At 39.2% G+C, this 72,089-nt stretch overlaps 4 protein-coding genes and 3 long non-coding RNA genes across 9 annotated transcripts; 4 read left to right on the forward strand and 3 right to left on the reverse strand.

Annotated features, from left to right (window-relative positions):
- The first annotated feature begins 7,659 nt into the window (after positions 1-7,659).
- LOC136244275 (uncharacterized) lies at positions 7,660-40,946 on the forward strand. The gene is made up of 3 exons (XR_010695138.1): positions 7,660-7,807; positions 9,446-9,525; positions 40,681-40,946. It is a non-coding gene; the product is annotated as an uncharacterized lncRNA (long non-coding RNA).
- On the reverse strand, positions 10,261-20,898 carry LOC136244770 (collagen alpha-1(III) chain-like). The gene is made up of 19 exons (XM_066036328.1): positions 20,877-20,898; positions 20,661-20,732; positions 20,540-20,611; positions 20,414-20,485; positions 20,295-20,366; positions 20,174-20,245; positions 20,053-20,124; positions 19,932-20,003; positions 19,558-19,629; positions 19,432-19,503; positions 19,311-19,382; positions 19,185-19,256; positions 19,074-19,136; positions 18,708-19,021; positions 18,459-18,514; positions 13,880-13,962; positions 11,270-11,490; positions 10,423-10,449; positions 10,261-10,369 (listed from the first exon to the last, which is right to left on the reverse strand). Exons 1-17 carry the CDS (start codon positions 20,896-20,898, stop codon positions 11,342-11,344), a joined length of 1,479 nt encoding a protein of 492 aa, XP_065892400.1. The 3' UTR covers positions 10,261-10,369; positions 10,423-10,449; positions 11,270-11,341.
- Positions 22,010-26,198, forward strand: LOC136244293 (uncharacterized). Its single transcript, XM_066035845.1, has 4 exons — positions 22,010-23,389; positions 24,401-25,158; positions 25,206-25,307; positions 25,361-26,198. The coding sequence occupies exons 2-4, from the start codon at positions 24,775-24,777 to the stop codon at positions 26,072-26,074; spliced, it is 1,200 nt and encodes a 399-aa protein (XP_065891917.1). The 5' UTR covers positions 22,010-23,389; positions 24,401-24,774; the 3' UTR covers positions 26,075-26,198.
- Positions 28,028-30,280, reverse strand: LOC136244780 (uncharacterized). Its single transcript, XM_066036336.1, has 2 exons — positions 30,154-30,280; positions 28,028-29,861 (listed from the first exon to the last, which is right to left on the reverse strand). Exon 2 carries the CDS (start codon positions 29,842-29,844, stop codon positions 28,033-28,035), a length of 1,812 nt encoding a protein of 603 aa, XP_065892408.1. The 5' UTR covers positions 29,845-29,861; positions 30,154-30,280; the 3' UTR covers positions 28,028-28,032.
- Positions 40,947-45,034: 4,088 nt separating the features above from the next.
- On the forward strand, positions 45,035-45,810 carry LOC136244701 (uncharacterized). Its single transcript, XR_010695529.1, has 3 exons — positions 45,035-45,145; positions 45,582-45,621; positions 45,675-45,810. It is a non-coding gene; the product is annotated as an uncharacterized lncRNA (long non-coding RNA).
- A 4,939-nt stretch (positions 45,811-50,749) lies between these two features.
- Positions 50,750-52,022, forward strand: LOC136244906 (uncharacterized). 3 transcript variants are annotated; one of them, XR_010695640.1, is made up of 7 exons: positions 50,750-51,053; positions 51,109-51,152; positions 51,195-51,260; positions 51,378-51,422; positions 51,557-51,687; positions 51,743-51,894; positions 51,998-52,022. It is a non-coding gene; the product is annotated as an uncharacterized lncRNA (long non-coding RNA). The 3 variants fall into 3 exon arrangements; XR_010695641.1 differs by having other exon boundaries at positions 51,109-51,260; positions 51,743-51,786; positions 51,829-51,894; positions 51,998-52,020; XR_010695639.1 differs by having other exon boundaries at positions 51,109-51,260.
- A 13,459-nt stretch (positions 52,023-65,481) lies between these two features.
- LOC136243941 (uncharacterized) lies at positions 65,482-68,455 on the reverse strand. Its single transcript, XM_066035481.1, has 2 exons — positions 67,936-68,455; positions 65,482-67,880 (listed from the first exon to the last, which is right to left on the reverse strand). Exons 1-2 carry the CDS (start codon positions 68,453-68,455, stop codon positions 65,482-65,484), a joined length of 2,919 nt encoding a protein of 972 aa, XP_065891553.1.
- Positions 68,456-72,089: the final 3,634 nt, after the last annotated feature.

The following is a 72,089-nucleotide window of genomic DNA, read 5'->3' on the forward strand; positions in this document are numbered from 1 at the left end:
CTGTTGACTTGGCACGAATTTGGTGACCTTGACCTTTGACTTAGACTTTGACCGCGGTCACATATCTACCTACAGTGAGTACTGCCGCGTGACTTGTATGTCATCCCGTTGCCCGGCCAATATATCTTCAACCTCGGTCAAAAAGCAACAGTCAAGCTAGAAATTTGCAGTGTATCAAAGGACAACACAGCTTGAAAGATGTATACCACCATCAATGCTTTCAGATTGGCAATGTAAATTTACAGAAATATACTAAAATTTGGTCAAGAGTCAAATGCGACTTTTGGTAAAAGTCAGTCAAATGTGACTTTTGGTAAAAGTCAGAAGTCAAAGCTTATTGTTCAACTTAGACCAAGGACAAAGATCAGAGTACAATATGTATTGGACAGGAGTCCCACCCCTTGCATCAAGGAGTTTTCAGTATAGAGTATTCAAGCTCTGTCAAGTTGTGTACATACACACAATAAAATTCCTTGATGATTTGTGACCAAATTTTACAGAACCGATCCAAATCGCACATCAGGCAAAATCAAACTAACACCACCAGTGGATAGCTACACTATCGTACTACAAGTTTTTACCCTCAGCACTACTCAAACTACACGAGGCTGGTTTTTACACACGTCTTTTCTGGGTGGTGTGGAGTGCTCAAATGGCGGTTTCAGGCCTTGTGAAGGACCTGGCTTGGCAAGAGTCAGTGGTTTACTGGTGGACAGCCTTATAATGTTGGCCAGACGTGTTCTCTGCTGATTTTGTTACATATCAGCCACTAAGGAGCCAGCACAGCCATGTAATCTGGTGTCTGGACTCCAATCGTGGTCTGCCTCCATTTTGAGGTACCCTTGCATCAAGGAGTTTTCAGTATAGAGTATTCAAGCTCTGTCAAGTTGTGTACATACACACAATAAAATTCCTTGATGATTTGTAACCAAATTTTACAGAACCTATCCAAATCGCACATCAGGCAAAATCAAACTAACACCACCAGTGGATAGCTACACTATCGTACTACAAGTTTTGACCCTCAGCACTACTCAAACTACACAAGGCTGGTTTTTACACACGTCTTTTCTGGGTGGTTTGGAGTGCTCAAATGGCGGTTTCAGGCCTTGTGAAGGACCTGGCTTGGCAAGAGTCAGTGGTTTACTGGTGGACAGCCTTATAATGTTGGCCAGACGTGTTCTCTGCTGATTTTGTTACATATCAGCCACTAAGGAGCCAGCACAGCCATGTAATCTGGTGTCTGGACTCCAATCGTAGTCTGCCTCCATTTTGAGGTCTAACTTTTGCCCTCCCCGCCACCCCCCAGCCTCCACCCCTTTGTGAGCACTCGTGATACTACTTCGCTCGTCCAACTGCTCAGATTTTCTATCTTATTTGGCGGGAAACTGTACAAGCAGCTACAAGTACTGGAAGTGGCTTGAAAGGTAACAGATTGATGCATCTTTTGTGTAACTTTCATACGCGTGCTTGCTATCCTTGGAGAGTTATGCTGGCTTCAATTCTTTAAAACCGTTTATCTCGGAACTTCTAATGTGCGATTTGGATCGTTTTTCCAAAATCCAGTCACATTTATGCAGTTCCTCTGACTACAATTATTGTGACACTTGACACAATACCTCTGACTACTCTATAGGACTCCTTGATGATTAACACAGTACCTCTCACTACTCTATAGGACTTCTTGATGATTAACAAAGTATTTCTGACTACACATATGCATGTACAATATATCTTACTACCCTATTGAAGTCCTTGATGGCCAACACAACACCTCTTACCACTCAGTATGACCGGATTGGGTCTTCCACACACATCCATTTTACCAACTTTGATGACTTATAACTTCACATTGGAAAAGGCTATAATATTGCCGTAAGTTGATCAGTAGTGAGAACCAACGTGGACCGATATTTTTATGGTTTACTATATATAATGTTCTTTGAGCACTGAGTCACAGTCTTCAAGTTAATAGAAATGGATTTTTGGAAGACCCCTTTTCACAAATCCGGTCACATATGGGACTCACGTACTACTGTTACAGTACCTCTGTCCACTCCATGGGGCTCCTTGATGGTTGACACTATCTCTGACTACTTTTGATAGTTGACACAATGTTTTTTACTAATACTCTATAGGACTCCTAGAGTGTTGACACAATACCTCTGACTGCTCTAAAGGACTCCTTGATAGTTGACACAATACCTCAGTCTGAGTATAGAATAGTCAGCAGTATTTGTGTCGACCATTAAATAGTACTAACCCTACATAGAATATTCTTAAGGTGTCCTATAGAGCGATAATGTATTGTGTCAATCATTTAAGAGTCCTACAGAGTAGCCAGAGGTATCATGTCAACCATCAAGGAGTCCTATAGGTAAAGTAGTAAGAGGTACTGTATTGACCATCGGCAATAATTCGTCAGGCATTGTGTCAACTATCAAGGAATCCTATAGAGTAGTCAATGATATTGTGCCAACCATCAAGGAGTCCTATGGAGTAGTCAAAGGCATTGTGTCAATGATCAAGGAGTCTTATAGTAGTCAGAGTCAACCATCAAGGAGTTCTATAGAGTATTCACAAGTATTGTGTCAGCCATTATTGTAGAATAGTCAGAGTTGTTGCGTTGACCATCAAGAAGTCCTATCCCTACCTATGGAATGTCAGAATAATCGTATCAACTAACAAGTTGTCCCATATAGAGTATGTAATCAGAGGTATTACATCAACTTAATGAAGGGTGTCCTGTGGAGTAATCAGAGATATTTTGTCGAACATCAAGATGTCCTATCCATACTGTACATATGGAACAGTCAGAATAATTGTGTCACTCATCAAGGAGTACTAGTCTTATAGAGTAGACGGAGATACTGTGTCAGCCATCAAGGAGTCCTATAGAGTAGTCAGAGGTATTGTGCCAACCATCAAGGAGTCCTACGGAGTAGTTAGAGATATTGTGTCAACCATCAAGGAGTCCTATAGAATAGTCAAAGGAATTGTGTCAACCATCAAGGAGTCCTATACAGTAGTCAGAGGTATTGTGTCAACCATCTAGGAGTCCTATAGAGTAGTCAAAGGAATTGTGTCAACCATCAAGGAGTCCTATACAGTATATAGTCATAGGTATTGTGTCAAACATCAAGGAGTCCTATACAGTATATAGTCAGAGGTATTGTGTCAACCATCAAGGAGTCCTATACCAACAATAATGTATTATGACTTTTTTGTTGTGAAATCTTACCAAAAATGTCCAAGATTGAAGTATCGTACAGGATTTTACTGAGTTGCAGACAGCTCATATCTGCATAGTGTTAGACAATGTGTATCTCCTGATGTTTGTGGAGTATTCTATCACTGAGACATAAAATTAAATAGTTAGTGCTGATTTAGAAAGTTAATTATAGGTACAAGAAGCTGTAAGTGGCTTAAATATGTACTGTTTCTGATAAAACTTCTTGTTGCATGGATAACACTTCACCTATACATTAATTTATTGATGTTGCATCTGATTCCTCAGAGCTAACCACTCTAAAGCTTTTGACTTACAACTTTACTATGTTGCTTTCTTTCACAGCATATTTGTATAATTAATTCAACACATTAATTGATCAGCACCTTAAATGTTACCAAAATGGTCTGTATGCATGTTCATTTACAATCATTACAATATTGTCACACAAAGTGTTACTCTGTATGGTTGGAGAGATTCTGATAAGTTGCTTTTGGTTACACAAATTGTGTGTATTCCACATTGAATGGTGGCCTGAGGTAAAGCTCCTATTGAGAAAAATTGCAAACAGTATTAAGCGCTACACAGTGGCGTAGCCAGACTTTTCGCCACGCCTGGGCAATGGGTGGGCAAGCCATTTCCCATGCAACACACGTACACATGCCCATCTTCATATGGACATCAATATAACATTTTTAAAATGCATTATGCATCATCCTACACTACTGTATGCAAGATGACTAATATCAACCTAATAGAAGCGAACGCCTAGCTAGCTTTGGCCTTCTAACATATTACATGCATCTAGCTACATGTGTCTTAATACCAGACTACAAAGATTCTTGAATTAAAGCATGAGGCGCTCTATCACGTGATGACTATGCTCTGCCACTACAGTTGTTAGCCTAGAAAAGTGGAAACAAAAAGAAAAGAATTGCTGACTGAACAAGTACTCCATACCGTTTGAACTGAGCAGTATCCACACGGATAGATGGGTGCTAATTTCACAAATACCTCTAGACTGCTTTGCCTCCCGAGTTTTGACCACACTGATAGCTACCGTGATCACTTAATCCAAATGTAAACCGTCCAGCCCACTATAGCGAAACCAATTCTTTGTCCTTCACTCCTTGCCACAATGCTGCGCGGTTTTTTGTAATCACGTGATCTTGCTTCTATTTATTGCCTCCTCTATTTGTGCACAATCAAGTTACTCGTAGGGGAAATCCCTTGGATAACCCCATCTCTGTTTAGCCAAAAAGAAGGAAACCATCGGCGAAAATGGCACGGTGAGTGTTGCATAAGTTGCGCTATACTTATTCTTGTACAGTGACTAGTTAAGTAACTTTAGCAAAATCTCGAGCTATCCAGCCCACGTCTTTATAATTACTCTAGGAGTAGGCATTCCAGCCCAATTTTTAAAATTTGGAAAAATGGACTTTTTATATGCTCAATAGATAGAGTACTGATTGCCGATCTCAGAAATATATAGTTTGTTGGGTTGGAATTAGCTACTTTGGCATGCACAGTGCTAGTAGGAATGTTTTGGGATGGTTCCCCTGTCTCTATCTTTAAAATATTGGTGACAAACTACAGCTTAGATGATGTGCATTCTAAATGAGCATTTTAAACTGTATTAATTGCACTATAAGTTGAAATATTCAATTTGCTTTTTATGCAAGATCATCAATGGTTACTATTGACCTATTTGCAGTTGCATACAAACAATATAAACCAAACCAAACCTTGTCAATTAATACAGCAACCAGAGATGCTCCTGTAAAATCTGGGTCAATGGCACTAATTCTGCCAGAGTAAAGCTCTCTAAATGATGAAATTATTATACATGCACAGCAACTAGTTGCAGGATCTTTAATGATCAAGTCCTCAACACAAGGTTCTTCAGCAAAAGATCCTTCACCAGGCATTGGATCAAGGGACTCCTTTGCCCTCTCACAGAAGTCAGAAAAGGACTGAGGTGTGCCTCAGTGCCAGAAGTATTTCAGTTAGACACTCTCCAACACTAATATATTATTGAATGTTTACAAGAGATGCTAAACTGATAGCCTTTTTAAAAGCAGCCATTCCTTTTAAGATTTGTCAACAAAAGAAAAAGTGCCTCTTAAGGTCATCCTTTTGTGATGCATGCACTGTGGTTTCTTTCATACTTTATTCCTTTAATAGTGCTAACAATGAAATTGGATTCATTCACATTGTTGAGGTTTAAAACTAAAGTTAGTTTAGAAAAAGATATTCACTGTGACCAAGAGTAAATAATGTCCTCCCACTATTTGTGACTGAATTTGACAAAACAAGGCTTCGACGCACAAAGCTTTGTTAGGAGATATGGCGATTTTAAGGAATCATTGTGTAATAACTTCCCAGTGCCTACAGCTGTGCAAACAAAATTTGGACCAATTGTTCATCTGTTCACTAGCTATCACTGAGTGGGTGTATACATTTCTGATAACCAAAATTTGCCCTGTTTTGAGCAGCTTTTTTCAAGCGGGTAATAATATCACAGGTGGTAGTAATAGGGTAGGGGTGGACGGTGGTCTTAATATACGGGTATAAAATGAAGTAAGAAGACGATTGGAGTCCAGAGGCCAAGTTTGGGCTCTCCATGGCCCTCAAATTACTCCAAATTGACTGAGAACACTATTGGCGAGCTCTCTGCGAAGTCCCAGCTCACTACACACCATTATCACAAAGCCATGGCCATTTAATGGTGCCAATCTCACACTTGTGGCTTTGACAGGGTCGGAAGAAAGCTGCTACAGAAACCAGACTTGCCAGTGCTGAAGGAAGTACAGTGTGAAATATGATAGTGTATTAGACCAGCAATCCATTTCTGGTAAAATCGTAAGTTTGATTTTGTGTGTGTGGAAGCCTTGTTATATGAACTCCAGTCACATTTACTCTTGCTGTGATCAAAAGATCACTGTGACCAATAGATTATTAAAATAACTAAGACAGAACCTCTTTAACTTTACGACAACTATAGTAATATCAGGAATTTTTGACTATACTACATACCAAAATCAATAAAATTAATGCAGGAGGGGCATTACAATAATAGGAAGTCCACAGTATCCACTATTATCCTTCTCTGTGAATTGTACTGCTTGTATGCTACAATTGCTTCGGCAGTGTAAGTAGGTCACAATGATGATAAACTTCTTAGTGATTATTAAGACATTACACAGAATATAAACAAGGGCCTAGACTCAGGGTTACCATACATTGATAGCTAAAGAGTGATCAGTGTAGGAGCCTTGGTAAGGCTAACACTTACAGTACAATATTAGCTACACAGTAATAAAGTTCAGGTCAGGAGATCCAATTGATCTCACTCCAGGGAAGCTCTAGAATTAAAAACTCTGCGTGAGCAAGAGACAGCAATACAAGCAGCCTGCTCAAATAATGACTGTACAGAAAACATACAGTTCGTAGCCTGGATAGCTATACTGAAATACCAAGCTATTTGTGTAAAAAGGTTGAAGGCACAACAGATTAATTATTTAGTAATTTAATATCCTATACTGAGCATGTAGTGACTGAGCTGGGAAAATTTAAGACGGCTAGCCATCACTACACTGTAGCTAGGTGAATTCTCTACCATGGTTAACTAATTTTTAATATCGTGACCTGTGAACTTGCAGCCAATCTCCCTCAGTATTAGTTAACAACCACAAATACAGATACTTACAGTGACACCGTCAGAGGATTTTTGTTCAGTCTCAGTAGGAAGAGTTATGTCTGTAGCATGCCCTAAAGACTGGTGGTCAGGCCGAGATGGAGCCTTTAAGAGTGAATCTCCGGAGTATAAAGAGACATGATCGTCTTGCTCCTTCAGGTACCACTTCTTTCCCATAGTGCGAGCTGAAAATAACCGTGCAGCGGAAATTAATCAGTAATCACGTGATTCATTAATTCCAGTTGCGCAGCAACGTGAATGATTCGTACCTCGAGCCGTCTGTTTCTGCTTGAGTGTCGGTGAAGAATACCACCCCCAGCACAAAGAAAGCACGTGCTGGACAACTGAATAATGGACATCAGTGAAGATGAAGGAGAGTCATCGTCTAGCACCGAATGTGGCCTTGTAACAGATGATTCGACTGTCGGCTCAGACACCACCGTTGAAGGACTCATGAACGGTGACAGCTGCGATAGCTCTGACACCGAAGAATACGACGACGGCAATGGCAGCGACAACATCAGTGACAGAAATTCAGACAGCTTGCCGAACAATGAACAGGGTGCCAACGTGAGCTACATTCCGGGCACTAACGATGAAGCAGATCCAGAGAGCACTAACGATGAAGCAGATCTAGAGAGCACTAACAATGAAGCAGATCTAGAGAGCACTAACGATGAAGCAGATCTAGAGAGCACTAACGATGAAGCAGATCTAGAGAGCACTAAGATCTAGAGCGCACAGTTGAGCAGACACCAGTTCCTTCCACACCAGAAGAAGCAACGCACAGAGAAGTAGCCAATATTTTGGCCTCGAGGTGTTGTAACAGTGAGTGTTTGCTACACCTAACCATCCACACAGTATCAACAACAAGGCAAAAGGTGCGTTCATTAACTTCTACTGAAAAGAGACAGTGGATTGTTAACAGAATAGCTGATAACAGCCAATATGTGAATGGCAAGTTCGAAACACATTATTTAGTTGGTGGTTTGAAGGTTTGTAAAGCTGCTTTTCAACTTGTATATGGAGTACCACCTAGATCAATCTCTCGGGCTATCAAATTGGTGAAGAAGGGTGAAATGGTTTTGGAACATGGTAATAAGGATTTGAAAAGGCCCTCACAGAAGCTATCCAATGCCAAGGTGTGGATGGCACAGTATTTTAAGTTGGTAGGAGATAAGATGCCCACAAATGGGCAGATACATCTTCCTAGTTGGGATTCCAGAAAAGGTATCTACGCAAGGTACAAAGAAGATATGAAGATTCAAATGGAAGGAGAAGCTAAAAATCAGATTATTTCATTAAGTCGATTTTACAAACTATGGAAATGCTAAGGTGTTTGTTGTGCATATCCACATGCTAGGAAAGCTCCTTAAGATTCACTGTATGTTTTGTTGATTGATTATGTAATTTAAGTATTGTATTTTCTTTAAATTCAGAATAATCGCTTTGCCAAGTGTGATATATGTGTCAGGTTGAAGCTTGAGGCAAAGGAGACTGATGACAAAGAGAAAAAGAAGGAGATCATTAAGGCAAAGAAAGCACACAAGAAATTGGCAGAGTAAGCACTGAAATATATTCTATTTCTGAACGCATATATACATAGATTCAGTAAAAAAATGCATGTAAAGATTTCCTTATAGGTTACCATGCTTTGCATGCAAGCTATATATATTATAGGGGTGTCACATTCTTAACTTGCCCTGGACCCCCTAATTTCTCTCACTGGCCCTGCTTCTACTGTTTTGATTAGCAAGTATTTGGGTAACTGGTGTTCAGTTTAGTGAGGACCTGTTAAGGGTAATTAAATATTACAAACTTAGAGGTTGGGATTAGCCTAGTGATGCAATTAAGACAGAAGTGTGTGTGTGTGTGTGTGTGTGTGTGTGTGTGTGTGTGTGTGTGTGTGTGTGTGTAGCCAAAAAGTGAATAAAGAAAGCATTGGCTGGATAATTAAAAGGTTCCGGTTTTGATGCTTACTTACATGTAAACAATAGCAAATTGTAGCCATTATACAGTAACTACTAGCACTGTGAAACTTCCAACCACACACAATGTACATTGTTTACCTTCAGTTAACACGTTGTTTGTAAGTGTAAGCTAGGTGAGTATAAAAACCTCTGTGCTTGCACATGATCTATCTAGTTATCAACACCTTTACTTTGAAATTCTTAGGTATTTTAGAATAGATCTAGGGTTGTGGTAAACACATTTTCGTCTTATAGGTTCACCCTCTAGTGCCTAGCTGTATAATGGATAGAAACGTACTAGCTACATGCAATGTGTAATGATGAAATAATGCTTACTTACTGGGCTGTGATTCTACATTCATCAAGAAACTTGCTTTTTAAGTTATTCTGCATGGGAACTGGATTCACATCCATACTATAATTGCTAGGCTTTCAAGGGTCAGGAATATAAGATAAGCATCCTAATTACTTCCTAGTGATGTATGCTGTCTATTCTCTTCAGGTGTAATTTGTTGTAACAAATTTACTTTCTTTGTGTACTGTTTTTAGAATAGAAAGAGAGCGACATTGTAGCCATAGAACTAAGTCTAGGAAAGATCCTGACAAGTACATCGCGATTATAGTAGATGGTATGTATATGTATGTTTATTGTATGTACATTTATGTTTACATGTACAGTATGTAATGGATTTACACTTATGCATAAATATAAACATGTAGAATATGCAATACATACATGTATCACTATTCATGTACACATCTGCACCTATATTATGGCTAATCTTGTGCAAACACAAAGTTCCAATCCTGTTTGGTAGCTATCCTGGTAGATACATACAGCTCCTTAGATTTGAACACGTAGGCAGGACAACCAGGCAGATCAAGACTGAATTTTCTATTTACTGTCCCTTTATTGTTATTTCTGGACATTGAACAAATTTGTACCCTATTGTACCCATTTCTATTGGCATCCATACACTATTTCAGGCCATTTGAGCAGTCATGGGTATTTCCAGCACAGCGAAACTGGTAGTCTATGACGACCTTGTCCTTGTACGTATAACATACCGTCATGGATTGGTTACGAGTGGATACAGCGTTCGTATCAGATTTCGCATCATCAATCGTCTTGCTTCGTCGTGGGACCATTTCTTGGAGACGGAATTCTGTCCGGCACCGTAACAGTAGCTCTCTATCAACACCTAGTACCTCCGTCGCGGTAGTATCAAAGCATCCTTTGCCATATCAGCAGTCCTCTATTAACACCCAGCAACACCGTCGCGGTAGTATCAAAGCATGCTGAACTTCGTCCCAGTAAAACTAGATCCTGTAAAACTAGCCATTTTCCATATAGGTATATTAAATTTTCCGTATACTAAATATTACATTTTCCGTGCATTAAAAAGAAATAAAATGTTAGTCTGAATCTTCAAATATGGCATCCACTGGATCAGCCAAATCAACTTGGTGTACCTAGAAATATGCACCAAATAACCACTTATTTCAACAGCAAAAAATTTACTTACAAGATTTGAAGGTGTAGCATACTGACCCTAAGGAAAAATAAATAATTTAGCATATACATATAATTTTGTACAATGTCTCAAACAGCGGGCTGGATGTTTCTTTCAAGCTACTGCTAAATTCACCCAAACCGCTAGCATAAGTGGAAAATGGTTACAAAGGTACTACAATAAGGATTAACAACATGGTTGTGGCTACACTTGTACAAGGCACGTCCCATAGGTCAACTTATGATGCATATTTGTGGGCTATCAACTGCCTTCATAGTTGTAAGGTTTCCAATACCATGCAGGACGCCCAGCCACTACACCTTACTAGGTGTTCAATTTCATAAGGAAGAAAGGAGCCAAGTCCTAGCGGCTTGCTTCAATTCCTTCATGAGTTATGATGGATTACACAACGTTACCTTCTGTGGCTTATTTTTCACATACTGTAGACATGTACAAATTCATTATTTCACTCTAATGCTGTTTTCTAAAACTAAGGCTAAAACTTTGGACATCCCAGGCCATCGGTTTTTCTCTATATATAACCAAGAAGTTATTATAAAAAGTTTCAGAAAATTGCAAAACTAGCTGTGCTTTTGGTCACATATCAATAATGTATGGATGTAGCCAAGCTTTTACCACACAAACTCAATCTTAACATTTCAAGCAAAACGCCCTAGATTTGCTGTTGTATTGCCAAAGTATCAATCAACAAACTTTCTTCTCAAAAGTTAACATGGAACTTTCTTCTCAAAAGTTAACATGGTGGTAGTGTATAAAGCAATCCCATTGAAATAACCCAATATTCAGTATGCAATGCTTATTATTTACAGTAATGACAAATTATACACAAACAACTCACCTGCTGTGATGGCAATGATTCTTCATAGTGCTACAAAATCAAATCATACAACTGTTTCCACAATATTGAAATTTATTGATGCGCCCAAAGAAAACTAACCGCTTTCTGCCTGCTCCTCACTTTGGTGTTCCTGTCATTGGCTTCTTTAATAGCCACCCTGTCAGGCCTCACATCAGTAACTAGCTTTCGTCTACGGGATTCGTAGTAACGATGAACTGCCTCTAATATTAATAACCAACATCTATATATGTAAATAAAATATGTAATGTGTACTACGTTACATGACTCAAACAATATATACCAGTATGCCTTGCAAATCCCAGATTTTTAACAAAAAAACTATACGTACATGTTCCATCAATTTTTAAAGTATATACAGCAGGAGTTGCTAAAAATAATATTGCTAGTAATATGTAAATAAAGGGTCTAAGTACCTCATTAGCGACGAAACTTTAAAGCATACTATGCGTACCGTAGTCTCAATTAGGTGTAGTCTCATGAAGGTACAAATATCACCTGGTGACATTGCTCTTACTTCAATGCAGCCAAAATGTTGGCTGGTCAATCATAATTATAACCCCAATCATTCAGAAAATCACGATGCAGAATTTACTTAAAACAACCTTGAATTATAGAGGAAGATGATTTATTTTAAAACTTCGGTGCTGGTCACTGTAAATTTCTTTTGAAATATTTGAGCCAAGATTCTGCAGTTGTCAAGTGCAATGAAAAGACGACTTGAGTCACTTGACAATGAACAATTAGGTGAGAAAAGGCAAAATATGGAATAATGGAACGGCAGAATTACAGAATAAGCAAAACTTTGAATATCCCTACAAGGCGAAGATGAGATAACACTAAAACTATGCTCAGCAATTCTCAGGACGATCTTGAAATAGAATCACTCTAAAGTAGAAAAGTACCAATACTGACATTATGTAGTATCACTGCCTATATTACTGGTATCGGTACCAGATCCATATTGGCAATACATACTAAGAGTGAAGACTTACCACATTTCCTACATTTTCAACCATCATTAAATAAGTTTCTAGTAGCAAATAACTTACAGTAGTTATGCAAACAAACTAATACCTTGTTACCGGGGCTCTTTATAAATTATTGGCACACACACACGCACACCCACACACACACACACACACACACACACACACACACACACACACACGCACACACACACACACACACACACACACACACCATGTGTATTCTAATAAATGCTCCACGTCACGTGGTGTTTAAAGTGCAGTTAGGTACAAAAACTTCAGTTCTTTCTGCTGTACTAGCTAATATCAGCTATCGCTCTAAGTTAATAGCCCTAATTTATTGCAGACACCTTTCTATTAACAGGTGAAAGCTAAAGCAGGATTTAACCTTCATATTTTTTATTTGCTTACAGATGGATGACTAACAGTTGAGGAAGATGATTAAGTAGAATAATTATTGAAAACACAGAATACGGCAAAATGCAATAGCAGAGTTGCAGAAAAGTGAAATTTGAAATCTACCGAATCCGATCTGGCTTTATATGCTCTTCACCTCATATAATCACAAACACAAGACAACAATAGAACAATGCTCATCGATTTGAAGGGCAGTCTTTAACGAATCAAATAATGCTAGTAGCAAATTATCAAATAATTATTTCAGCACTATTTCAAATGCACTTCACCATAACTTTGCCACTAAAATTTAAGTTCTCTTTGCTGTACTAGCTAATACCAGCTATCACTCAACATTACCTGCCCCAATTTATTAGTGTACACCGTCTTCTACGAATATAATCTCTCAAACCCTAATTAAATGGTCATGAATGAGCCCATAATCCAAAATTGTCACAAGCAAAAATGGCTAAACATTAGCAGGTAAACTTTGATGACTCTTCTATGGCCGATAATTTTGAAATCTCAGCCAAGAATGAAGATATCAAAGCATAAAGTAGCCTACAATAGAGGTAGCTATGAAAACCACTCAGAAATCGCTTCTACATACTCTAAAAACCATACCTGTGGGTTAGAGCCTGATATCTCCATTAGCTGAGATATGACTGTACAAAATTTTCCCCCTTTTCTGTCAGCCATAGAAAAATCATAACAGTCCTTCTACTAAAGCCGCTATTAGTTTTCCTTGTGATGCAATTTTGCTCTGCTCTCCAGTGACTTCCAATTTATTCATGCAATTAAGTAGCGTAGGGATGACAGACTAAAGTCACCACGGTGCAAGCCATGTCAGGTATATCAACCTTATGATATGACAAAGTTTCTTTCCAACATAAAACTGCTGGTGCCATTTACAGAACAAGAATATTAAATCACATGCATGTACAGCTTGAACGGGAGTCTAAGACGAAGGTGCAAAACAGTTCATCAAATTTATTATTGCTCCACCATATACCCCCATTTCAGGAAGGAGGAGAACTAGTAAGGGATTCGACCTAATCTACCAACTAACATTGTAAGTCTATCTCCCTCCATTGTCAGCAAATACCTGGGTCTTCTATTAATTAACCCCCACCCCTGGGACTCAATTTTAGTCTAATCCTCTCGTTTTCCTGCGTCGGGATACATGGGACAAAACATGAAGTCTTACTTTTCACTTGCTTCAGAGGATATTTCTCAACTAGTTGCCCAATTAAATAGTCAGCAACAATTTGATTCTGCTCACTACGATACCTGAGAGGTAGAAACATTTCAAAGCACATACAAAAATTACAATAAAAGGTTACATATTGTTCGATTATAACTATTGTAAATACCATATGTGACCCGCTGAGCAAAAACCCGACTAGTTTGCATTTTTCTCAAACTTCATTTTATGACTTCTTGGTTATCTACAATGGGCTGCCAAAGTTATAGCCTTATCTGATGAATAGTTGTGGAGTTATAGCGATAGACAGCAGGAAGAGCAAAATAATCGATTTGTACAGTGCTTATACGGATAAAAAATTACAGGCGCTTGTTTAATCCACCATAACTCGAAAAAGAAATAAGCTACGGAGATGGGACTTGGCTCATTCTCTTCCTTATGAAATGGGGCACCTCGTAAGGTAAACTAGTAAGCCTACAGATACCCACAGATTTAAGCACAAGCGCTGTTTGAACTTAAAAACGGCGACGTGACGCCCGTTTTTACCGCAACGGAAACTAACGCTTATAACTCACGTTTACTTTATGGCACTGACACGAAACAAAGATATTCGTACTCACCATTAACTGGGGAATCCGTTGGTCACTTAGTTGTCGTGATTTGAGCTTAGTTTCACTGTTCACTGAATGGATTAAAATTCGCGTAAAATAATTTTTGCAGTACGCATTTTTACCCAATGTATTCCAATGGGATTATCTCAAAATCAGAATTATGCAAACTAGTGGGGTTTTCGCTCAGCGGGTCACATATGGTAACAACAATGTACAGCTCAAAAAGTCTGCACTTTGATGCAAAATAATTTTTGGCATCATTTTAATTTGGCAGAATGCACATGAGCATTTTGCATAGTTGCATACATTATTTTTAGTAATATTAGTGTCATTTTAACTTGGTACTACACTTCCAATTTGCCAAATCAAAGTTACTGCAAAAATTTTCTACACATAATGTATTTAATATTGCATCCTTGTTCTCAGAGGTCGGAAGCACTCATGTGCTTACAATTACGGACCATAATAATAAAAAGTAAAGGAACAAGGTGGCTGCTTATACATCTGCTGAAATACTAGTGGACATTTAATCTCTAATAACTATACAACAGAAATACAGACTGAATTAGGGATTAATATATCTGCAGGCATAGACAACCACTATTGTTTCTTCACTTTTTTATTACTGATACCTAAATGGCTGTAAATTAATATTTTGCTAATAATTGTTTGTTAAAAACATGATTATAATTTAGTGAACTCGTGCCTACAGCTTTAAAAGAAAAGATGGCCACCATTTGCACAAGCACATGCACTAAGAATTAATTAGCAGAAGGTTAATAAGTCAGTGTGCCTCGTATCCAACTATTTTCAGCCCATTATACAGTGTTCCAAAAAGAAACTTGAAAAATACCTCTACAACCAATCCAGCCACTACAGAAAAGACGAAACATTCACTCATCTAAACACACACCATCAGCTTTCAATTAGCGTAAGGCAAAAGCGCCATTACACTCTGTTTTCAGTTACCGATACGTCGAACACGATACCTAACATTTCAAGCAAGGAATAGTTTGTAAAGCACCTCAGTACTCAGGGAAGTCTCTTACTGTAAGTTTTGCACTGAAGCCATATCATGCATACCGCAAATCGTCACCTATGTGAAGGAACTGGGCATTGTAGCTGCTATGATTGGCGAAAAGGCACATCTAGGGACAAAGCGACATAGAACAGTGAAGAAATCAGGCCTGTAGCCTTATCCATTGTTTAGATGCGCTGGGCTGAATCAGTTAGTACAAAATTCTGTCAAATACTGTAAGAAAATTTCATTGCAACTTGTTAGAGTAGAAGATAAGGGTTTAGGATAAATCTGAAAACTTTTTTGAGCTTGGCCATCTCTAACCAATACTGCCAAGTTTCATTGGCTGTTTTTTTGTGCGTGTTTTTAAAATTAGTAAGCTTAGGCTCGAAGGTGGTTTCTTTTCCGAGTTGAAAACCAGGCGTACTAACTTTACAAAGACACTGTAAAGGGCTTTCCTAGCAGATTTTTCTGGCATTCTGCAACTGAAAAACACCGTTAGTAGTAGGCTGTTCAGTCTCCCAGGAAGTGCATATCTCATCATTGTAAAAGTGAGCGTGACCCATACTTACGCGAGCAAAAATAAAGAGCAGCCCAGAGGCTTTATCAAAGAATACTAAGATACACAGACTATAAAACAGTTAAGAAGATACTTCTGTGTGTAATATTCATTTAAAGCGGTTGTGTAAAATGTGCTTCCTTAGCAGCACATAGCAACGTATTTCATGAATTATAAGTAATTCAAGAATTACAAAATACTCCATTGCAATAAATTGCATGTGAATTATTACAAAACAAACCAAAGTTTTATTAATAGTACAGCTTATGTAATATTGTTGCATTGTAGTGATAAGCCAGGTAGAGCTGGTGCCTGGTTTTGAGAAGTAGCACAACATGAACTTGTTTTGGGTGATATTACAGGGCAAGAAACCCCCAACCTTCAGGATATTTAATAGACAATGATACTGTATAATAATGTTAAACGCATATTTGGACTTGAAATCTCATGTGAGTCTAAAAAGCTGCAATACAAAACTAGCAAAAAATGAATATCAATTTCTAAAGGCGCTTAAGGTGGTGCTAAAGCAATAACGCGCATACCTGAGAAAAATGTTTTGTATCTCAATTTTAGACAAACAAAATGAAATTAGTGATTAATTTTGCATGGAACAAGCTGCACATATAGCATTTGTAGCAGGTAAAAAGTGTAGAACTGGTCTCGAAGCAAGAAATCGGCAGTACTAGGTGGACCACAAAAGATACGTTATCTTGCGACAACCTCAAGTTTTAGCTTCGATACTTCACACGATGAAAGCATACTATTACGGGAATCATTCTACGTATCAATAAGTGGAAGCAAGCTACAAGTCGAAGTATATGCCATTTCAAAGCAAAGGAAGGCCTTGTCCTACCATTTGCATTAAGCGAACAAAGCCATACAATGGATATCAGATATATGGGAACGTAGAATTATTCAGACAGTATTACTTAAGCTTGTTTCGCCACCTGTTGTAATTGGCTTTGTCAAGGAAAGTTGAAATTGTTTCAGTCCACCTGAACAGTGTAATGGCAGCTGATGCTAACAACTTACTTGTTACTTGTGGTAGGTTTACACTTTGCTAGTGTAATATTTGCTTTGCTAGTGTAATTATGACTAGCTCCTAAAAATTTTTTGTTTAGAATAAGTCATGTTATGTCATAAGTATTTACTATGGCTTCTAGTGGGTGTCATTACTTTATCACCACCTTAATCACTTCCAAGCTCCTCTGCCTTGTAAGTTTGCTTGTCAACATTATGACCGAAGCTGAACATATCAGTAGAAGCTGAACATATCAGTAGAAGCTGAACATATCAGTATCAATAGACCGTAGCTAGCTAGACTTACTAGGATTGTTATACTTGGTGATTGTGCATTATTATGGTGCAGTTGGTAACATAACAACAAAGGTGTAATGCAAGCCTGTTCAGTGTCATGTGTTGTTTAAGTACTCCCAGCTTGCTAGTATAGGTAAGACATTCAGTGATAGCATTCTTCAGTAGATAAACAATCCCAAAAGAATGATGTGATGATCACGAGGCAGAGCCAAGGTGATTATTATATCATCATTGCTGAGAGGTATTTATCCAATGAAGAATTAAACCTTATGACTAGGTGAACAAGTTGATGTTGTGCTACTTCTAAAAACCAGGCGCCACTGTGTTGCTCTACTTGAACTTAATCACCATTCACCAATGCTATACTATTATACAAAGTTAATTTTACATGCTGTAAAAGACAGAACTAAGACACAGTTACGCATGCACTTCATTGTAATTTAGTATTTCGTAATTCATGAAATACAAGTATTTCCCGAAATATGTTTCTAAGTGTTGCTAAGGAAGCATAATTGTAATAAACCACTCTAAACGACACATTACGCACAAAAGCATCTTCTCAACTGTTTTATAGTCTATCTATCATATTATTCTTTGAAAATTCTCGCAGAAAAGCCTCCGGGCTGCTCTTCATTTTCGTTTGCATAAGTACGGGTCACGCCCACTTTTAGAACGGCGAGATACGCATCTACTGGGAGCCTACGAGGCCTACTACGGCGTTTTTCAGTTGTAGAACACCTGAACAGCCCACTAGAAAGCCAATCTCGAAGCCTGTGGAGTCGCTGCGATGGTTTTAAACCTCGGAAAAGAAACCACCTTCAAGCCAAAGCTCACCAGTGCGGTGGTTCACTAAAGGCTTTGTTTAGCCTTAACTTGTTGTGGATAAGCTGTTTTACCACTGAGCTAATGGTTTGCTCACGTGGGTGCGTACAGACAAACATACATAGGTACACACACAAGTTTTTCGGGAAACAAGTTCAGTAAAGCAGGCACGCGCCCACAGCCTGCCTTTGGCCGGCTGTGGGCGTGCGCCTGGTTTAATTGCATCAATATTTGTTGTCATTTGCTATTTTGTACCTATCTTCTAAATCAAAATCAGCATCGAATTCTTCATATAGCTTCTTAACATCTCCCTACAAATATGATCAGTTAGCCATGATAACGGTTGCAGAAGTATCAATCCAACACAAGGTAAATAAACAAATGAAAGTTTATTAATCCACCTGCACATGGCGATGCAATCAAGTAAGATGCAGCAACTAATACTTAAGCACTTACATAAAAGCTTCTCTAATATTAACTGTTAATGAATACTGTAGTACTTACACTCAAATTGGTATCGAGACGTTCATCATTAGAGCTAGCAAGTGCTTCGTCTGGTGTGGTACCTTCCTGACCGGCAGACTGTAAGTTTGCTATCTCTTCTCTCATTGACCCAACTTCTTCTTTTAAGGCTTCTACGGTCATCCTCAATGCCTGATTGTCCATGGCAAACTTTGATAGTGCTTCCTGCTGACTTTGCATCATAGCAGCCATCTGGTCAAGTTTCCCCTCAATTGCTGAGGTCACAGGTTCACTATGCTGCTCTTGACTAGATCTCGCATAGAATCCAACCAAATGACTGTTCCTATTATCCACACCTAGTGGTACCCAAGTAACACACAGAATAAATTTGGCCTGTTGCCTTCTCACCTCGGGTCCTTGAAGTAATTCGTTGCTCTAATCTTCGAGGTGTGCCACGGTTGGCATCCATATCTATTGGAGAAGTAGTGATATGCAGAAATTATGTCTGCGACTTCTCACCTCGGCCTTGTGGAGTCTGTGATTGAAAGCTGTGATCTGGTCCCTGAGGTGTGCCACGGTTGGCATCCATACCTAGATATAAGTAGTGATAATATTGTGTAGAAATTATGTGTGCTGACTTCTTACCTCGGCCTTGTGGAGTCCGTGATTGAATGGTCTGACCTGGATCCTGAGGTGTGCCACAGTTGGCATCCATACCTGTATATAAAGTAGTGATATGTAGAAATTACATGTGCTGACTTCTTACCTCGGCCTTGTGGAGTCTGTGATTGAAAGCTGTGATCTGGTCCCTGAGGTGTGCCACGATTGGCATCCATACCTAGATATAAGTAGTGATAAGATTGTGTAGAAATTATGTGTGCTGACTTCTTACCTCGGCCTTGTGGAGTCCGTGATTGAATGGTCTGACCTGGATCCTGAGGTGTGCCACAGTTGGCATCCATACCTGTATATAAAGTAGTGATATGTAGAAATTACATGTGCTGACTTCTTACCTCGGCCTTGTGGAGTCTGTGATTGAAAGCTGTGATCTGGTCCCTAAGGTGTGCCACGGTTGGCATCCATACCTAGATATAAGTAGTGATAATATTGTGTAAAAATTATGTGTGCTGACTTCTTACCTCGGCCTTGTGGAGTCCGTGATTGACTGGTCCGACCTGGATCCTAAGGTGTGCCACGGTTGGCATCCATACCTGTATATGAAGTAGTGATAATATTATGCAGAAATTATGTGTGCTGACTGCTTACCTCGGCCTTGTGGAGTCCGTGATTGAATGGTCCGACCTGGATCCTGAGGTGTGCCACGGTTGGCATCCATACCTGTACATGAAGTAGTGATATGTAGAAATCATGTGTGCTGACTTCTTACCTCGGCCTTGTGGAGTCTGTGATTGAATGGTCCGACCTGAACCCTGAGGTGTGCCACGGTTAGCATCCATACCTGTATATGAAGTAGTGATATGTAGAAATTACGTGTGCTGACTTCTTACCTCGGCCTTGTGGAGTTCGTGATTGAATGGTCCGACCTGAACCCTGAGGTGTGCCACGGTTGGCATCCATACCTGTATATGAAGTAGTGATATGTAGAAATTATGTGTGCTGACTTCTTACCTCGGCCTTGAGGAGTCCGTGATTGAATGGTCCGACCTGGATCCTGAGGTGTGCCACGGTTGGCATCCATGCCTGCATATGAAGTAGTGATATGTAGAAATTGTGTGCTGACTTCTTACCTCGGCCTTGAGGAGTCCGTGATTGAATGGTCCGACTTGGATCCTGAGGTGTGCCACAGTTGGCATCCATACCTAGATATAAGTAGTGATAATATTGTGTAGAAATTATGTGTGCTGACTTCTTACCTCGGCCTTGAGAAGTCCGTGATTGAATGGTCCGATCTGGATCCTGAGGTGTGCCACGGTTGGCATCCATACCTGTACATGAAGTAGTGATATGTAGAAATTATGTGTGCTGACTTCTTACCTCGGCCTTGAGGAGTCTGTGATTGAATGGTCCGACCTGGATCCTGAGGTGTGCCACGGTTGGCATCCATACCTGTAAATTAGTACTACGTGGATTGATTCAAATGAGTAATAAAGACATTGAAGAATGTATTAAATTGCAAACTGCTTTCGCCATTCAATTGCAGCTTAAAATAATGAAGTAGTGATGTAGAAATTATGAATGCTGACTTCTTACCTTGCCCTTGCCTTGCTGCCATGCCTTGTATCGCGTGGTGACTCACGTGTTTAAATTTAAACACTTGATGCAAGTTTAAACACGTGATGTACTAGAAACCATAGTAACGTGATGCGAATATTATAATGTAGCTACGTACGGATAGCGTAGTTTCACCCCCAGACTACAAGGGGGTGAAACTGGTGACAGCGAGGATGGCGACTATATGGACGAGAGTCACTACATAAAACTTTCTCGGTAAGCGGCTTTATAAAGTGTTTGTTTGTTTGTTTGTTATGCACCTATCAATGTCAAGCCCCACCCCACCCAGTACGGGGGAGGGTGGGGATTTGATCAAGAGGAAAGTCAAATTTCTGCCAGACTAGTGTTGAGATGCAGCTGTTGCCTCGAGAGAGAAAGCATCATTCAGTGTACATGTGTCCTTGGGCATGCAAAATTACTCCCACGCCGCCTGCTAGCAAATGGGCGGACGCCGCCAGACTACCATAATATGTGACTGGCTCTGCAAAAACTGGTCTTATGGAAGTTCAATTTTTTGCCATAACTACATAAATGCACTATCAAATTCCAATGCCTGAATTGAATAGTCTGCTTTTGCTGGCTGGCTGTTCCAAGGCCATTGGCCATCCGTACAGATGGTCTGGGTCCATAAAGGTGCTCTGGCCAGACTGTAGATGGCTGTGTGTGGCTGTATGACTCAGTGTGGTTGGTTGAAGAGCTGTAGTGGTCCTTGGCTCTCATTCTAGTCAGTTTTGAGCCCTGTATGGCCCACAACAGGACCTATTTCACCCATTTGCCAGCCTCAGACATTTTGTTTCAAAATTCCCTTGCCTGCCTCCAGCCCTGACCACCCACCTATTGTCGAGCTTGCCGGATACTACCATGGCAAGGTCAAGCTCGTTAAAAAAACTATCTATAATGGTGGGAAACTTAGTTCTTGGCGGCTTGTTTACTAGAAACTTTCAAAGGTAAGGAATTAGAATTAGTGTAAATCGTGAGAAAATTTGGTTCACATAGCTTCAGTCATTGTTGAGCCATAACACTCATAAAACCAATGTATCTCAAGCTAAAAAGGGGGCTAGTTGTGGCTAAAAAGCTAGTTGTAATTGACTTGGCTAGTTACAAATTGTGACCGGGCCTGCGAATACCGGGCATGTGGGCACAAAGTAAAATTTTCAGAACAGCCAAACTTCGAAAATGACATTTTCAGTTTATTGCATTAATTGATGGGGTAACTCACAACGCTTCTCTGTGCAAAGTGCTAGCTCGTTGCGTAGCGTTAGGCGAAAGTTATGAAGTGAAATGAGAGCCTGTGTAGAATGGCGACATGCAATAAACGGGACTGAACAAATCACCCGATTTGCTTAGAAAGTAGCGCGAATACACTACTCACCAGCTGCAGAATGGCAGATAGCCGTAGTAGAGTGGTATCAGCCCTGAACTATCTCACTGGAGAAGGGATAGCGTACTATCCTGACGGCTGCGATCACAGTGCAATTGAGGCGCTTATTGAGGATTACTTTGACGGAAGTGACGAAAGTGATGACGACGTCAGCACTACAGAAGGTTTCCCAACAATTTAATTAACCACAGTAACACTCACATTCCATCCTTTAGGCTCACAAGACACAGAACAACTTAATAATGAAGGTCAGTGCAGACAATTGTCTTGACAGTGTGTCCATTAACCACACTCTCTCACAGATATCAATGATGATAACTTGGAGGATAGTGTAACAGAGCACACAACATACAGTGATACAGGTAGCAAGCAATACAGTCATAAAAAATAATAAAATAATTACTGCAGGCTTGTTTGAAATGGACTTGGGACTAGATGATGTGAGTCCTTCTACTGAACCTGTGGAGTTAGATGACAGCACTAATGTTACTACTGATGCGGACTCTTCACAGTCTCCTCCAACTATTGATGATGAAATTGATGAGTCCATGTTTGACGACCATGAAGAGCAGCTGGTAGAGAAACGAAGGTGTGAGCAGTTCATAATGAAGACTTGTGGCTGTACTAAAGTTGATGGAAAACCATGCAGTGATTTGTTTTCTGCACAGCATTACACTGATCTCCGAGCTCAAGCTACACTTCTCACTCATGAACAGCTTGATTTGGTAATTATGGGATCCATTATGTCCACCACAAATGCAAGTGATGACGTGATCCATGGCCGCCACAAACCTGCAAAAAGACAGAAAACATGTATTGCCTACATGCATAGTGGACAACATTGTGCAGAAAAACATACAACTTTCTGCATAGTGTGGGGAAACATAGGGTTCCAGCCATTAAGAAGAGTTACCTCAATAATGGCCTATGTCCCCGGACTCATGGAAACAGCAAAGTTACCCCACACAATGCACTTTCTTTTAAGCACATCACCAACCTGGTAAAGTTCATACAGAACTTTTCAGAACAGAATGCCATTCTGTTGCCTGGCCGAATTCCAGGGTACAAGAGGGATGACATAAAGCTGCTACCATCATCTGAAAGCAAAAAGGTAAGCAAAACATACTCATATAAGTAGTCGCCTTCAGATCAATATTTTAAACAGGCAGTTTGATGTACAAATTCTCCATTAGGGAATTTTATTTAGCTGTAATGGCCTTTATAAACAGGTAGCCGCTATGACAAGTATAGTGCATCAGAGAATGCTACTAGTGATGCTAGCCATAAGTTAAGTTTGTCTCCTTCCTCATGAACCTAATTAACCCACACCAAGCAGCTGTTAATACAAAAAGTTAGTCACAGCATTCTAACACAGATATAGTATGGGCAGGATTCACAACAGTGATTTCATTCCATAGGAACTAATAGTTTTATGTACTCACAATACTCATTACAGGTTCAGACTTTGAGTGGTCATATCTTACTAACTTGACTTGGTTTCTCTGTGTATTATACTTTTTTTCAATGTTTCATTGGGTGAGTGCTATCAAATCACAGCAGTGCACTGCCAGTTTGTCTCTGAACTTCATCGCCTTGGTTGCCCAGGCATGGCACCAATAATTGTGTGGTGCTATTACTCAGGACAAAGACAAGGTACAATTTTATTTGGTCTCCACAATGGTTGAAGATTTGTATGAAGGTCATATTTTGTGAACTGAGGAACTGGTCAACCCTTAACGACAAGTCAAACCCATAACAAGGATTGTCCGTAGTGACATCACTGTTGTCAATCCCTATTTTATACTATATTATTTATGACATGGGAAGCGAACACTGTCATTCCAGTGACTGCATTTGCCCAAGTTTACAGTATATAGCTACTTCGTACTGCATGGAAAAGACAGTACGTGGTAGTGCTTTTGTTGTCCCACAAAAAAATGCAATAATATAGCTGCTTATGTACTTATATGCAACTTAGCTTATTTCTCAGCAATTTCTCTAAAGCCAATGGACTATGTATGAAAAGCCTTTTATCAAGAATTCATTATAAGTATTATGAAATCTTGTTTTGATGCATGAGAAACATTGCACAACTTAAAACATTCTTTGTATTTTTGTATAGAAAATATGGCGGCGATACAAGGAATGCTGTTTAACTGAAAGTGCTGCTGCCTTGGGTTTACGTCCTGTGACCTACAGGACATTTTGCAGATATTGGCAGGACTTGCTCCCGCACATTATCATCAGCAAGCCACGCAATGACTTATGCTGGACATGCCAGCAAAATAGCACTGCTATTATGAAGGTCACCAACCGATCAGACCACGAAAAAGAGAGGGTATTTTCATATTCTGGCACTCTACAATCTGACACTTAACTACAAAGGATGTAAAATCCTACAGGTCTAGCAAGCTATCAGAAATATCTTGGGTTAGAAGTGTCAGATTAGAGAGATTTTCCCTGCATACATTTGCTGGTTATATAACACACTGTACAATGGATTGTGTGTATGGTACAAAGTCTATAGACAATGAAAACAACATCTTTTGTTCCATTCTGAAGACCAGAATTAAACAACAAAAACAAACAAAAAAAAAACAGATGACAATGAACCACATCCATCGTACAGTATGTTATATACTGGATTTAGACATCACTGTATTTTTGTACCTTCTTCAGGTGATAAGCTTGGCTAGGGACCATCTTAAAATCGTCAGTGAGGAGAGGACTGCATATCGGACCATATGCAAGACAACTCGACAAAACTTGAAAGACCAGTTTGAAGTAGACGGAACTCTCCAACTGCCAGCTCCAGGGTCAATGATACCTCCAATGAGCACAGAAGTGAAAATGCACTACAGCTTTGACATGGCGCAGCAGGTAAAATTGTTCACTGTAACTTACACACATACCTTCGTTTCCAATAGGTGCATTATCCAAGTGACCCTTTCCAACCAGGACCAGTGTACTTCCTTACGCCACGCAAATGTGCCATCTTCGGTGTATGCTGTGAGGCTATACCACGGCAAGTAAGCACTGTAGCTGTTTTCAAAAGCAAACCAATACCTCCCATACTCTGCAGGTGACATATTTGATAGATGAATCTTTCAACGTTGGAAAAGGTGCTAATTCAATCATATCAATGATACACCACTTCTTTGCCAACCATGGATTAGGGGAGACATCGGTCCACTTGCACGCAGATAATTGCTGTGGACAAAATAAAAACAGATACATGATGGGATACCTAATGTGGCGTGTACTCACTGGCTTACATCGGGAGATAAAAATATCATTCCTACCAGTGGGTCATACAAAGTTCGCACCTGATTGGTGCTTTGGACTTGCAAAGCAGACCTTTCGCCGCACAAAGGTTGGTAGTCTGGATGACATTGCCAATGTGATCAGCACCTCTTCATTTGTCAATGTTCCACAACTGGTAGGCACTCTTGAAGGGGATTACTTTGTTCCAACCTACAATTGGAGCGAGTTCTTTGAGGAGCACACAAAGAAAACTGCTTTAAAAGGGATTACCCAAATGCAGCATTTTCATTTTAAAGTTACCTCACCTGGCACAGTATTTGTGAAGAGCTCCAACTCTGGCAATGAGCGCCAAATTGTGTTGGTGAAGGATTCGTCATGGCGTCCCTCACCCCATTGTCTGCCATCTCGGGTTGTACCAGATGAATTAAGTACAGATCGTCAATATTACCTATTCGAGAAGATCCGCGACTTTTGTCCAGATTATGCCAAAGATCTTGTTTGCCCTCAACCAACAATGGCGCGTGATAGTTGATCATCTACCCTGTGTATAAAGCATCAAGACATTGTCATTACTGTATTGTTATTACTTAGAACTGTGTACAATGAAACTAAACTACTTTATTTCGTTCGTATTGTACATTATTACCAGCAAACAATAGCGTAACTTACAAAAATGTTCAGTAACAAATAGACCAACTCCTTTCTTTTCAATTGATATGGATCTTACAACGAGAATTGCTCAAGAAGAGGCAGCACATGGTCTTCCATTTTTAAAGTACCGTAAAATTACGCATTTCATCCGTGTAACAAATCTTTATCAGGTGAGCGATTTGTAAACATAATCATGAACACGCGTATACAGAAAGTGCACGGAAAACCAATTAAACCCAGCGATTTCAGTTTCTCAACACACCTGGAAACTTTGAGCACTCATAACAGCGCGATTTTATAACGGATGGAGCTGAAACTTTCTGGAAGGTTAGATAATAGCGTACTGCTTATGATTATGTAAAAAAACAAATTTTCATATATGTGCCCACATGCCCGGTTATTGCAGGCCCGGTCACAATTATGTTTTGGCTAGTTGTAAATACAAGCCGAAGTATGGATATTGAAACCAATGACTGCAAGTATGGATCTCTTGCAATGAATAAATTTGGCTGAATATCAGTCTTAACTGAATCCTCCATAACTTACCAACTACACACACATGACGCAAACAATTGTCTTGTTTCATTTAGTACATCTTTGGCTGCCTGTGCCACTATTATAATGGCTGCTACTTCTTGATTCAGCTTTGCTACCAGTTAGTGATGTACAGCTATGTTGTAAAATAGAATGTATGGTAGCTATAAATATGTCCTGTAATTGCCTAAGTGGTAAGAACCCCTAAAATACCTAATAGTTTTTATAGCCCCTGGCTATGTGTTACTGTAGAGCAGTTCTCCCAAAAATTTTCATCAATTGATCGGCATTGCTACTGCTAGTCAGTCAGTCAGTATGCCCTCCCACCCTGTTGCTATTGGTTACTATAGAGCAGTTCTCCCAAAAATTTTCATCAATTGATCGACATTGCTACTGCTAGTCAGTCAGTCAGTATGCCCTCCCACCCTGTTGCTATTAGTTACTATAGAGCAGTTCTCCCAAAAATTTTCATCAATTGATCGACATTGCTACTGCTAGTCAGTCAGTCAGTATGCCCTCCCACCCTGTTGCTATTGGTTACTATAGAGCAGTTCTCCCAAAATTTTTCATCAATTGATCGGCATTGCTACTGCTAGTCAGTCAGTCAGTATGCCCTCCCACCCTGTTGCTATTAGTTACTATAGAGCAGTTCTCCCAAAAATTTTCATCAATTGATCGGCATTGCTACTGCTATCAGTCAGTCAGTATGCCCTCCGACCCTGTTGCTATTGGTTACTATAGAGCAGTTCTCCCATAATTTTTCATCAATTGATCGGCATTGCTACTGCTAGTCAGTCAGTCAGTATGCCCTCCCACCCTGTTGCTATTAGTTACTATAGAGCAGTTCTCCCAAAATTTTTCATCAATTGATCGACATTGCTACTGCTAGTCAGTCAGTCAGTATGCCCTCCCACCCTGTTGTTACTATAGAGCAGTTCTCCCAAAAATTTTCATCAATTGATCGACATTGCTACTGCTAGTCAGTCAGTCAGTATGCCCTCCCACCCTATTGCTATTAGTTACTATAGAGCAGTTCTCCCAAAAATTTTCATCAATTGATCGACATTGCTACTGCTAGTCAGTCAGTCAGTATGCCCTCCCACCCTGTTGCTATTGGTTACTATAGAGCAGTTCTCCCAAAATTTTTCATCAATTGATCGACATTGCTACTGCTAGTATGCCCTGATAATGTGTATGTATTTGTACTACGGTTCATCCAAATGAAAGATTTTCAGTAAGCAGAGGAAACACACATGTATGCAGTACATGAATAGGACATTTACATGTTGTGTCACGCTACTATTCTCAGGGACCCAGCTTGATTGGAGTATAGACTAGGAAACAAATTTGTACTGTTGTCACCTTAAGAGTGGCGTAAGCACAGCGCTTTGAAATCCTCTGTATTGGCAGATACGAACATAAACTTTCACTAAAAGTGATGTTAGTACATGTAGTTGCTGAAGTACCATAGAAGTTTTCCCTGCTGTGCTTCATGTACCATTCAACAAAACAAAAAACACGTTGAATCTCTTTAATTGAGCCAGACTGAAACACTTTGATGCTGTGACGTATTATTTTTTGTATACGTCCAACCTGGTTTTGGGAACGATTGGATAAACATTCTGTTGGCCAATCAGCCATCACAACAGATGACCGCTCTTTGGCATTTGTGATGCAAAATATTTCTTTGGCTACAATGCAACGACTTGAGTATTCATAAAATGATGAAAAATGGTCAAAGTTGATATTGGGATACAGAAATCTGTACATGTTAGAAAGCCTTTCCTTTTGGGAGGTGGTGAGAACTCCTTGAAATCGTGGTGTTAAGAGTTGGATGTAATTATCTGATGGTGACAGTGAAAAATCGTTCACTCCATTCAACTCACATCTTGCCAGAGTTTGCAACTTCAGAATGATAGGGCTGTATGGGTCATAACAACTTTCTAGAAGTGAACCACATGAGGCTGAATGTAGTATATTTAACACATCCTTTGCTTCAGATGGAGCATCAGCTGATAGGATTTGCTGCTCACGCAGAAACTTTCGCATAATCTGTGATTCTATGCGTTCGTTATTTGTATGGTATCTTCCAAGCAAACCATTACAGCGTTCGAACACAAAGCACCAAAACGCATGAACTGGACCATAGTCCAACAAACAGTCTTCCAGGTGAAGGGAAAGATGAAGATTTGGGGTACAAGAATATTTACCATAAAGGAGCTCAACCTGCTTACAAAACTCAGTCAAATATGCATTTGCTTGACAAGCAATACTAGCAGAAGTACACCGGTTGCCAAGCAAACAGCAAGCCCTAACAAAAAGCAGCCAACAATGGAGATGAGTGGGTGGAAGCACTTCCTTTAAAGCAACTGCAGAGAATATGGTGGTCCAATTACGCCACTGATCAGCAGTAAAGCCTGAAAACCCTGACGAAATTTTTAAAGGAATCCATCCAACATCTTGTGGTGTCATGATCTTTGCCACTACATCTTCTATTTTGGTAAATTGGCTTCTAGAGAGTATATCAAACTCCAACCAAATCTCCATCATACGCTTAGCTGACCCCAAATACAAGTTATGCATGGGGTCAATGACAGCAAAACGTATAGAATTAAAGTATGGCAGTTCGTTAAGACATGAATATCTAACTCCATGATCCTTCATTATCTGTTTCCTATCAGATAGCGTGTCAGCGTTTAAATACTCCATAGCTTTTGTGATGTGTACATCAAGACTACGAGGCGTCCAAGTTTCTTTGTCAAAACCTGAATAGTCAGTTCGTTTAGTTCCACCTATTTCCTCTGAAGGAAATTCCTTCAAACACTTTGAACATCCTAACCTGGCAGAATGTGCTGCAAAACCACATAATTTTCTGGTTGCAGGTATATCACATGCACAGCATATAACTGCTGCACGTATGTACAGTGTGCTAGGAATATAGTTCTCACAGCGTATAGTAACTCCTGCCCAGAATCTTTCCAGATCTTGCACTAATGGCATTAAATATGAGTTCATAGTTAACTTTGGTTCACGAGGACCAGGTATGATGCCCACAATAAGAACGTTCTCCCTTTTATATCTTATGCTTCTTGGTAAATTATTCAATGACAGGTACATAACACCAACTGAGTACTCTACATTGTAGAAAGAAAATATGGCAACATCAAATGAAAGCAACAATTCATTTCAAATCTTATTTACTGTATTTCAGTAATGCTATAATTAAATACAGTGAAACTTTGTCATCTATGAGCACTGTTACTGAGAAGAAAAAAGTTACATCTGACACATTTTGGACTTATGTATGAGGTTTTTAATAGAGGTCAAAGGTTTCACTGTGTCAAGCATTGCTCACATACACGTATGTAAGGGGTGTGCGTACATATGAACAGATACAGCAAGTATAGATAATGTAATGCCACTTACGTGTATGGGAAAATGGTTGGAAAAAATCCACATTAAGAGTAAAGCACCAAGAAAATTTTGATTCTAAAAAGGATAATCCACCAACTTTCTGGAAGTCTTTCCAGACATGGCCATCATAGATGTCACACATCACTCCATCTGGTCCAGGATTCCACCTTTCTCGCCAATTCTCACACAAGTCAATGAAGCCTGTTCTGTTTGCAAGGTTAGTAACTGCAGTCTCAAGAGGTTGATAAGCAAACACTTTATAAGGCTTTACTGTTGTTTTGCCACTTCTTGTCTTCACAGTTTTCATTAAAAAAGCATCACAAGGCTGGCGCTTCGAAGAATGTGGATGGTTCGGATACTCAACAAAAGGACACCGGTTTGGAATTTTGTTGCCACCTTCCAAGGTATATCCAAGTTCATAAGCAAAAATGGCTTCACACTTAGGGCAGACAATATAGTCTGTAAATGGATCAGAATTAACACCAGCCAGTTTTGAGGCATGCTTTAATGTTCTTGGAAATTCTTCTGCAACTTCTTCTCCATCAACTGTTTTGTAAAATTTCACAGACACTAACCGAAACAACCAGTAGAGAAAATGGAAAATTGCCACCATGGCTGTGTCAGATATTGAGAATCTAAATTGCCAAAGAAACAGGATTACTAAAATGGTTCGTAGCTTCCAAGAAATTGGCCCTGTACTAGTAGATGGCTCTGCGTTGTCATCTATTTCATCATCAGAGACAATCTCATCTCCGTCATCATCAACCTGTAATTCATAATATAGTTCAATTAGCTATATATACAAACATGTAAACATTACATACTGCAATCACTTGATTATATGTGACCGGATTGCTTTGTCACTGGGTTACAGATCCTAAAATTAAACATTGGCTCAACTCAAGAAATGTTTCCAATGTTTTGACACTAAAATTTTACCCATAATAAGGCTAACACAAAATCAAACTTAAAGATACGACTACACATTTTAATCATGCACACACATGGATGCAGTAGTGCACATTACACACATGGAAAGGAAAGCCTACAACAACTGTGCAAATCACAGTCCTACCCCAAGAGGATTGGCCTGTACTAGACTCAAGTGCATGAGTGGTGCACAGGCAAACCAGTGCTGGTTTGCTAGGTGGCTATAGCCATATAGTAACCTGAGGAATGGAACCGAAGAGGTCATGGAACCCAAACTTCCATAATGACCCAAACTCCACTAAGTGATACAAGCAATTGCTTCCACAGGTACTCAGTGAGCCAACATAGCCAAATAGTTAAGAGCATCAGCCTGTGTATCATAAGGTTGCAGGTTCCATGCTCAGTGATGCCACTTTTAGTGTTGTTGTTTCCTTGAGCAAGAAACTTTATTCACATTGCTCCAGTCAACCCAGCTGTTAATTGGGACCTGCTGGCACCATAGATAATGTATGCGTTCCTACTGGATTGGAAACGCCCGTTAAATTATTTTCCTATCCTAGTTACGGTGTGCCAATACATTGGGAAATTTGTTGAGTGGCTGTTTGGCTTTCTCTTGCTTGTTTGAAGGCCGGTTCGAAGGCGTGGACATTCCTTTTACATTGTTTATTGTGTTGCGTTGTGTACTGAACAAGAACACAGCGTGTCTGTGGGTACTGGGAGAAATATTGTTTGGGAGAAATATTGTTTGCGACAGGTGACAATGGCAGGTACGCACCAGCTAATAATTCAACAGCAGTACTATTTGCCAACTTCTCGTCACCGCATTTACACAACCAAAGAAATGTGTGATACATTGAAATAAATTTTAAGCTACAGTATTGCTCAGCTTGGGCTAAACAATAGCACAAAGTAGTGCCTGTTTTCTGAAGTTTTATCGAAGCAGTGGAAATATACAGCAAAGCAGTGAATATCTAGCTAGCCTATTACACTCTACCTGCTACAAGTGGTGTAAACCGCAGCAAAGAAACAATGCTACACTTTCTGTTTCTTCAAGAAATTTGCACAACCGTTTTGAAACACCATATTTCACCTTTGAACCTGAATTTTCTTACGCTATTGTTTACTGCTCTCCAGCGTCCCTACCCAGTCCAGCCTCCAATTAGTGTAGGTGGTAACTAACCCAGCTGTAAACAACAAACACTAATTTGCTGGTTACAAGTACAGCGAAATCTTCCACCTGTCGAGACCATAAAGTTTACGCGCAGCGAAACGAGGATAGCCCATGACGTCACTATGTAAATAATACGGGCGTTTCCAATCCATGTGACATACATTATCTATGCTGGCACACACACACAGAGTAAAGTCTCTATAGCTACCATCAGACGGTCATGCTGACCCAGCAAAGCTGGGGTGTCTGTGAACTAATCCGGCACTAAGAGCCATGCTCGTCCGCTTGGGGGAAGGTTAGTGGGACTTAACCATGCCCCAGGGTGATGGGACCTTGGGTACCAACACAAAGACATAATACACACATATATACCACACAGGCAGTCAGATGTACACATCACATGCTACACACATAGCACACTACATGTACTAAATTGGTCCAAGATATAATTATTAAGGTTTTTTTACATAAAATCATTCTTACCTGATAAGCATCGTCGTTATCTTCCGATTCTGAAGTGCTGATTTCTGAAATGTCCTCTCTGTTGTCTCCCTGATCATTCCCAATGATTCCTGCTGAACTAAAGTCGTCTTCAGAATCAATACTATGATGACATTCAAACCCCTATTAAATAATACAAAATTTGATTAATAATGTGACCGGATTTTGTAAAATTCAAGCACTTTGTCACGTATGCACATGTTTTTGAACATTGCGTGGGCTATTCAGAAGTCCATCTACAAAATTAATGATCTATGATCATACAAACAGGAAGCAGATCCCTAATGAAAGGCTTCCGTTTCATTAGAAAACTGAACAGAATGATTTACGAAAAACACAATGTTCAAACACATGTGAAATAAACTGTAATTTACAGTGTTCCAGTACAGTAATAGCATGGAAGTTGTATCACAAAGTTGGTTAGTGCTTTACTTCAACCACAAATATTTGAGGTGTCAAATGTGACACAGTGGTTGATTTTTCAAACATATGTGTAACGTATAAGTATAATCATAAAGTACAGTACTAGGAAGACCTGAAATTCACAGGTGTAAGGACTACAGTGTATGTGATTTAAGCAAACTGTTATTGGTACACCTGTAGTATCAGAGGAGTACGGAAGTGCTTTAGGTATGCAAGTGTCAACAATGCATTTTGTGCTAAGCAGTATAGGACCACGCAGTCTTACAAGTACTGGCACAGTATTACAGTACTGTGGTAATACACTATGTATTTGATTAATCAGTCCAGTGGTATACTACTGGTTGCCACGTAGATATTTGTAATTTAGCTTAAATTTTAACCCTGCAAACCAACATTTCTATTATGACTTCATCAGTTCATACTTTTTGCTTCAATGAATGTCACATGCAGGAAAATTACATAACTTTGTGTGTTCTCATTCCCTTAAGATGGGAACACTTTCAGGGGCAGATCTAGGATTTTGCTAAAAGGGGATGGGGCACACTGCAGAAATGATTGCATAGTGTGCAAAGAGCACAAACCTTTTAGGCCCACCAGGAAAACTTTGAAAAATTATATGCTCAAACATACCTTTTATAGATAGAACTTGTACATAGCACTGAACCTGAAGACAAGAAGAAATATTAAATGTCATTAAAGTTTTATTCTTGTGATCTACGTATAGCTGTACCCACACACACAAATCACTTAGGTACGTACCACTGTAGAACTACCTACATACAGGGAAGCATTAAAACCCGGAATAACGGAACAGCGGAATAAGCAAAATCTTAGATCAAGCTAATTCTACGCCTCTACTGGCATAGACTTCTCACCTCGTACAATCGCGAACACAGGACAACACCAGAACAAATCTCAGCGATTCTTAGGGTGATCTTCAAATAGAAATCACACAAAAGAAACATTCTAAATCGATCTTTCCAGGCTAAACTACTTTCAAATACACTTCTCTATAGATCCACTGCTAAACCTTCAGTTCTCTTTACTGTACTAGCTAATATTGGCTACCACTCACAAGTAACTGCCTGAATATATTAGAGTCACCTTCTACAAACAGGTCAAGCTAAAGCAGCACTTAATCTTCCGAGTTTTTTTTATATTCAATTAGAGATGGATGGCTAACAATTGAGGAGGGTGAGTTAAGTAGAATAATCATTCGAGGTTGAATTCTTAGAAAATGGTGTGCGCTAATAAATTCGGGCAGTTACTCATGAGTGATAGCTAATATTAGCTAGTACAGCAAAAAGAACTGAAGGTTTAGCAGTGAATCTATAGAGAAGTGTATTTGAAAGTAGTTTAGCCTGGAAAGATCGATTTAGAATGTTTCTATTGTGTGAATTCTACTTGAAGATCACCCTAAGAATCGCTGAGATTTGTTCTAGTGTTGTCCTGTGTTCGCAATTGTAAGAGGTGAGGAGTCTATGCCAGTAGAGGCGTAGAATTAGCTTGATCTAAGATTTTGCATATTCCGCTGTTCCGTTATTCTGTATTCCGGGTTTTAAAGCTTCCCCTACACACATCACTTACGATGTTCGCAAACTTCACTTGTCTAGGATGTTCCTTTGCAAAATTATCAACAATCTCATCCCCCGTTTAGTTAAATTGACAAAATAATGATGTAAATGATCGTATTATTGTTTTTATTCCTACTGTTCTATTTGGATACACCAGAGTACATCTTAGCTAGTGGCTATTTCAAGAAGCAATTTGCCAATGAGTATACGATTGCACCTTACACCAAGTAAGAAACTACAGTGTAGTAGAGCATAAGGGGGGGGGGGGCTTCCCCCAGAATCAGCACCGACTTTACTTCTACAGTCTACTAACCAGTGGCATAACCAATCACGGTTCTGTCTTCAAGCAGCTAACATTACAGGCTAACATCCATGACTAGATGCACACTACATTTTAAATTTTATAACACTGATGATTAATTATCAACTGACATCTGGAATCACAGGATGCACCTCCTTACTTGGTTGTATTTTTTCATAGATGCGGTTCTTGTAGCATATGAGTACCCACTATATTGTCTTACATCTTGTAGGGACTTAAGGAACTGGCTGGTGCATGAATTCTCCAGATCTCCCAGCTAAACATCAGCTGCCACTTTCCTCCTCTCTTGACAGGGTTCTCTAAGGCAGGGAATCAGAAACTTGAAAATTTAAAAAAATGATACATGCACAGCTCACTGTGTAGCGACTGTACCAAGAGCCCTGATTCAGGTTCAGGCTGAAAGATTTTTGAGATGAGCACAAGACTGACTAATGCATTACCATATGTGACTGGGCCTACAAAAATAGGGCACATAGGCACAAAGTATACCATGTCATGTAATGCATCATATCTCAGTACTGAAATACAGTACTGAGATGAGCATTCTGTAAGCTGTGTTGTGAAGCCAGATAAAATATAAACAAAGTCTGGAAAGTTCATAGCCATACCATAATGGAGCAATTAGTTATGGCTGACAAAAGCTAGAAAAAGTAGGCAAATTTTGTGTGTTGACATGCCCTATTTTCGCAGGCCCGGTCACATATTGCCTTGAATTATATGGCCATGCTCAAATAAACGCCTGGTCTTACCACCGGATGATAACGTGATAACCAATATGTATGATTGTTTTACATATTCATAGCTCTCACTTAGCGTCACCAGAAATCGACAGAAACTTCTTATAGCTGACTAACCTCTGATTAGTGGTACTTTTGGGCAAGTGTAAAGTGCTTTTAAAAAATAAATGCCCAGGCCATAATTTGATACACTACAGTACTTGGTAATAATACCATACCTGTTTCACTGCCCGTACAAAAGTCTCAATAGTAGCAGTGAAATTTATCCCGTATTTCACTGACAGCAGTGAAAAAGTTGTAATTGCAATTTCATTGGCTAGAATTTATGTTAACAATGTAGCGCCAATTAGTGTCGACGCGTGTTTAGTACATAGTGACAAATTGCGTACATAGCAAAGCTAATGCATCTGCAGCGAGTATGGTATTAACTGGGAATAGCATGGGTAGCAGTGAAATTTGGGATAAATACCACTCTTGTTGTATTGGAAATGGTAAATTTCCAATACAACACTCGTGATATTTATCCCAAATTTCACTGCTACCCATGCTATTACTAGTACAAATTAAACATACTAGTTCCTTTCATACTAAACTGGTGATGGATGGCTGAGGGATAAGAACTGAGGGTTGGCTATGTGTAGTAACCACTGTTGATTTCGAAATACCACCCTTTAACTTTGTACTAGGCCTTTCATTATTCTAAAAAATTCGGGCAGGTGGTCATGTAAAGATAATGGATTTTAAAATATACTAGACATTAGCCTTAATAATCTATAGTTACACTGTTTACCATACACAAGGAAATTTTGATGTTAAAAACTTTGATGAATTTGACAAATCACAGTGATATATACGTCAATATTTATTTGTCAAATGATTACCGATTAAGTGCCTCTCTATTTTGTGCTGAGCAAAAGATATTGGATCTAAATGTAGTTTAGTGTCCCTAGTGCAGTTTAGATTACGTTAGGTAATCCAAAGGCTGCAGCACCTGCTGCTATCAGACCTTCAGTGCTGGTCACCATAAAGTATTGACAAACAAACAAAAGCATGTACTGTAAAAAGCACCCATTTCAAAATATATTATGTAGGCGCTTAGCAAGTCCGAGCAGTTTGTCAACTTTTTATTCGTCAAATCCTCATACAAAGCCAGATTTTTTGACATCAAAATTTTCTTGTGCACAGTAATAGTAGATATTGTTAGTCTCGCGTGGCCAGACCACTCTTTTTCTCCGCATGGTGATCATCATAGAATTATAAGCGCCTGCTCCGAAAAAGGGTCTGGAGGAACATTTACGGACCTCGAGTTGTTCTTGAGGTTGCTGGTGCTGTTAAGTAGGTGGTAGAGATCTTTAATTCTCTTCTTCGGTGCTTCTTAATGGCTAAATTGACCGTTTTCCAATCGAAATTCCAGCAATTATAAGTCAATAATGACAGAGGTGCAAGTTGCAGAGTGAAAAAATTGTGGACTGTGTGGAGCCTCTACTGATGGAAAAACAGGTACTATTAAAGCATAGTATCTATAGAAACAGTTTCATCAAACAACCCTGTATAATTGCTACATGACTGTATATTAATGTTGAGTGCCCTAATAATATGCACACACTAACAGTAAGTGTAATGTATGGTACAGTACCGTACTAATGGGTATGTCTGGCTCTGAACTATGCTAGAACAGATTTTAAGTAGAACATGATGATTTCGAAATCTACACTTTCTCAGCGGCTGGGGCTGTGTCCCCAGACCCCCACATCTGGGATGTACCACAATAGGAACCCCCTAGAAAAATTCCTGGCTACGCCCCTGAGCTCTACCCAGCCAAGAATGCTGAAGCAGTTAGGGCTTAAGGTGTAGCGTAGACTTCTTGTACAACACAATATCTTAGTCTGACATGGATAGACCGCTATTTTTTTCTCCGCACAGAACTTCTCATAGAATTATAAGTGTCTGCTCTGAAAAATTGGTCTTGGATATTTACAGATCTTGGCTTATTCTTCACACCATGCAAGGTGACGATTGTGTGACACTAGTTTTAAGCCACCCGTGCCTTATCTTTAAGTGTTTTCAACTTATGGATTTCAAATAGGCTCTTTCAAACTGTTCCTGCCATGCAGCTACATGTAGCAATTTCATTTTCTTTTTGGCTATGGTATATTAACGTATAACTTAGATCAATCATATGCTCAGAATAGCTATATGATAATACTAAAGCTGGCAAAGGAACTGGCTCTCTTGAGTGCATAGCCCCCCACTTTTAGCTACAGCCATAATTCACATAAGCCACTAGACTAGATACAACAGCTCACAAACAGACTCAGTAACAACTCACACTGAACTCACAATTCTTTTCTCAGTGCTACAAAGCTATCCAAAATGGATTGCTTTTGCTTTGTTTACCTCATGATCGCACACTGATTAGTAATTACTTCCGCCATTCTATATAACGCCCAGCCAACATTGTATTATGTAACCTTGGGGCTTTATAAATGTATTTGAATAGCAAAGGTGAGTGGCCATACTATACTATGCATGCTGCTAATTATTTTGCATGCTTTCATAATAAGGCCAACAACTTGTTTCCCGTCACCTTGAGGACAATAAACAGGTATGTCCATTTCTTCAGCTAGTGGTACCAGATTCTGGTAGCTCTACAGAGAACTTAACATATATCCCAAACTGCGAGCAAACTGGTATAACGCAATAGTTAGTTCCAGACACTATCATTGAGTCTGTCTTTCCACCAACAAACAACGTCAGACCGTTTTCATGGTAGTCCATGGTATACTATCACTCTCCCCAACCAACTATGCTTACTTTAATCATAGATACTCTACCCCTACAGGGATTGGAAACTGGCTCTTTTAACACCTACACCTGCACCTCCATTGATAGCTTTCTATACTGGATGAAACTTAATCTGCCACGACTTCCCAGTGCCACTGCAATAACAAACCAGTCAACGAGTAACAGAAGGAAGACGGACCTCGCTGCACCGATTTGGTCAAAAAACAAGGAAACTCATGTACGTTCAACTGAAATAGTAATATTTTTATCCAGTTAACACGTGACAGGGCTTTTTTAAAATTAAACCTCTGGTCTTTAAGACTTCAGTGGAGTTTCTAACTATGTTGGTTAGATTCAGCAATGCTTTCTCTGTCAAGAACTGAAGCGACAAGTTAAACAAGCTTCCGAGCGTTACGCTGGAGCTAGCAAAAGATGAAGACCGGGTGAACGGCAATTCCCAAAAATCACCCTTGTGATGGAGGCAGCTATTTGCAACTATGCTAGTTCGATTTGTTGTATCAAGTTACCTTAGCAATGTAAAGTTGAGCTTCCTACTCGTCGCCGTTTGAGAGTTAAAGCTAGCAGAAATCTGAGTGCTGCCTAAGCAATAATCGTCTTCAGAGTTGGTTGACGGCATTTAGAAGAGGCTGGCAGTGATGTATTTTCAAAAGAAACACATTGGAACCTCAGCTGCAGAATAGTGATAGAATTCGCTGTATAAAGAGTTAAAGAAATTTGACACCAATTAAGTGGAGGTGCGGATGCGTAAATTTTTTGTATGGGCAGCATGCGTAGTTTCCAATCCCTGGGGAGTAGAGTATCTATGCTTTAATACTGAAATATACTTAGCTAAATACCAAACAGGAGAATATTCCTTCCACATGTTCTCGAACATTATAAGCTTAGCAGAAATCACAGGAAAACACGATAATATTAAGTCTATTTCCAAATATTTTAAATACTAATTACAATACTAATTACCAATGCAGTAGAGAAATAGGCATGTGGGCAGGTGACGGGAAACAAGGCGTTAACAATGCTGGCCTAACACAATACTTAATAACTTTAGTGTAGCTCAGTGCATAGCTATATTGCCAGCTGCTGACCATGCCATTTCCAGGGGGGTTCCTGAACCCCCCTCCCTATGCCCCTGGAGCTGTTATGGTGAGTAGAGTATTGTAATGGGTCATTGTGATAATTAATCAAAATGCTCGAAGAATTGACCACTGGGATTTCTGATTCCACTCTCTAGGACTAGCCAGTTGCCGAGCTGGTTGGACTGTACAGCTGGCTGTTTTAGCGGTTCAAACAACTCAAGTTGTATAAATTTTCTTTGATGGCGCTTATTTCGTGTCATCCCTCTCCAATTTTCTTTCTACAACCAATTTCACGCTCACACATAACTCACGTTAGATATCTCAACAAAGTCCTCTTCGTTTCCATTTTCGGGGAATTCCAGAAGTTCCCTACTTACGTCCTCCTCGAGATCCGAATCTTCTGTATGCATTAACTTGTGCCGATAATACGTAGACTTGGACACTTCTTTGTGGCAGTGATCACAAAAGTGTCGCTTTCTATTTCGCTTGACTCCTAGGCTTTGTGAAGACAAAGTCGTCTCGGTCATTTTATTATCGTGTCAAACCGTAATAGTTACGGATTCTTATACGATTGGCGTATCCAATGTATCACGAAATTTATTTCGTATCAGAACGTCTAGCTCGTCTCGAGAAATGGCAGGTTTCAAGTACGGAAATCGTGTCAACTCGTAACTATTAGTGAGTTTCGCTGTGCAGATTCTTGTCAGAGCTGAGGAGTTACATTTCATGGTATTCTTCACCCTTTCTTAGTCTTGCATGTGTCATTGCCTGAAAGAAAATGGTGTTGCAGTGCTTATATTACGTATGCAACAAAGTAAACTAACTGGTAATACTGTACACTTACTATAAATAACTTTAGTAGACAACCAATGAAGATGATTAATACCGATAAACAACAGAATAAAGCAAGCAAGGGACAACTACTCTTTACAAGCTAAAAAACAAGTCCAGCCATCTCAAGTACAAGTTCCCCGCTTAAGAATGATTTTTTCACCTTTAGACCAGCCCGGATTTGAGTATTGCTCCCTCACTGCTATGCCCATCTGCAGACAAGGTTGACTTGGAGAGATTGCTGTGAGAAATACCCAAGTATCAACCTTGGGTCTCACCATTAGCATTTGAGCAGTGGGGCTTGTTTGCTGATGAAGCTAGCACATTGCTTACTACTGTGAATCCAGATGTCCTTTGGGATCTACTGATATTACAAGTAGCCTCCAATAACAGGCCAGCAACTTCAGGTGCTGATAATCATCTGAGTGATAAAACAAGGGCTCTTTTGGAGAAACAATCTAGGATACCCAAACTGGTAACTACTTATTTTGTGTGTAATGGTTGTTTCATGGGCCCGAGTGATTTTCCTGATATGTATGTACACCCTAGCCTGAGGGCTGCAGGCTTGAGAGCGTGGGTGTGCATACTGGGTAATCATGAGAGCACATGATACAAGTGATATGTACCATGTGGACTAGTAGCCTGTGCCCCTATCTAGGCCAACAGCCTGTTGTGGTGTATGACCAATCACCCAAGCCAATAAGAGTCAGACTACTGGGTTTATTATAAAAGCAGTCATCTTGCACTATTCATTTTTTTTGATATGGTATTTGTGAATTTTACAGTGATAATGTTACAAAAAAAATTAAAGAACAAATACTTTTAAATTTCGGTTCTAGGGATCATTGAAAGGTCCACTGATATGCTAAAATACGCTTTAACTATTATCAATTCTTGCTACTGGTGGGATAGGTTGGTGCATGTGATTTAGTCAGGTTTTGTTTTGTTTCGTAGATATAATACATTTTAGTGCATTATGGTTAGTCAATTGTATTACATCATAATGCATCAGACAAAGAAGCTTTAGTACGCGTGAGGTGCCATTAAAGTGACAGAACTGCCCATGTACAGCTAAGTTCGATATAGTTTCACATCATATGTATCTACCATAACAACTTGAAACATGGTAAGAACTTTTACTGCAGCTAGTTAAGGCCTAAAAGTGAATTTATGCTGGTCTTGTGGTGAAGAATGTTCGAGAACGCCTGTTAAAGGGACTGTAAATCAACAGAACAGTGATCAAAGCACATCTAAGTTTATTTCTTGGATGTTTTGAGTGCATTTAAGGGTCCAATACAGCGGATTGAGGTAGAGAAATGCGAGGAAAAAAACAATTGTGATGGCACCATCGGCCCCCAGCATTGGCAAGATATGCATGAGATATTACTCGAGACATCTCTACCAGGCAGAGAGGCAGCTCAGGTAAGTGTAACATAGATACCATTGTTTGTTTCATGGTACTGCTAACCCAGCTTTGTAAACAAACCAAATTAATCTTACTTCAGTGAAGCATGATGAAGCCAGCAAGCTTCAATAGTGCAAAGCATTACAGGCTGTGCTACATGTAACTCTGCTATTGTTTTCCAGCAGAACATTTGAACACTATGAAGTTGAAAAAAAGACCTTGGTATTGCCACCTGCACATTAGACTTTCACTGTTCATCTACCTTTCCCATTGCAAAGCGTGTAATAACTGTACTTCCGGTTCTTTGTCTTGCATCACAACATGACGTAACTAGATTTTGTGGCTTAACTAGATTTTGTGACGATAAATTTAATTAGTTTTTTGGGCTAATAACACTAGCGATATTGTAAAACAACATGATTAGTAAGTTTGCTACTGTCAAAAGTGTTAATTTTCATTGCAAAGATGAGTGCTCAATAGTTTATTGTATACTGTTAAACCAATCTCTTTTCACCAATCACATAATATCAGTAGTGCCTTATGACCACAAAACCATGTCAGCCTTATCGCTTCACTACTCAAGATCTCTTTGACATATTAACCACCACCAAAGTGTAGGGCATGCAGCCTTTGATCTATTTACTAGTACATGTACTATAGGATATATGTACAGTTGCACAACCACAGAATTTTGGAAAGGTCAAAATGTATTGAGCCTATATAACGTTGGAATACTTTCATGGAAAATATGCTCCAGCTCTTACATCATCAGTAATTAGTCTGATTACATACTTTAGTGCCAAAAATGAAATGGCCTGTTGTAGTAGCTGGTATGCATGCAGATCACATGTTATGGTTATTTTGGTTTACTCTGGGAAGTGCTATATCGATGTAGTTTGGTATACACTTTAACGATTTCTGGTACCATATCTGTTTAGTAAAAAAGGAAGTGAAACTTAGAGTGTGCCAAACACACAACCATACATACAATGCAACTATCAAGACAGATATCTCCTATTGTGGTGCTCGCCCCATGCGATTACATCCATACTATATTACTTTTGAAGAAAACTTCACTGTATCCCACTTTTCTGGAGTTATATAATCAAGATCACCTGACCTGAGTAACCAATTGCCTAATTGATATGCTTACTTTACTAATTGTATTCAAAAGTGAGGTGCGGGTTATGCCCAGTAACTTTAGTCTTGGTACTTTGGTAGTAACAATATTTCATAATACTCAATTACATCACATTTGTAAGTAAAGTAACTTGTTATATTAGTGGTTTTTAGCAAGCGTTTCAATATTTTAATGTATAATATTACACAATACTTACAAAAGTAACCAACAACTCTGCTTGTCATATATATTGGTGACGAAGTAAATTTTACAGTTATGCTTTTTAATCCATGCATCTAAAAAATAAGGTTCATATAATTCAGTTATATTGATGTAAAATTTATTGCATACAACTATGTTAATAAACCTAATATTTACGATTTACACCTGTGTGCCTACTGTTTATTATCCAGCAAACGTCGCATTGATACACAAATATTTTCTGGCAAGATAGGAGTAATTTTACTTTCCAGTGTTAACTCAGAGTTCCTTGTAATGGGACTCTCCCCAAACCATATAACTGGCATTACATATTTGCAGATAACTATGCCAGAAGGCCTACTGAGTAATATACCATCAACTTTTATAGTCTCAAGATGTACGTCATGAAGTCGCTTTGCCTTTAACATTTTGTCCACTAGCACAATGTGCATGTTTGCAAGGAGTTCACCACACTTTTCAAATATAGTCATATTCAAACGTCGATCCTTATATTTTCCTTCAACTTTAATTGAATCCTCTACTGGGCCTACAGCTGTTTCTTGGCTACTCTCATTTGAATCGTCAACTGATCCTTCTAAAGCTGCAGCTACTGCCACCCCTCTTGCATCATCACCAGACTGATAAATAGTCAAATGTGGTGCTCCGTGAAATCTATGATAAAGTAGTTGTTCATTATACATTCGGTTTCCTTGGTCACCTGTGTATTTGATTCTATACTGCCTGTTAACAATGTATTTCTCTATGCACGCAGCTAGTCTTTTTGACCAAATATTTTTGCTCCAATCCTCACAACTTTCATTAAAATCTTTCCTATAAGCAAACATGCCTTCCTTGTTATTGTTGCTTTTTGCCAAGTAAAGCATTTCTTTTATCTCGGAAGTGAAATGAGGAGTTATTTAAGTACTCTTCCAACGTTCCATTGTCATAGAAATATGGTTTTAAACAGAGATCACAGTTATGTTGTTGATCAAGATCACACGGTGTGAAAATCAATGGTGTACCACTAAGGTTCTCATTAGCTAAAAATACCTGGCGCCAATATTGCCATTTTGAATGGCAGCACCTCTGGTAATCTGCATAACAATAAACATAATGTGCAACCTCTTCACAGTCATGAAGTCTAAAAACATCTTTAAGGATTCCTTCATTAGCAAAAATATTGGTGGATAAGCACTTGGTGAACCCTTGGTTGTCTTGATCTATTTGCTTTAGGAAGATTTCCATCTGCCGTTTGGAGTTGGCGTCACTTATCAGTTGCCCTACACTGTCTATTGGTATTTTTTCGGGTAGGTTTGCAATACTTAAACGTACTAGCAGTCTTAAAAATCTGAAAACACCCATATACAGGAATGTTACTGTTAATCCCGCCATCTTGAGAAACACAAGCACGTTTTGAGTCATCCTCCGTGGAGTCATCAGTAGCGGTACGCTTCCTAGCCTAGATAATAGACGTACAAAATAAGCCAACAATTCAAGATACTCTGGCTGGTACAGACCGAGCCTTTTATAATTACCATATTGATGAAGTAGTTCGCTACCCAGTTGTGTCTCTTGGCCGCCAGACCGAAACTATAGGCTAATAGTTTCCGTCTGGCACACTGTGACTGGGTATAGCGAGCTACTTCATATGGTACTGGATACGCTACAATAAATCACATACCACTGACATAGATGCCACTAGTACCCACCAACACAACACACAATATCACGCACGGGTCAACCATTAAATTGCACGAAAGTACAGAATCAATCCCGGATACTTATCTTTAATATTATGTTTCAGCCCGTAAATTTAGGCGGATGGAAAGAAGAACTAAGAGCTACTCAATTATGCAAAACAAAATACGAAGTGCAGCTAGGCCTCACTGGGTGGTGGCGTGGCGTAAAGTAAGTAGACGTCATCCTCCTGTGTGAGAACAAAAAAAACATGGTCACTAATGAGGTTGTCGTATTAATGAGAAGAATGCAGCTTGGGTGCGTTCTGGACACAGGCGGTAGTTACAAAGGATTGAAATACTGTAATAGAGCATCCCCCACTAACACACACACACACACATACTGCACACTGCTAGGCCTAATCCACCACCCTAGCTTACAACCCAGATACTTTGCATGATCACTATAATGAGGTGGTGTTATTAATGACTTCATGAAGTTGAAATTGAAAAGTTTACTGCTACAATGTGGTCTTATGGTCTTTGTAACACATGCATCAGTGAAACTCTGTACACACTGGATTTCTTTCCTTTTGGTTTACCATGTCTCACAATGCTACTTAAATTGTATCTAGTTTCTCTCACTTAATTTCATGTGTTGTGTTTAGTGATCAAAGCACAGCAGGCCAGTACTCATGGAAACAGTTGGTACGTTGGCATTCTCATGCTTCAATTTTGAGATATTCACTCGTTGTGTTTAGGTGATGGCAGACCAGGTCCCCGTGGCAACAGTTGGTACATGTGTATTCACCATGCAGCTTCCCATGTTAACAGTTGGTACATTGGCATTTTCATGCTTCAGTTTGAGGGTGGTGAGTCAGTAGCTACTCCATTGACTGGTATCACTGTTATAAATTGTATCATTGGTGTCACTGTTACCAGCAGTATCACCAATATCGCTAACACTGAGGTTATTACACGCAAATTCTTTATTACATGTTTGAATAAAGAATAAAACCTCCCTTAATCCTTCCGTGCCTTTTTCCCAGTTATCAACTATATGTTTCTGAATCGCCTCTACCCGTTGTTTTAATAAATTGGATGGAGTGACACCATGCTGAAAAAAATCAATGTGCTCGCCCACACTAATGAATTCTTTGTTAATCTTGCTTATCAAACCCAATTCGTCATATGTAGTGGCGGTATCAGATCAAAGTCAAAAGTACTGGGAGCCTTGCTTGCTTGTTGCGTGTCTTTGGTAGTTTTTATAGATGTACAGTGGGTTTTCCCACAGTAGGCTATATAGACATCTATATTGTTCTTCCAATACTCTTCCTTCAGTTGTCCTCTCATCATGTTACGTTGCTGTTTCAAGTCACAGTTGGTAACCACTTCCTCCTTTTTCTGAACTTCATTAAAAAGTAGCTGGTACTTGTAATGTTTATGTGCCTGTACTTGAAGTTCCGCCATAACCTGCAACAATAAATATCCACCCAATAGCAACGTATACGTCAGACCAAGTCTTCATAATATTATGGGGGGTATCCTACTTCAGTATATATAGCCTGTACAAACATGTACTGCGAAATTACGATGCAATATAGTTATTGACACATGAAGTAGGATCCCCCCATAATATTATGAGCTCTTGATTGGACCAGCTCCTACATCAGAGGTGCATACATTTCACACTATTTGCAATTAATTTAGTTCCTTGCAACAAGCACACATACATTGTGTTGTGCAATATAGAAGAAATGGTTTGGCTTCTCTAAATCCATGCACCAAGTACACATTGCCAAGTGAGAATTAGCAAGGTGGGTATTACGTTAAGGTGGCACTGAACTCATTTAGAGTAGCTACACAAAACAAATTTGTCCATCCACTTTCTTACAGTAAAGTTGCAAGCTACAATTTTCAATAACTGAGCCAATGAACAGTCTAGCACTTTGCTACTTTGGTTACAACCATTTCTCAACTTTTAGAAGAATTCTACGCTTTCCTTTTTAATCATAACAACACGGAAAGTAGTGAAAGCGCACACCAGTAAACTACAACGTTGGATAACAACACCATCAAGGACGATTCGTGAAAATTCAAAGTGTACTAAGAACGCTTACCCAATGCTTATATCAAATTTTAATGGTCTATGGGCCATAAATTTGAAGTTATTAAGTGAAAAGGGGAACTGTGTGGCTGGCCAGGGCGCGCTCAGTATACATGATGGCAGCTGGTGCCTTTTGCTAGTGAATAACGTTAGTATAGCCTGCACTTAACTAGGTGCTGGTCTTCGTGGTGGAATATTTTAATGATGGTGGATTTATGGGAAGATTGGTGTTGTTGCCATGGTAACAAATACCTACATAACCATGTGATCACCTTGTGGTTGGGTATTAACACTGTTAGAAAGCAGAGGAGGGCGGAAGCGCTGCGTGAAAATATTACGTTAATTGCATACCTTTGTTTAGAATTTCACGTGAGCCCCAATAGTCGCAATACAAAACTAGTAAACGGTGGGGATCGCTGGGGATCATTAGATATTTAGATTCTACTTCGTGTAAGCAATAAGATTATGTATTTTGTTTCATAAAATCACTTAGTTTTGAGGGAGAAATCGCTGAAACGTTTTCACACATAGTATGCTGACACTAAACCAGGTACGTATATTCTTCGACAAGGCAATGATGCCACAACTTCATAATATTATTTGCATGGAGTATAGTTCATACCAGAAAACAAGCATTTTTCATAATTCATTTTAACGGCGCTTAAACTGCTTCAGTGTAATGAGCTAGCTGCTGATCAGGGTTGATGGTTCAACCTCTGAGTCAGGGTTCAAAGACTGAGGCAGAGTTCACTGAATCCATTTGAGTCACAGTTGCTGACTGTGCTGCCACACATGCATGGCCAGCTGTAATAAAACTTAGTCCCTTAGTAGTCACTAGTAATAAAGCTCGCTTCAGTAATAATACTTATCAATGGGTAATAATGCTTATCAATGCTTATAGTGTGGCCAGCTGTAATAAAGCTTGTAGCTTAGTGGCCAGTTGTAACAAAGCTTGTGTAGACAGCTGCAATAAAGCTTGTCGCATCGCCAGGTCAGCATTCACAACAAGACTGTCATGCTACAGAGCCTTACTTAACTGCTTCCTTTCTCAGTGCTGGTAACAAGCTGCTTTCTAAATAGGTTAGATACCCACTGTCAGTTTTAGGGATGTACCGAGATCGGATCAGCGCCGATCTGGACAATTTGAGCAAAATCAGTTATAACGATTTTCTAAAAAGCTCACCGATTTGATACCAATCTTTCTACTCAATGTGACTGTAAGATATTAATCTATTGTTTCTCTCCCTTTATGGTAGCCATTTCTTGGTGCTGTACATTAAACGCTATGAGAAGCCATACAAATATGCACAGATATACTGTTTTAGTTTGGTTGAAACTTGCCATTAAACTCATCTGAGGTCCTTGGAAGAAAACAATGAAAAGTGTCACAGCTAGACTCTATACAGAGTGAAATAGAACAATAAAAATTTCTGATACCATATACAGCTAGTCAGTCTTAGTAGGAACATAAATTAAAATATTTGTGGGTGCTGATGGCCTGGGTGGTGTGATTGAGGCCACACCACATTGGTATTGACTCCAGTAACAATACTGTGATCAATATTCAGCTAACAATTCTTAGTTGAGATTATAAAATGCTACAAGACCTACCTGTAACAGACCCATCATCATATACAAAGCTAATAGATAACTGATGTCAGTATTGGTAGATCGGTAATAATTTTTCCTGGATCGCATCGATATCGGTACATGTCTAGTAGGTTTTTAGCAGGTTGAAACCCTCGAGCTTGGTTTGTCACTTTGGTGGGCATTAATTAATGCCATGCCTCGGTGACCAAACCGCACCCTCGGGTTATCAACCTCTCCAGTGGGTATCTAACATACACATGTACAGTGTTGGACTGAGCATTTATTCCTTTGTGATCACGTGATCCCAATGATAGTAACAGGGACACTTCTCCTGCCCTACTAGAACCATGAAATGGCAACTACTTCCCATGTCACATTAGCTGCAGTGAATATTTCCTACAGCTAACGGAGTCTTTAGAGGGAGGTGGATATGGGAAAAGCACCTAACTTTGCTAACTTGCTAGCAGAATGGTAGAGGCAGCATGAGCTGCTATTTATATCCGTGCTATCTGGGTTGTTTACTTTAGCAATGCCTTATGCCTTCACATGGACTTGATTAAACCCACATACTGGCTGTTTACCTTAGCAACCTGGGTGTTATGCTGAGATAAAGATTCTCTAGAATGACCTGATTAAACACCCTGTGCAGGGGATTGTTGTGTCAGCTAACACAGCTACTAGTTAACTTGCTGTTAAACTTGTAATACACATATTGCACAAAGTGATGATGCAATCATAAAAATACTTCGTGTTTATTTCAGTTTACTATCATATGCTACATTAACCCATAGCTTGAAAAAACGTGCCAGACAATGTGTGAAATTATCGGATACAAGAACTATTATTGAAGTGAGTGAAGACTCACATGCAAGTCCTGCGACTAACAACATGGGACTAATAATCCAAAAATTTGCACTTGTAGAGTACTGTAGCTGTAGACAATGACAACTATAACTGTTTGGTCATTTGTGACTGCTATACAATGATTCTGCCATACCGCTAACTTTGTAACAGATTACCATCGATCATAAAATGAAACTTCATGTACGCAGCTTTTCCAAGTCACAATGTTTTCTTAAGAATTGTCAAAGTGACATCAGAACAAAGTGGCACCTACCAAGGTTACTCACCCTACTTCCAAGGACCTCAGATGAGTTTAATGGCAAGTTTCAACCAAACTAAAACAGTATATCTGTGCATATTTGTATGGCTTCTCATAGCGTTTAATGTACAGCACCAAGAAATGGATACCATAAAGGGAGAGAAACAATAGAGTAATATCTTACAGTCACATTGAGTAGAAACATCGGTATCAAATCGGTGAGCTTTTTTAGAAAATCGGTATAACTGATTTTGCTCAAATTGTCCAGATCAGCGCTGATCCGATCTCGGTACATCCCTAAAACTGACAGTGGGTATCTAGCCTATTTAGAAAGCAGCTTGTTACCAGCACTGAGAAAGGAAGCAGTTAAGTAAGGCTCTGTAGCATGACAGTCTTGTTGTGAATGCTGACCTGGCGATGCGACAAGCTTTATTGCAGCTGTCTACACAAGCTTTGTTACAACTGGCCACTAACAGGCCTGCCAACTCTCACGGGTTTACCGTGAGTCTCACGGTTTCACTACCCTGCTCAAGGGCAGCAGATCAAATCTCACGGTTTTTGAGGCCTGCTAACTCTCACGGTTTCACTAACCTCCGTTGGATAGAATCTCACGGATTTCAAGTTTAAAAAGTCAAGACCTTTTTTTTTTTTTTTTTTGGTCTCAGCATAGCATCTACCAGTTTTTTTTTACTACACACTGCAATACTACAATAAAGGTACAGAAATCTCAAGATTTTTTTACTTTCCAGGTTGGCAGGCCTGCACTAAGCTACAAGCTTTATTACAGCTGGCCACACTATAAGCATTGATAAGCATTATTACCCATTGATAAGTATTATTACTGAAGCTAGCTTTATTACTAGTGAACTACTATGGGACTAAAACATTAACATTAACTGACTACCACCATCTGTTATAGCTTAACCTGTTTTTCAACATCTGCTTCGGTTGAGCTGTTGAGAGTTTGTTCATTTTCAACACTGCTAGTGCTTGGCTCCATCTCCTGGCCTTTCCTTTATTCTTCAGTTCCACTGTACACTGTTTATCACACCAGATATGGTGACTACAAATGCTTCACATAGCCCTATTTATACCACATCCATCCAGTGGATTTAATGAGGCCCTATAATTATATGTATAACATCACTGAGCATGAATTCATTGTCACCTGTATAGTACAATGTGGAGCTAATAATTGTCCTGTTAATATTGATGACCAATCCAGGCATACAATGGTTTGGACATGTGGAAACCCTACACTTGCCTCACATTGAGTCGTCGACAAGACTAGCTGTAATCCAACGAGTGGACCACTTCACAGAGGAACAATTCTGTGCTAAGGTATCTGACCGGATGTGGTGGTGCGTGTCGACTAAAAGTCGTTCTCTCTCACTAGAAATTGTCCCACTAGCTGCAGACCAGCCATCGACAGGAGTGTTTGTAAGTGTTGATTAATGTGCACATAACACATATTATTTTTAGTTATCGATGAGACTACCTGTCATCCAGTCAGTGGATCACTTCACTGAGGAGCACATCTGTGCTAAGGTATCAGACTAGATGTAATGGTGTGTGTGTTTGTTTGTGTGCATGTATGTATGTGTGTGTGTGTGTGTGTGTGTAGTGTGTGTGTGTGTGTGGAATTAAGTAGTTGTCTGTCACTAGAAATTGTCACACTAACAGCAGACCCCCAGAACAATGTGGACAAAGGTATGGCACTGACTGCATTTTTTTGGAAGTGTTGATTAATGTGTGTATAACATCACTGAACATGAATTCCATGTCCAATGTATAGTACAATGTGGTGCTAATAATGGTCCTGTTAATATTGATGACCAATACAGGCACACAATGGTTTAGACATGTGGAAACCCGGTCAGGTATCAGCTACACTTGCCTCACATTGAGTCGTCGACAAGACTAGCTGTAATCCAACGAGTGGACCAATTCACAAGAGGAACAATTCTGTGCTAAGGTATCTGACCGGATGTGGTGGTGCGTGTCGACTAAAAGTCGTTCTCTCTCACTAGAAATTGTCCCACTAACTGCAGACCAGCCATCGACAGGAGTGTTTGTAAGTGTTGATTAATGTGCACATAACACATATCATTTTTAGTTATCGATGAGACTAGCTGTCATCCAGTCAGTGAATTACTTCACTGAGGAGCACATTTGTGCTAAGGTATCAGACTAGATGTAATGGTGTGTGTGTTTGTTTGTGTACATGTATGTATGTGTGTGTGTGTGTGTAGTGTGTGTGGAATTAAGTAGTTGTCTGTCACTAGAAATTGTCACACTAACAGCAGACCCCCAGAACAATGTGGACAAAGGTATGGCACTGACTGCATTTTTTTTTTTTGGAAGTGTTGATTAATGTGTGTATAACATCACTGAACATGAATTCCATGTCCAATGTATAGTACAATGTGGTGCTAATAATGGTCCTGTTAATATTGATGACCAATACAGGCACACGATGGTTTGGACATGTGGAAACCCGGTCAGGTATCAGCTACACTTGCCTCACATTGAGTCGTCGACAAGACTAGCTGTAATCCAATGAGTGGACCAATTCACAAGATGAACAATTCTGTGCTAAGGTATCTGACCGGATGTGGTCGTGCGTTAACTGACTAGTGTATATACTGAGTGTTTTTGTACCAGTTACCATTCGTAACCAAGGACTCTCAAGACGCGGAACTCAGATTTGGAGGGAAAATTCTGTTCAAATTTTGGCGGTGACTTTTTGCGCGAAAACTGGTACAATTTCGATTATATGACTTGTGAGAACCCCCTGTGCGATTCTGACATTGCCAAGCAGCTACTACTGGTGGAACAACTCTATTCTGAATCACTAAAGACTGAACTTGATCATCTGAAGCAGGAGTACTTGAAGCTACAGGACATCATACAACAGAAGAACAACCTGATTGAACAACTTCAGACTCAACTGGCAGACCAAGAGGTGGAACATTTTGGAAGGATACAGACAAAAGAGTTAGAAGTAGAAGCTTTGTTGTTGAGATGGGTAGAAAGTTTGAAGCAAAAGATAAGAGGAAAGTGAGAAGGAACCAGAGAACAAGGAGAAGATCTTATCTGAGAGCTCTTGAAACCATTCCAGATGTCACTAACAGTGTTAAACTTGTTGTACACAAGGAGAATTTGTTTAAAGCTTGTGAACCAACTGCCTTTGAGAACAGCATCAGGGAACTTGTTCAACAAACAGAAACTCACTACGAAAGAGTTGATGATCTCTATGAAGTGACCATCCAGTTCAAAGATTGGAAACATTCAATGTTTAGAATTGGTAGAAAGCAAGATGACAGATGGTACAATATTGGAGTAAGCTATGAAGTTGATGATGGTGAAAAGTACTACAACTACATGTCTGACCAGTTCAGGAATAATGGAGGATTGGATAAGCTGAGAGAGACTGGAGAGACAGACAGATGGAGGATGGCAGATGCAGTTGAGGAAATGTGTGATGTTATGTTTATAGATGATACTCTTGAGATATATGATGCATACAACACTAACAATGTAATCTTTGACTTAAACTGTGACAGTTGTTTTTGTATAAAATGTGTATGCAATACTGTAAACTCTGTTGAAGAATTATAATCATTAAAGTATGGATGTAAGAATAATTGATGGATACCTGATAGAACATAGAGCAAGGGATGACATACATGGATGGTACTTGGGACTTGTGAAATATCCACATAGAGCACCTCCTGTAGCTTCCAACTTTTGGTGGGATGAAGCAAGATCTGTGAACCCATGTGAAGGGGCAGCTGAAGATGATACAGAATTAGACAATTAATACATACACACTATATAAATAAACTTGAATTTTCAAATTTATCATAAATGGCAGAGGGTGATCCTCCAACTTTGAATTTAACTGCAAAGTGTATAAGGGATAAAATATATAAGATAGAAGTAAAACTTTGTCTTGAAGAGGACTACTGCAGAACAATCAAGTTAAGATTGAAACTACAGAGATACAACAAACTGTATGAATCATTATTGTCACATGCAGTTGATCAATATAATAAACAGGAATGGGAGACGCATCAGTGGACATTTCAAGACTGTTAGATTCTTCTACTGACCTTGTTATACCTTTCTTGTTTTGGGATGAGTCATATCTACTCCCTGGTCATGTCTCTAGGCTTGTCAATAGTGATTATTGTGTCAGTTTCAATACTGCTGACATCGATTGCCTTGCTCGTAGCATGTTGCACTACATGGAGAAGTTGGATATTCCAAATGATACAGAGGTGCAGGTCTTCCAAAAAGGTTTCAACATTGGATCTAAACCATACAACTGGATCTCCAATTGTGTATCAGGACATTACAGAGCCTTTGCTACTGCCCTGACTTACAGATGTCTGTTCAGGAAGATTGTCCTGTATGTAGAGGATGAGATAATGGAGCTACACTGGAAGTGGAACCTAAAGAGGTACAAAACAAACTTTATGGGAAAGCTGCCAAAGGTTACAGATGAAGATGCCAACCAAGCTCTCACAAATAAAAGGGTACAGATTTTCAGAATGCAGCACATTGTTACAACCTGCACAGACTGGAGGAAAGATTTGATGAACACAGCTCTAGATGTCCTTATCTGTGACCATGAGAAACCTTATCACACTCTCTCAAGGGATACAGTTGAGTGTATGCTGTATAGATTATTATATTTTGGCAAACACAACAAATGGAGCAAGATGGATCTACCTACCCATCATAAAGATGGGTATTATTCTGCTGCAGTGCGAGCCTGTATGGAACTGTGGAAAGATTGTGTATAATTGTACCATGAATCTTTTAATAAATATCTTGAATAATCATTAAAAATTATTTATTCAAAATGAGTTTGAAGTGCGAGTTTGCGGTGAACAATCAACTCTCTAGTGTGGAGCCTGCTAAAAATGAGCTTTTGGATTATAAAACTGATAAGCTGTTTGTGTATTTTGAAGCAATGAGTGCTTGCAAGACTTTGAGTGACAGAATCAAGTACTACATGATTCAGTTGGGTTGCTGGGAAGAACCTCATGTTGACATAAGGAACTCTGGAACAAGCTGGGCTGAACCTGCTCTAGATGAAAACAGTTGCACTGTTTATGGAGGTTTTGAGAGACTAGCTTTCATTTTGCACAATTGCAGGTAACTTGAATTAGCAACCCAAAATTCAACTTTGTCTTTAAGAAACCATTGCTAGAGTTTTGTGAGTTTTTTTGACTTTGTCTTTAAGAAACCATTATAGAGAAACGCAGCAAAAAGCGACCTTTTGCTGTTTTAATACACCATTACTAAAGTACCTTTTTTTTTTTTTTTTTTAGTCACTTTGACTCGCAACTTTAGTAATGGTGTATTATTTCAGCTTGAATAAAATATGGTACTTTAGTAATGGTGTATTAATTCAGTTAAAGATCGCTTTTAAAATGGTACTTTAGTAATGGTGTATTATTTCAGTGTCATAGAAATATCGTACTTTTATATAGGTGTATTAATTCAGTAAAAGGCCTCTTTTTAATTCGTCACATTAGTAATGGTGTATGAAAGGGATATTATTTGGGTTAGGGTTACCCAGTCTTTTTTATTTTAGGTTTCTCTGCAAAATGATAATTGTCAAAGTCAAAATTGGTGAAATTCAAGTAGTCCTCAAGCCAGGATTGAAGTCCATAACTGCCAAGTTTGAAAAGTACTGCTCTGAAAAGAAGCCCTACCAGAAAAGGAAAGCTCCTCCCTCAAAAAGGCCTGTCAAAAAAGCTAAAAAGGAAACGCAAGTTCAAGCTACGGAACCTTCACAATCAGCCCAGCAACCAAATTTGGACATGCCAAGAACCTATGATCTGGTTGATGACGTATTATTTGGACAGTGATGTTTATGTATTATTGTATCACTTTTGTATCTATAAATGAAACAATATTTTATCATTGATCAATAATGCTAACTGCATCAGACAGACAAGCAAGGCGATATAGCGAGCAGACAGAGTGTATATCTCAGATAAACGAAATTTTGTTATGGAGTGGGTTGACTCATTCGGATCGAATCCTCCTAGAGCTAACAGCCAGCATAATGGAACAGCAAATCCCAAACAGAGGCAATCCTACTTGGCTGACTATGGAATTGATAATGGAAGGAATGGAAAAGCACAACAGGACCACCTGCGTACACTACGATTTAATGCTGGAAGCATCGTACCGCCTAGCTTCGCTGTTAATGAACGAGCCATTTGTGAACAACATTCATCTAAAGGAAGTCATGAAAAGGAGAAGGCAGCCACATCCAACAATAGCGGAAGCCTAGTTGATTCACTCTTGAGCAGAAGTGGCAAGAAGCAGTTCATAAGCAGCAACAACTACTACATGCTGAATAAACTGTGTTCAGATGAATTGAAGCTTGGATTGTACAGTAATGAAGCAGAATTCCTGACTGAAGTTTACATTGCAGAAAATAAACTGAAGGGTGGACTGAAATCCAAGATCATGAAGAAATATGATCCAAATGGATTTGATATGGAACTGTTTAAGATTGATCTGGACAAACTAGCCATTGAAGCATTTGAACAAATCTGCAAAGTCAAATGTGGAAAACTGTAACACTCTACACTCTATAAATGTGTATGTATCTATTTTATATTTAATCATGGATCATTTATTAAGAAGTGCAAACTTATTGCTTACCCCTTATTCTAATGTATCATGTCACGACATAGAATATCTGAATCGTGGTGGCTGCTATAGATATGACACTTCTGTAGTATTCATGATAAATGAGAAGGGTGATTTCAAACAGACAATACCAAGACAAGGACACGTTTTACATGCAGAGGATCCACTTCCATTAGGTTTTGTAGTAGAGCATGAAGTGAGGGAAAGTGACCATACAATCTGGTATAATGGCTACTTTCTAATGCAAGGAGTTTACTTTAGAAGAAGCTACATGAGACCTTTAAAATATGATATGAAATATGTTGAGAAATATCTATGTGATGATGCTCACTACTCACACATGATATCATTTGAACAGCAAGAAGGAGATGCAATTGTTATGCCTAACTTCTGGTGCTTCAGCAGTAGATTTGCAGCTCAACGTTACGTACATTACATAACCGTTTTTTTTGTGGAAACAGGAACGTTAGAGCCAAGACAGACTACAGCGTAACGGAAGTATCTGTAACAAGATATACAGATGCTAATAATAAACACCTTGGCTGGTACTATAGACATTTCCCAGTTGACAGAACAGATGATCTCACCGCAGCAACACTATAAAAGGGGACGAAACGTAACTAAACTTTAAATGAGTCGTAAAAGACCATTTCTTGATTTGTCAAATACTAGTATTGTAACTGCTGAATATATTAATCATACTTTTAAATTTATTAATGCTCATTTCTGTTACGGTGAAACAGACGGCTATTACGTTATAGCTGTTAAGGTTCCAGTGCGATATAATTATTTGTGGCAACACGTTTACTTAGTTCCAAAAGGATTAGAGGATGTTTGCCCCCAGTTTGAACCCACGCAAGGGAGCTCAGAGGGATACAGAAAGCGAGCAAGAGGAACCAGAGGAAGTGGAATGTCCACAAGCCAAGAAGGTTCGAGTAGAGGAACCTGTGAGGTTTGGAGACTTGGAGATTCAGGAGAACAGGATAGTGATAGGGGACATGAAACCAGTGGAATATGATAGCACAGATGCTGCCAAGCATGTTGTGTCAGCTTTAAACATTGTTGACACTGAAAGCAGAAAGAAAGTTGATTATGTTCCAGATGTTGCTCAAAAACTAAATTACAGCCAAAGAAGGAAATCTATGGATAGACTGAGAGCTGCCATGAAAAAGTCTGACAGATATGACAAGAAGAGAGGAACATTCAAGCTGTCTGACAAGCTGGCCATTGTTGATCCTCAAAAGAGACAGGTACCAGACAGGAAATCTCTACCTCCAGTTGAAGACATGGCTGAACTCAAGAAACAACTTGCTGAACTTAAGAGGTTATCTCAACAACAGAAACAAAGTGACACCATGTTTACTGAAGTTGTCCCTGAAGAAAGAGCTGAACTACCACAACCTGCAAATGTTCCCCAAGCTGCTCCTGTAGCAAGTCAGAATTCGTCAAAGGTTTCTGACATGGAGTATGCTCAATTGAGAGCATACATGGGACTATAAATAAGTGTTGTTTATTTAAAAATAATCATAATCATGACTGCCACAACCATAGATAGTGATGCTGACTTAGAAAATATGGTATTTGATCTCCAAAGAGATGTTGGAGAGGATTTCGATCCTGAAGCTACCATTCAATTAACAAACATCTATACTATTAATGATGTACTATCAACATGGTCCCTAACATCAATTATCAAAACATTGATAGCTGAAATCAATGCTTTTGCAATTGGTGATATGGGTGGTGCAAGGTTGTCTCACACCTTAACCAGACAAGCATTCACAGCTTTCACTATAATTGGTGAACCAGGCAATATTGCTGAAGCAGCTATTAGAGAATGGGATATAGAATTTGATGAAAATAATGTACCTATAATTAATGTTCAAGGATCAATCCTGTATTCACTCATCAGACATTTACTAAATGAGACTGATGAACAATCTGATGACATAATAAGAATACTAGGTCTCATCAGAGACAATACCCAAGCCATAGGGGAAAACAGAGCTGATATTAGGGGTATAGACGTATTTGATGAAATTGAAATATACAATGGCGGTGCATTTGTTTGGCCAACTGAATACAACCCTATGGATCCAGCTGTTCAAAGAAGTCTTGTTGGATGGATTACATTCATGAGTGATAGATTAACTGAAGCTGAAAATGACCTATCAGAAGCAGAAGGAGACATTACAACATTACAAGGTGACGTGAGAACCATAAATGGAACTTTGATAACACTTGGAGATGGAATACAAAACAATATCAGACAAGGAAATACATTGGGTGATAGAATAACCATGGTGAATATGGATTTACAAGCTTTAAGTAATAGAGTCACTCAGATAGCTGAAATGCCCACAGGTGGAGATGCAATTGATCCTGCAGCAGCAGTATTCATGAGTGAAAATGCAACATTTTCTGGAGGTAGTACAGCAAGAATTAGGGGAACTAACTTTGACATTGCTCCAAGCCTGGCAAATAATGAACAGGCCAGACTAGAAATGGCATTTGATTATAATTATAATTCAAGAGGCCCACCTTTCTTCATATGCAGACTTGTCAATGCTACATCAACTGTTAAACAATTTACTTTGAATTTTACCTTGAATATTAATGTTGCAGGAAATACCACAGAGGTGATATACATTGAAGTTGTACCAGCACAAAGCTTATTGCCAGGAATGCAATCATTCTATTATGCTGTAAAGAGAGATCAAATTAGAGTGGGACCAGTTGGTGAAAGATTTATGGATATTCAAGTGCCAGATGGAACTATCCAAACTAGAATGGAATTTGAGTTCTACAATTCTTATCACTATTTCATGTCATTCATTGATGAACATACTAGAGCTCCCATCACGCAAACTCAATCAAATGGTAATGATAGACCTACTTGGTACCAGACAGTCCAAATACCATTTGGAGGTAGATTTGAACCTCCAATAACCTTTTCACAAATGTCTAGTGAACACTTACCTTATAATGGAAAACAAATCATGCAAACAACCTCACTGGTTGATAGGAGGAGATGTGCAGTGTCAATGTTAGAAGATCATGATTCTTCATTGAGCCAAGGTCAAAGACCATTCCTTGTTAGAGCATTTGATGACTTCTTCAACCTAAGGTTCACACTTAGACCAGGAGCATTAACAGCAGATGATAATTATCGGAGATACTACATTGATTCAAGTTTTATGGAGATATTTCCAGAAGATGTAGATCTATCTGAAATGACAATAGAAATGCTTTTCAAAGAAGAAAATGCAGCAGACAGTGGAGTTCCTGAGAGACACAGAAGTTCAATTAGAGTATTGTTCAGAATAATGCCCAACAATAGGGTAAATGTCTATACCTATGGACACCCTGATCCAGCAATGCGTTCATGGGTATTTACAGCTAGTCAATTTTTTGAACTTGGAGAAGAAGACAGAGGGAATGCAGGATCAATCTTTTTGTCTGCAGATGTCATTCCATCTCCAGCAAGGATGGAATTAACATGCTATGTATCTGACAAACTTATGCAAAATCTACATAATGATTTTGATTATCCAATAGCAGTTTTTAGTAATGCAGGCGGTAGTACCTATATCACTTCAGCCACTGCAGATGAAGTATTTGCAGCAGTTTTGACTGATTTGAATGAGACAGTAGATACCAGAGTCCAAGCCAATAATTTCAGTATTTCAAATCTATCAACTTCAATAACTGATGATAGTATTGCTACCGGCAATTCAATAAGGAATACCTTCTTCCAAAACACTGCAACAGTGAAGGGTGCTGAAGTAGGGTTTAGAAAACAATATACTCCAAATATGGCTAGAGGAGGTGCTTACTGGGAGAAAATATCAGCCAATGTAACATTTCAAATAAATACAGATTATAGACCAGATAATCCAGTCAATAGAACACTAACGGTTAATTTCACAACCAATGGTACAACCACATCTTTAGATGCTGATTTTGATGGTGGTGATGATGGAAACACAAATATTAGAAGAATATATGTGTTTGATAAACATTATGACAACAAATTTGAGTGGCTCCCAACATATGGAAATACCAGACAAAGGATATTTGACAACAATGATGATGAAGCAAACTTAAGAAATACATATATGATTGAACCAAGGGGATTTAGTAATGCTAATCCAAGAGTTGACAATGGACCATCACCATTATTAGGTCGCACATGGGGATGAGAACTTCCAGTGCAATCAGGATGGCTAATTGATGCTCCAGGTGCTAACTTGAATAGAGAACTACGAGAAGGCAGATACTGGGGTCACCAGCATTTACATTTTGATTATACCGAGGATATACAGCTTAGACAAAATGCTTGGCAAGATTTACAAGGTAGACCCGTTGGAGTTTCTGCTATGGTATTGGGAGCTACTACTACGTTAAATTTATATGATAGGGATGGACAACCAGAACTTCTAGTACCTGCAAGCGTAGCTTTCGGTCCCGACCGCTATGACACAGGATTGGTTGTGAGATATCCTACAACCACTATATTGAGTAAGATGAGTAGAGTGCATCCTAGAACTGAGAGTCTACCCAATATGAGGAATCTGCATGCATTGGATTGTCCAAAAGGTGGCTATATTAGAATATCACTACAAACAACAAATTTTGAGATAGTAGCTGCTAAAATGGACCAAGAACAACAATGGTGTAATCCAGGACGAAGAAATACTTGGTTTAATGAGGTACAAGGAAGCATTGACGATCAAGCTGGAGTAGGACCTGAAATATTGTCTGATCTATATGTTGAGGAGACAACTTTCCAAAATCACGATTATCATCCGGGTCAATCAATGGTAGGATTTACACCACAAAATGATCCTCTTGACGATCCAGATCGTATACTACAATTTCCTCATTTTGCTTATGTTGAAGGACCAGCTTATCGCAATGAGCATAATATATCCATTGACATTTGGCCTTTCAGAGTAATTCCAGATTACAGACCACCTGGAACCAATTTAAGGAAACGTCATCAAGCCTACAATGATGCTCAATGGTTGAGAAGAGGAAGTAATACACAAATCTTTGGAAGAGATGAATTCAATGATATAACTGGAGGTGGAACTCAAACAGGTAGAACATCAATCGACTTTATAGCATTTGTTGACTGTTATCAACAACCTATCAGGAGAACTCCACCCTGGAATGCTGGATGGCCTAGATTGGCAAATAACGCAACAAGGTTAGCCAGTGGTTATTTACCTGAAGATAACCTTGGTGGAAGTATTGGTGCACGATCATTTCCAGACAGATAGTATTATATGCCTGTAACCGATCAAATAAATGATCCAACTTATCCAAATGGTCAAATGCCAGTTCCTCTGTATCTCAGACCTGGTGACGAGAGAGATTGGACTATCACTTTGAATTGATATTGCACATTGAAGGCACACCAAAAAGAGATCAATTAACCCCTGAAGCTGCAGATCGTGAAGCGTTCAATAATGATGGATCTGTCAGAGTAAGACCTGGTACTACCTTTGGAAGAGAAGGAATCTTCTATGACTGTTTATATGACATGACTTGTACCTTAGAGTATAAATAGGACTGTACCACATTATTATTTTAAAATATGGCAGCTGCAGGAATAAGAGATAGATTCGATAGCGCTGTGCGCAATATAGAAGCATCATATAGGAGCCTCACTCAAAGTGGTGACTCAGATGTATTTCGCTACTATAATCCAGAATTGGAAGTTGCTAAATTTAGCAAAACTACAGTTGAAGGCAGCGTACCACTTGTCAGTGGTAGGTCTACAATCAGACTTCAAGTTACAAGTCCCATTATCACAGACAGCTTGAACATTGCATTTGAATTCAGAAATCCAATGGTAAACTTGTCACATTCCAGGGGTGGTAGGATGAGTAATTATCTAAGATTCAAGGGTGATGACAGGGTATATGCAATTGGCAGCATGAATCAGGGAGTAGAAGAAGTTGCTATACCTCCACCAGATGATTACAAAATTCAATCAGATGTGGAAGCTGCTGCATTAACTGCTGCAATTTTACCCTTGGCTGCAGATCTTGCACAAGCTGATGTAAATAGAGTGCATTTTACAACAAGAGGACTTAACGGAGGTGGTGACGATCAAACAAATGATCTTAAAGCAGCTTATGATATTGAAGCTACAGAAATTGCTGATGCTGTCAATCAAGATAGGGCTGTAGATAGGGCCGTTGTTGCTAAAGCCAATGTAGACACCGCAGCTATAGGAGCCTATGTAGACGATGGTCTTGAAGCTGGTCATTTCATCCACGTTGGAGCAGTTGCTGGTTGGAGAGAATTAGCACCATATAATGTAGCTGTCATGAAACCAGATCAATTGATTGAAAGGATCTTAGTGTATATTGATGGAGTCAATGTACTGACCATGCCAAACCCAGAGAGTGGTATGGATTTCAAAACTTGGAAGTTGATGATGGATTTGATTTATGGTTGTGATGTAGCACCAACTCCATTGGATTGGGTTGATTTCAACTATGATGAAGATCCAGATTTGTATAGATTTATGAACAAGGCAATGTTGACTGCTCACAAACATAATCCCATGAGGACTAGGTTCAGGCCAGAATTGAATGCTGATGGAGACATAGTACCAGAGGCAGACAGGAGGTGGTCAGTAGGAGATGTACATTACAGTTTTCCCCTGGGACGGTATCTGGTAAAAGCTGGTATTCCTGATATGTATCTTGTGGGCAGCAGGGAAATGCAAATAATTGTACTATTTCACCAAGGGGTTGATAGATTGGCATCATTGAAACAAACTAGCATTGTAAACAGGGCTTTGCCTGCCATTAACAATGCAGTATATGGTACTGATCCATTGGCCATCACTGACAGAGTTGAATTGGGAGATACGATGTTTTACAGTTATCAAGTCAATGATGATGAGGGGAGAGCTATTTGCAGACATTCAATTATTGCAAAATGTTAATGCTCTTAAGACAGTATACAGAAGGCTGAAGTTGTGGGGTGTAAAGTCTAGACAATCTATTGCTAACAATACGACAAGATATGATATATACTTGCCAGAAAATACTCCACCAAGAGCTTTACTGATTTTTGCAATTGAAGAAACTGCTACTCCAATACAGAGCGCTGCTGGTCTTTTCTCAGCCTATGCCAAGGCAACAGGAATGTACTTTTTGAAAATGGATGATTGTACCATCACTGTCACTGCCGTTCATAATGGCAAAATCAAGACTGAAAATAATATTAGCTTTGATAACTATGGTACTACCCATGTGAGGGAATACTTCAAAGCATTCGAGAGAATGCAATTAGCTGGAAGGTTATTTGGAGTAGAAACAAATAACTTTACCTATCAGCAATGGCTGGATCAAATCCCTTCAATAGTTATTGAGTACGATAGTTCACAAGCTGACATTGTTGCTACTGCAAGGACTGGACAAATCCAATCTGTCCTGCAGGTTACTGTTAGTATTGATGGTGCTCGTAATTGGTCTCCAGAATCTCGACTCATGGTTGTAGCCATTGGAGATGAATATCTCAGAAAGCCTAGTGCTACTGGTCCATATCAAGTACTGACAGGAAGGGAAATTCTATCTGAAGGATTCCTTATCCAAGGTGGAGGATTCACTGCTCAGAATACTGGAAACATTGCAAGAACATTTCAACTAGACCAAAGTCTAGAAGCTGCACGCTAACTATAAAAGAACAAACTTTATTATTATATTTAATCATGGATAGAGCACCTCCTGTTAGAGGTGGAGCTCGCATAAATGCAACTGATATACTTAGTAATCAAATTTTACAAGTTAGAGAACCTTTACGTACTTTTAGACTAAACTATAGGGTTATGCCAGATGAAGATGGGGTATTTGAATTACCTTCAGTTTTTGATCTTAACTTTATCAGATTTGATAAGGTTGCTATATACACTGATTTCAGAAGAAGGCAATTTGGAGCTCTGCATATTCCTGCTGAAGATAATATATTTGATGATCACACTTGGTCATGGAATGATGTACGCAGACAAATACAATATCTGTCAAATGTAGGGGTCTTAGATACTGGTATCAGACCCAACTCAGATCCTCTTCATCCAATTTGGGACTTTGGTGAATTGAGACCTGGAGTTGCAGCAGATTACCCATTCTTGTTTGCTAGAACAGAATTTTATAATGAGTTGGGACTTGGTGGCAATGTCTACATAGCTGCAGATGATCAAGAATTGAATATACCAACAGATGTAAAAATGTTTGGTTTAGACTGTGTCAGACCCACCTGTAGATGGTATACATACAACTCCATATAGAGATATGACCACACCTAGAGGTAGAGAAGGAACACATAGTGTAATTGTATTTGATGATCCACCAATGGAGAATCCAGAATTTAGAACAATGTTAAATCAGATTGCAAGAAATGGAAGACATGAAGGTATTTCAGCCATAGTAACCTTACATGCTGTACAGGATATGGGAAGCAGCAGAAACCCCTACTTAAACCAGAATACTGACATGGTGATTGTTCCTAGCAAATATGCATCCAAGCACATAAATAGTATAAAAAGGCACAGACTGTTTGGAGATTCATACAGAGAGCTTAATCGCAATCCAAACGCATTTAATTATAACATTGTAAACACAAGAGGTGATCTCAGTATTATTGAAAGAGGATCCCAAGGAGATGAGCGGTTCAGGACTAGAAGCTAGACTACAGCATTGTAATGATTGTTTTAAAAAACTATTAATCATAAAGAATGTACTTAAATGGATAACCCTCGTATTAGATGGTATCAGTTTGACTCTGGGAGTGTCTGCTGGTACATTAAATGCAGCCCAGTCAATGTAATTATCAACCGTATGTCTTTGGGCTATGGTAATTTTTGCTGCCACTCACAAAGTTGGCATGCTATCTTTGAATTGGTTTGAAAAGATGCTCCAGAGAAAGAAGACTCAGAGCATCTTGATTGGTGAGACACATGCCAAACTGATGAAGGTGATATCAATTGAGAAAGATCAAAAGTATATAGATTGGGAAGAAGCTAAATATATGGTTGAACTTGATAAGCAAATATATGAATTATTTTTTAAAAATTAATACATCTAACAAACATGTTGGGTAACATTGTTCTTACTCTACCTATTTTACAGTCAAATCTTATTTTCTTTGGTGGGTTTAAGTTGAATCTAATCTCAGTTCCATTGGCCATTGTCACATACATTTCAAAAATATCTTCATATTCTTGTGCTGCATCTTCAATACTAAATTGAGGAACTCCCTTCATCTTGTAGTGCATACCGGTCATCTTGCATTCTTTGCACATCAACTTATCACAGTATACTTTGGGTGCTAACATGATAAACTTTACAGACACAGGTTTGCCATGTCTGCATTCTAAATCAGCAAAATCACTATGGAATTGACCCAAGTCATTTCCAACTAGTACTTTGTCATATTTCAGAGTAAATAATTGATTAAGCTTAGGTACATCTGTTCTAAATAAATGCAGAGAGTCTGTATCTGTGTACAACATTGGAATGTTATTGTCCTGGGCCAGATTTAGAACTCTATTCATCACCCTCTTAGACATTTCCAATATTTGAACTCCAATGTGGTTCTTGACATAAGAAGTGTCATAGGTAGCAAATTCAATTACACTGTGCTTTCCATTGCCAAAATGTAGAGCTCTCTTAAACAGGCCAAACTTTTTACATATAGTATCTTTAATGTTGTCACCTGATTCAACACACACCAACTTGTCAGCTCTGGTCTCACATGTTTTTCCATAGATAGAGTTTTGTAATAGTTTAATGCATATTTGAGTATTGTTGTTCTCTGCCTTATATTTCTTTCTTAAATCAAACAATTCCCTGATGACAGTAGCACATTTATTATTACTTGGAGCTGATGATTTCCAGGCAATACCATCTTTGATCTCATATTCAATATGACAAAAGTTGATCCAATCTTCTAGACCAATTCTGCCCTCTGTAAAGTATCCCTCTGGTTCATCTCCTGCATTATACCAGCACATCTTCTCACTTTCCCTTCTATTAATCATGGGTAATTGTTGGTACTTGTTTATTGATTTTATTTTGATCCTGACAATGAACCACTTATACTGCCATGGATCTTCACCCTCATTCAGCTCTTCAGCAATGCCTTGTGGATATCCCATTGTATTGCCAATTTCTTCTATAGCATGTGGATATAAACTTGTGACATCAAAATCATCAATTTCATCACTATCTATGACTTGTTTCATATACTTCTCATTGCCAACTACTCTACCACCCTTGATGGCTTCTTGGATGTAATTTCTTAACCCTCCTGAAACTTCATAGACTCCATTGTAGCAACCTCTCAGACTTACATAGTAATTAGCAAAACTACTAATAGTTAGAAAGTCATTAATGTTGAGCCTAATACCAGTTGTCTTCATACAGAAATCTCTCATTTGCCTGCCAAACTTCTCCATTCCCTTCCTGAGCACCTCACAATCATACATGTTGTACCATGCATAGTATCCAACATAGTCAAAATCTTCTCCATGTACAAAGGCCTTTAGTTCACTGTCTGAATTCACATGATCAATGAAAGCTTGTGCTCCCTTGCCTCCATTCTCTTCCTTGTCAAATTCTTTGGCAAACTGTTTAAGGTTGACCAGCTTTGATCCATTATGTGGCACGTTATCAATGGTGTAATAGTTATAGGCAATCATCTCTTTCTTTCCAATATCAAGGTCAAACATTTTCTCAAACTTTTTCAATGATTCTGAGATGATTTTAAAGGTGTCAACCATTGTCATTGCAATACCACAGTGCACCATACAGACCTTGTATAGTTTACCATCTTTAATTACTGCATTGTACACCTTGTCCAGATGGGAAGCTGCAGCACTAAAATCATATAATAGATTATGGAATCCACAAACAATTTCATGATCCTTGCCAAACCTGCTGATCTTAGTCAGCAATTGCCTTACACAATTAATCCCAAAGAATTGCATGAATTGAGGTTGTCCCTTTTTGTCCCTGTATGATGCTGCTGCAATAATTGGTTGGTGGTATAGTGCAGTTTGAGTATCACACTCCAAATCACAATAGAAGACCATCTTGGGTTTCTTGTTGGGTCTCCTAGCTTTGAATGTGTATTGTATCTGGTCAGCATTGCAATTCTTGAGGCTACAGATCAAGTTAGTACTTGGGTGATGAATATTGGTATTGTGTCTATGGAAGTGACCCTTGTTGAATAATCTCACCATTAACAGATAGCTGTTTATTTGTCTCTCTGGCTTGGGTTTATGTGCAACTCTGTACATATTCATTCCCTTCCTTTTACCTCTGGTAGATAGACTATTCAGGTTGCAATATATCTTCTGCCAATCTGGGTGATCCTGGATTTCATCATAATGTTCTATACCATAGGCATAGTATTTGGTCTTTTCCAGAATGAACACGTGATTGAGCATTGCAGCTAATTTGACTTTAATAGGACCACTGCCATATGTGTAATTCCATGTATTTTTTTACCTTGGTACACTCCTTATCAAAAGTGGCTTGATGTAGAGTAATGGTTGCATCTAGATATTTAGCCACATCGTGCAGGTTGGTTTTTGCAACATTATAGCCTTGGGGTAATCTAGTAAGTAGACCTTCAATTTGATCTTCTGTGAACTTTCCAGTCAATCTTAGTGCATGAATTAGACAACTCTCATGATACTCTGGCCTATCATCCAGATTGTAAACTTGATACCTTGTCAAATCTAGTTTGGTATCATGACAATATGGAAGAAATCCAATGATTGCATTTCTAGTTGCATTGCTGGTGACTTGCCAAATTGTGACAGAATCAACATTGACTGGGATGATCAATTCTGTCTCTGAAACACATAGAAATTCAATTGGCTCCAGACTGGTGGAATTCAATAGGAGTCTTATCAATTGCTCTAATTGTGATCTGGGTCCAGTCAGGGCTATTGTGCATGAAGTACCATCATTCCTGACAATATTAGCAGCCCAATCTCCACCAGAGTTAATTAGATTTCTTAGATGTTGCATTTCTGCCTGGGTGTATATTAATTGACCAAAGAACCTGCCAAAGTCAGCTGGATTGGTAAATGATAAAGGGGTCACTCCTTGGGATCTCAGGGCTTCATTAAGACTCTGTTGTTGGTCAGATACCTGAGGGTTTTGCCTGCTCCTTAGCCATCTCTGTAGCCTGACGATTAGATATTGAATAGCTCTAATGTTATTCAGTACAGCAAATTCATTATCATCATCTATAATTGATAGTAAATGTCGACCTGTTGCTTGTAATTGTTGATGAATTCAGTCACCTCATCAGGTTGTAAGTTGTTTAGCCTTTCCAACAGAGGTGTTGTATTAACTCCTGAACCTAAGATCAAATCTGCTAAACTTTCATTGTCTGGACCAAATACCAATGCACTATGGAATGTTTGGATGGAATTCAGGAATCTGTGTATCCACTCCCAAGCAGGATTGGAATCATTGTGATTGATTTGGTTCAACCATTGTAGGCCAGCCCAAGTGAAGAATCTGATTGCTGCTCTTCTCTGCAGTGTGTCTAGATCAAAAATTTCTAGTGCAAAAACTTCTGGATTACCACCACCTCTAAATCTGCTCATCATTAATTGAAGGTAAGTTCTAATTAATTGATTTCTCTGCTCAGCTGAGCTAGCAGTCTGGGCTGGTTGGTTTTGGAATAGTGTTGATGCTAATTGTGCTGGATCCGTAGCAGCAGGAGTGATTGGAAATAGGTTCTGTAATAAATCAGCTACCTGATCATCCGTGACATCATCATTATCATCACCCAATAGATCTAAAACTCCTTGTATTCCTTGATTGATATTAGGTACAGTACCAGGTCTCAATGTATTAATTGCTTGTAAGGCATTTCTAATATTTGTAATTAAGTTCTGGTTTCCACCTGGGAATTGACTTTGACCAGGAGCTGGTGTAGGTTGGGTACCAAACAGATTTGTCAACACCTGAGATTGTGATATTGTTGGTACAGGTTGTGGAGGTCTAACAGGTTGGGGAGTAATGGTTTGTCCAGCTGATGGGAATATTGTAAATGTATTTGCCTGTCTAGGTACACCTGCAGGTCTGGCTGCAGGTTGACTAGGTCTAGTAGGTCTACTGGGACCTGGTTGGTCATCATCATCATCCTCATCATCTGCTTCATCAGGAGATTCAAATGGTTCAGGTGAATCTTCTTCTTCAGGTGTTGAAATATCATCAAGAGGTCCAAGGTCAATATCTGTGTCTTCTGTCTCAGTTGTAGTGGGAGATGTTGTAGGTGAGTCCATTTGATCCATTATCAATGGATCAAGGTCTGTTGGTTCTGGCATTATTTCACTATCATCAGATGGTATGATATCATCCAAGTCAACAAATGGTGGCAGTTCTATTTGGTTTGCTCTCTGCAATCTGCTGAGACCTTGAGGTAATGTTGGTGGAGCTGGTAATGGTGGTGGAGGTGGTGCCACAGGTATTGCTGGAATAGCAGGTAATGGATCCTCTTCATCTTCATCAGGTGAAGTTGTTGGAGGTGACAATAGTGGACCAGGAGGTAATGTATCATCAGTGTCTGGAGTGGCAATTATAATTGGTGAAGGTATTGGAGAAGGTGAGGGATCAGGAGATGGTGAAGGTGTTGGAGTAACTCTTCTTCTAGGTACCCTTGCTGCTGGTGGAGGTGGTGGGGGTGGTGATGGAGGTGGAGGTGGAGGTCTCCTGGCACCTGGACCAACCAATCTTCTCCTCCTTCTCACAGCCACAGCTTGTGGACCTGTTCCCCTAGCCAAGTCAGGTCTGGGGATTGGTCTGCCTACTCCAACAAGTGGGTTGAATGGTCCCTCTGGAGGTGAAATGGGACTTCTTCTACCTCTTCTTCTAGCTCTCCTTGTGGGTCCCAATCTTCTCCTTCTTGTTGATGGAGGTTGTTCTTCATCCAGTGCCCTTCTGACTCCTGCAAATGTTGGTGCTGGATCAAGTCTCCTCCTTCTCTCTGCATCATCAGGTGATTCATCTCTTCTCCTTCTGCCTAATATTGTATCAGGTGGACTTGGTGGTGAAGGTGGTGGACTAGGTGATGAAAACCTTTCTTCAAATGAGTCTGGAGATTCACTGGATAAAAGTGGAGTTGCAGGGAGTGGACTTATGAATGGCACCTCTCCTGGTGGAGATGGTGGTGGAGATGTGTCTGGACTTGTTGGAAGTGGACTAGTATCAGGACTGGTCACAGGAGTCACTGGACTGATATCAAGTATGTCCTGATCAAACTCTGATAAATTAACAACTCTTGGGGCTGCTCTGGGTGTTGATGGTGGAACAACTCTAGCAGATGCAATAAATATAGATACAGGTAAGATAATAATAGAACTAGGTTGGGGATGATGTATTCTCCTCCATGGGATAAAATCATTCCTTATCAAATCACCTGATGGGTGAGTGCCAACAAATAATACTCTCTCTCTATCTGTACCCCTGACTCTTCTGAATCTGCTATAAACAATGTTCCTAATTGCAAAGGGTATATTCACTATGGGAAGGTGGTGAAATGTATCACTGCCAAATGAAAAGTTAAGCCTTTGTACACTCAATTCAAATATATCAATAAAGTTGACTTCGCCATTATTATCAAAGTACCTTGCACTAACCTCAGGATATGCCCTGGCAATTCTCCTCAATGTTACACCATACTCATTCACACTGAAGAATATGAAGCCTGTGTTAACCAAAGCTTCCAAACATCTGAGGACCTGCAACACCGATTCCTTGTCTCTGATCAAGACAAAATTCTGTACAATTCTGGTTGCTGCTCCAATATCAAATAACACAAACTGTCTGGTAGCTACAATGCCAGTCTCCCATGCTATGTCTCCAGATCTCCTGTAGTACAAAGCTCTCTTGTTAAATTGCCTGGGATTGGGTTGTGGGTTAGATACTGTTAGGTTGTCATATACATAAGCCCTGATCACTATAATCAAATCAACTTCCTCAGGGTGTGCACCTTCCAAGTACTCTAGGTCTTCCTCTCTGATTATATAATTATGATTGTACCTATCTATTATCTGTTCAATTATTGATGCCATCTTATCTAAAGAGTTAAATATTCATCATAATGCTGTTTAAATACAAATGGGTACACTCACATTATAGCCTATCTATTGAGAAGTTTCTATTTCTTCTTTACGTCTGTAATACACTGTGTCATAGAAGTAATCAAGATTTTCTTTGAATACCATCAAATGACTTTCTTCCTTTTCCTTGTATTCTTTAAGTTCAGCTTCCAATCTATCAACCCTGGCTTCAAGTACAGATACAATATCTTCTAAATCACTTTTCTGATGATCAAGACTGATTCTCTCTCTAAGAACCTGATGGTAGGCACGAGTTACAAATCTAAGGTTTTGAAGTATTAGTTCCTTGGTCCAATTTTCTCCAATTCTTGTATCTGAGGTATTAACTTCTGCTGAAGCCATTCAACTCTAACAGAGAAGATATTTCCAACTCTTTTGTCTGTATCCTTCCAAAATGTTCCACCTCTTGGTCTGCCAGTTGAGTCTCAAGTTGTTCAATCAGGTTGTTCTTCTGTTGTATGATGTCCTGTAGCTTCAAGTACTCCTGCTTCAGATGATCAAGTTCAGTCTTTAGTGATTCAGAATAG

This window comes from Dysidea avara, chromosome 14, assembly GCF_963678975.1.
Source record: "Dysidea avara chromosome 14, odDysAvar1.4, whole genome shotgun sequence".
In the NCBI taxonomy this organism is placed as follows: Eukaryota; Metazoa; Porifera; class Demospongiae; order Dictyoceratida; family Dysideidae; genus Dysidea; species Dysidea avara.

Bases quoted from the DNA above. Each gene is read 5' to 3' on its own strand.
- LOC136244293 (XM_066035845.1), top strand. From the start codon at position 24,775: ATGGATTGTGTGTATGGTACAAAGTCTATAGACAATGAAAACAACATC. The intron at 25,159-25,205 runs GTAAAATTGTTC...CGTTTCCAATAG, and splicing joins GCTTTGACATGGCGCAGCAG to GTGCATTATCCAAGTGACCC. The intron at 25,308-25,360 runs GTAAGCACTGTA...CATACTCTGCAG, and splicing joins GTGAGGCTATACCACGGCAA to GTGACATATTTGATAGATGA.
- LOC136244770 (XM_066036328.1), bottom strand. From the start codon at position 20,898: ATGGCAGCAAGGCAAGGGCAAG. The intron at 18,515-18,707 runs GTAAGTACTACA...TCATATTTGTAG, and splicing joins GTCTCGATACCAATTTGAGT to GGAGATGTTAAGAAGCTATA. The intron at 11,491-13,879 runs GTAAGACTTCAT...TATTAATATTAG, and splicing joins TCCTCTGAAGCAAGTGAAAA to AGGCAGTTCATCGTTACTAC.
- LOC136243941 (XM_066035481.1), bottom strand. From the start codon at position 68,455: ATGCAACATCTAAGAAATCTAATTAACTCTGGTGGAGATTGGGCTGCT. The intron at 67,881-67,935 runs GTACCAAGGTAA...GTCCTATTAAAG, and splicing joins AGCCACTTTTGATAAGGAGT to TCAAATTAGCTGCAATGCTC.
- LOC136244780 (XM_066036336.1), bottom strand. From the start codon at position 29,844: ATGTACCTGTCATTGAATAATTTACCAAGAAGCATAAGATATAAAAGG.